Raw genomic sequence first — 60,948 nt, forward strand, 5'->3', positions numbered from 1 at the left:
TTAGTATTGGTCAGTATCCTCTTCATTCTCGTAAAGGTGTCATTTGCCATCCCTATTCTTCTTTTGATGTCCAAGTTGCACCTGACATCTGATGTCACCCAGCTTCCTAAGTAGCAAAAGTTCTGTACTTGTTTTATGTCTTCCCCGTTTATTCTCAGCCTGCAGATAGGATTCTGCTTCTTTTTGGATATTACCAATTGATATTTAGAATATAATACGATGTATTAAAAGTTATGAATGGAACTGGAGACAATTACATTGCAGTAAAGGATGTGAGATCAAATGTATTTGAAGCCTTTGAGAAGTGATTGTTGAGACAGACAGAGCCTGGGGTGGATACTTTACGGTATGCTTCCTACAGTGTTTTCAAGACCCGCCTAAGGAACCGAGATTTTTTTATTTAGAGATACAGTGAGGAACTGGCTCTTCCAGCCAAATGAGCTGGGCTTCCCAGCAACCCACCAATGTAACCCTAGTCTAATCTCGGGACAATTTACAATGACCAATTAACCTACCAACCGGTATGTCTTTGGACTTTGGGAGGAAACCAGAGCACCCTGAGGAAACCCACGCATTCACAGGAAGATGCCGGAATTGAACTCCGAACTCCAACGCCCCGAGCTGTAAGAGTTTATGTTTAGTGAAACTTGTAACTCTGTTCGTGTCTCAGTAAATGAGATTCAAGATTGAAGACTGTTTAATATGATTTCCTCTACACAGCTGTAAGGAGAACAAAATAATTGTTATTCTGCATCAAAAAAACACAATAAGGTAAAGAACATAATAGTAATGAAACAAACACAACACATGTAAAACCATAAGAGAGTTTATATCACAAACAAGAGAAAATCTGCGGATGATGGAAACCCGAGCAGCACACACAAAATGCTGGAGGAACTCAGCAGGCCAGGCAGCATCTATGGAAAAGTGTGCAGTTGACATTTCAAGCCAAGACCCTTCACTAGGATTGGAAAAAAAAGAGGAGTCAAAGTGGGGTAAGGGGAGAAAGAAACACAAGGTGATAGGTGAAACCGGGGGGTGGGGGGGGGGAAGAAGGGTGAAATGAAGAGCTGGCAAGTTGATTGGTGAAAGAGATACAGGGCTGGAGAAAGGGGAGTCTGATGGGAGAGGACAGAAGGCCGTGGAAGAAAGAAAAGGGAGCAGAGCACCAGAGTGAGGAACAGGGACTCAGTGTTCCCAATGGAGAGGCAAGGAGTTAAGGTGAGAGAGGGAAAGGGAATGGCAAATGGTGAGTGGGGTGTTACCAGAAATTAGAGAAGTAAATGTTCATCCCATCAGGTTGGAGGCTACCCAGACGGAATATAAGGTGTTGTTCCTCCAACCTGAGTGTGGCTTCATCTTTACAGTGGAAGAGGCCGTGGATAGACATGTCAGAATGGGACGTAGAATTGAAATGGGTGGCCACCGGGAGATCCTGCCTTTTCTGGCAGAATGAGCGTAATTCCTCAGGGAAGCGGTCTTCAAATCTACATTTGGTCTCACAGATATATAGGAGGCCACCCCAGGAGCATCAGACACAGTATAGGACCCAACAGACTCACAGTTGAAAAGTCGCCTCATCTAGAAGGACTTTTGGGGGCCCTGAATGGTAGTGAGGGAGGAGGTGTAACACTTGTTCCGCTTGCCATGAGGGAGATCAGTGGGGAGGGATGAATGGATAAGGGAGCGGCATAGGGAGCGATCCCTGCAGAAAGCAGGAGGGGGGGGGGAGTGGGAGAGGGAAGGTGTGCTTGATGGTGTGATCCCATTGGAGATAGCAGAAGTTCCGGAGAATTATTTGCTGGTTGCAGAGGCTGGTGGGGTGGTAGGTGAGGACAAGAGGAACCCTATCCCTGGTAGGGTGGCAGGAGGATGGGGTGAGGGCAGACATGGTGTGAAATGGAAGAGATACAGTTGAGGGCAGCGTTGATGGTGGAGGAAGGGAAGCCCTTTCTTTGAAGAAGGAGGACATCTCCTTTGTTCTAGAATGAAGCTACTTATCCTGAGAGCAGATGCAGCAGAGATGGGGGAATTGAGAGAAGGGGATAGCATTTTTACGAGTAATGGTGGGAAGAGGGATAGTTCAGGTAGCTGTGAGAGTCCGTGGGTGTATAGAACATAAAACATAGAATAGTACAGCACAGTACAGGCCCTTCGGCCCACATTGTTGTGCCGACACTCAAACCCTGCCTCCAATATAACCCCCCACCTTAAATTCCTTCATATACCTGTCTAGTAGTCTCTTAAACTTCACTAGTGTATCTGCCTCCACCGCTGACTCAGGCAGTACATTCCACGCACCAACCACTCTCGGAGTAAAAAACCTTCCTCTAATATCCCCCTTGAACTTCCCACCCCTTACCTTAAAGCCATGTCCTCTTGTATTGAGCAGTGGTGCCCTGGGGAAGAGGTGCTGGCTATCCACTCTATCTATTCCTCTTATTATCTTGTACACTTCTATCATGTCTCCTCTCATCCTCCTTCTCTCCAAAGCGTAAAGCCCTAGCTCCCTTAATCCCTGATCATAATGCATACTCTCTAAACCAGGCAGCATCCTGGTAAATCTCCTCTGTACCCTTTCCAATGCTTCCACATCCTTCCTATAGTGAGGCGACCAGAACCAGACACAATACTCCAAGTGTGGCCTAACCAGAGTTTTATAGAGCTGCATCATTACCTCACAGCTCTTAAACTTTATCCCTCGACTTATGAGAGCTAACACCCCATAAGCTTTCTTAACTATCCTATCTACCTGTGAGGCAACTTTCAGGGATCTGTGGACATGTACCCCCAGATCTCTCTGCTCCTCCACACTACCAAGTATCCTGCCATTTACTTTGTACTCTGCCTTGGAGTTTGTCCTTCCAAAGTGTACCACCTCACACTTCTCCGGGTTGAACTCCATCTGCCACTTCTCAGCCCACTTCTGCAACCTATAACAGACATCAGTAGATAAGCTGTCTTCAGAGATAGAGACACAGAGATCGAAAAAGGGGAGGGAGGTGTTGGAAATAGACCAAGTAAATTTGAGGGCAGAGTGAAAGTTGGAGGCAAAGTTGATGAAGTTGTTGAGCTCCACGTGGATGCGGGAAGCAGCACCAATGCAGTCATCGATGGAGCGTAGGAAAAGTGGGGGAGTGATACCATTGTAAGCTGGGAACATAGACTGTTCCACGTAGCTGACGAAAAGGCAGGCATAGCTGGGACTCATGCGAGTGCCCACGGCTACACCTTTTGTATGAAGGAAGTGGGAGGAGCCAAAGGAGAAGTTATTAAGAGTGAGGACAAGCTCCGCCAGACGGAGGAGAGGGGTGGTTGAGGGAAACTGGTTGGTTATTTTCTATACACAGATGGATTGTCTGTCCATAAAGTGACACTAGGCACAGGAGTGTCTGTACATAAGGTGACTCTGACAGGAAATGATAAAGTCGTGGTGGTTGGGGGTGTGGAGGGGTGGGTTAGTGGATGGAGGTGTTGATCAGCCTCACTGCTTGGGGAAAGTAACTGTTTTTGAGTCTGGTGGTCCTGGTGTGGATGCTACGTAGCCTCCTCCCTGATGGGAGTGGGACGAACAGTCCTTGAGCAGGGTGGGTGGGATCCTTCATGATGTGACTGGCCTTTTCACAAAGTTTCAAAGTAAATGTATCATCAAACTATCTACATGTAACCAGATCAATGTTCTTAGTCATTTACAGGGAAAAAAAAAGAAATACAATACAATTTACTAAAAGATAAACGTTAACAAATACTGACAAATAACTAACATACAAAAGAAGAAAAACTGTTCAAATAAAAAATACTAAAAGGATGAGTTGTAAAGAATCTTTGAAACAGTTCAGAGTTGAGGTGAGTGAAGTTATCTTCACTGGTTCAGGGTTAGTAGCTGTTCCCGAACCTGGTGGTGTGGAACTTAAGGCTCCCGTACCTTCTTCCCGATGGTAGCAGCGAGAAGAGAGCATGCCTGATTGTACTATGTCGTGGATGTAACATTGTTTTACGTAGACAGTTTATGTTTTATATGAGCTTATAAAGAAAGCAACACAGGGTATTATTTTTATTTATTATTTCAGATACAGTGCGGAACAGGCCTTTCTAGTCCAACAAGCCACGCTACCCAGCGACCCACTGATTTAACTCTTCCCTAATCACAGGACAATATGCAATGACCAAGTAACCTACTAACCTGTATGTCCTTGGACTGTGTTGGTGCAAATGTACCTTCAAACCCCAAAGATTCCATGTGGTACGACCTCATTTCCCTGGTTGTAAATCCCTGCAGTAGATCAGAAATTAAATCTCATTTCAACTGCTATTGTTATTTCTAGATTTCCAACAATCCTGCGGGCAGTTGTTAGACCACAAGTTTCACAACTGTGTCTGCAAACACGCTGGGTGATCAGATTCTACTAATGCTGAAGGTGTTAACTGTTTATACCCGTGCTGTGGAATTTAACTGCAGCTAGAACTGTGGAAACCAGTCCTGATGAAGAGTTTTAGTCCAAAAAATCTACTAGTTATTCCACTCCATAGATGCTGCCTGACCTGCTGAGTTCCTCCAGCATTTTGTGTGAGTTACCTGTGTTAGTGCTTAGTTCCCAAGGAAGGTGCAGTGCTGCCTCCCTGTGGCCAAAATGACAATGGCAGGTAAGGTAAATCATTCCTATGAAGAGGTTGGGGTGCATTTCAAATAGCCCCTGACAACCAAGTCCAGATCCTGGCCTTCACGGGTGGTTTAGTGGGGATAAGCTCCCACTACCTATCAAATGCTTCTAATGGTGTGCACTTCAAATAGCCTCTGACAACCAAGTCCAGATCCTGGCCTTCACGAGTGGTTTAGCTACTCTGCCCGGCAGAACTGTTCCTACTGGCCGGAGGAGGGGCGAAGGCAGGTTACTGGCACCTTAAAGCCAGTCACTTCAGGCTGGTCTGTCTCGTCAGCTGTCAATGCAGCTCATCTAGGAGAAGGAAAACTGATCTCGGACCTCTGCTGCCTTGGGGAAGGTTTGGAGAGTAAACACTGAGGAGCTGGTATCCCTAAGGCAGTCCTACATTGAGTTTAACTCTGACTGGAGACGCCGCTGGTCCCAATCTGTTTCGCTCTCTGCCATTCCCGCACGGGATTGGAAAAAGCTGCAGAAAGCTGTAAACTCAGCCAGTCATCATGGGGAATAACCTCCCCAGCGCGAGGATATCTTCAAAAGGCAATGCCTCAAAAAAAAAAGCAGTATCCATCAAGAATGAGCCCATCACCCAGGGCATGCCCTCCTCTCATTGTTACCATCAGGGAGGAGGTACAGGAACCTGAAGACACACACTCAACATTTCAGGAACAGCTTCTTTCCTTCTGCTATCTGATTTCTGAATGGACAATGAACCCAAGAACACTCACTTTTTTGCTCTATTTGCACAATATATAGTTTTATATATTTTTATATAGTTTTATACCATTTCTCCAGCAATGGAAAAGGGACTAGAAGCAGCTGAATTATGGTTCCACAGGAGAATGTTAAAAATATCATGGACCACACACACATAATGAAGAAGTTCTCAGAAGAGCCCAAGCAGTTCAATCACTCATACCAACAATAAGAGAAAGACAACTCAGATTGCTAGGACACATCATGCGGAAAGATGAACTAGAAACACTCACACTCTCTGGAAAGATTGAGGGGAGCAAACCTAGAGGAAGACCTCGGCTTATGTACATCAAAAGCATAGCCAGGTGGCTACACATCGAGGAAATGGAAGTCATCCAAAAGACAAAGGATAGATCCATATGGAAAACCATGGTCACCAAAGTCTGCATCGGATATGGTACCTAGACAGACAGACATAGTTTTATATACTGTATATTGCAGTTTATAGTTTGATTATGTATTGCAATGCACTGCTGCCAGAAAACAACAAATTTCATGGCATATACCAGTGATATTAAACCTGATTCTGAGAGAACAGAGTCCTGAGAGAGTGAGTGAGAAAAGACAGGCAGAGAGAGAGAGAGAGACCGACCCAAGTCAAAGTTATATGGTACATGTTCGTACATTATTTCTTCCCCTAATACTTCACCAATGACTTTAAATCTTTGCCCTCTTTTTTGTGGATCTTTGGCCAAGGGAAACACATCCTTCCCTCCTCTGTACCAAAACAAATGTTTGGCAGGCCAAGCAGCATCTGTGGAGGCAGACGTTGTAAGTCAGTGTGTCAGGCTGAAGTCCTGCCCCAGGACTGAGAAGGGAGAGCACAGTTTGCAGTACAAGGAGCCAGAAGGGCCTGTAACCATGCTGTATTTCTAAATAAAATAAGCCTTGTGCTCATCAAGAATTAATGAACTCTGTATTAAAAATATTCAAAGACCCTCTTGTACAGGGGTTCCCAGCCTTTTTTGTGTCATGGAGCCTTACCATAAACTGAGGGGTCAATTAACCCCAAGCTGGGAACCCCAAGCTGGTAACACATTTTGGGAAAAAGCTTGAAAGAGAGAGAAATCCCCCTCATCATAAATGGCTGGCCACTTTTTGGTATAGAGATACCCCGTGGTAACTGATCACGAGCCTGTACAACCACGAGGGAACGTACGAACTCCTTACAGACAGTGGTGGGAATTGAATGCAAGTCGCTGGCGCTGTTTTAGTGTTACACTAACCACTGTGCCGCCACTTATAGTGTCAATAGTAAACTCCTAGTGCTGGATTCTCCCACCAGACTAAACATCTTCCCGATTCCATCTCATTACAAACTGCAATCTTTCTTTGCAGCTAGAACTGTTTTCCAGATTCTGCCACTTCCAACTTCTTACAGCAGGGGGCAGCGTTCTGCAAAGCATCCATCTGTACACAGTCTGACATTAAGGTCAAGATTAAAGGGTGGAGCATTGATTAGGTTTCACAGCCTCGACCCAATGTTACATGTGCACAGCACAGTTTCAAACTTCAGTATTAAAGCAGCATTCCTTAACAGCACAGTCATTCAATCATCAGCAGATCTCCCTACACCCTTAACTGCGTAGCGAGGCACAGCTCAAATGCATTCTATAAATATGCTGATGATAAAACTATTGTTGACAGAACCTCAGATGGTGATGAGAGGGCGTACAGGAGTGAGATTTCAATTAGTTGAGGGGTGTCGTAACAACAACCTTGCACTCAATCACCGTAAGACCAAAAAAGTGATTGTGGGCTTCAGTAAGGGTAAGATGAGGGAACACACACCAATCCTCATTGAGGGGTCATCAGTGGAAAGGGCAAGCAATTTCAAGTTCCTGGGTGTCAACAGAGGATCTAACCTGGACCCAACATATGGATGCAGCTACAGCAGTTTTATTTCATTGGGAGTTTGAGATTTCTGCAGATGTACCTTGGAGTGCATTCTAACTGACTGCATCACTGTCTTGTACGGAGGTGTGGGATGGCTACTGCGCAGAGCTGTAAACCTTTGTCAGCTCCATCTTGGGCACGAGCTTCCATACTATCCAGAATATCTTCGAGGAGCGATGCCTCAAAATGGCGGCTTCCATCATTAAGGACCCCCATGGCTTGTTCTCGTTGTTACCATCGGGAAGGAGGTACAGATGCCCGAAGGCACACACTCAATGATTCAAGAACAGCTTCCCCCCTGCCGTCCAATTTCAAAAAGGACATTGAACCCATGAACACAACTTCAATACTTTTTTTTAAAAATTTCTATTTTTGCACAACTTATTTAACTATTCTATATATATTCTTACTGGGATTCATGTTTTTCTCTACTAAGTATTGCAAAGACAACAAATTTTACAACATATGCTGGTGATGTTAAACTTGATTCTGAAAAGATCCAGGGTGAAGAGGAGATTTGCTCGGATGCTGCCTGGATTGGGGAGAATCAGCATCAGGTTTATTAACACTGACATAAGTCATGCAGTTTGTCATTTTGTGCAGCAATACATAAAATATACTATCAACTACAAAAAGAAATAATTTCAAAAAAATTAAATATGTGAAAAGAGAGTCAAAATAGTGAGGTAGTGTTCATGGCTTCATTATCTGATGGCAGAGGGAAAGAAGCTGTTGCTAAAATGCCAAGAGCAGGTCTTTGAGGATAGGTTGAGCAAACTGGGGCTTTTCTCTTTGGAGAGGAGGAGGATACAGTATGACGTGACTTGATAGAGGTGTACAAGATAAGAGGCATAGATCAAGTGGACAGCCAGAGACTTTCCCAGGGTGGAAGTGGCTAATATGTTCACTATCTTCTTTAAACTCCAGGCCCATTTCTATCTTTTGCAAAGACCATCCATCCTACCCATGCACCTCAGCTTTGTGCTTCTATTACATCTCCCTCTAGCCTTCAACATTCCACAGAAAACAAACACAGGAGACTTTTTTATTAATATAAAAAAAATCTCATTTGCTGTGTATAAAACACCAGGTTGTTGGCAAGGGTAATAGGTGAATGCTGTAGTAGTGACCGTCTCATGTGACTCTTGGTCCGTGTCCTTTGTTTCACGGAATTCTGGTTAACCTCTTCCACAGTGGATGCAGCGATTCAGATCAACAGGTTTACTATACACCGTCAGGACAGATCTATAGAGTTGTTCAAAAGCAGAGGTGGAGGAGTATGCCTCATGACCTTGGTGCACAAATATCTCAGTGCTGTCCCAATTCTGCTCACCAGACCTGGAACATCTTGCAGTTAATTGCTGTCCATTTTACATAACACAGGAGATTTCCCTGATCATTTTGGTAGCAGTATACAACCCACCTCAGAACAATATCAATCAGGCGTTAGACGATCTGAGCAATGGGATCAACATGTGTGAAGCAGCACATCCTAATGCCTTCGTTTTGGGGGATTTTAACCAGGCCAGTTTGGGGGGGGGGGGGTGGAATCACTAAACAATTACCATCAAGAGATCACTTACAATACCAGAGGAACCACCACAAAGAATGCCTACTGTGCTATTCCACGCCCTCACTTCAGGAAGTTTGATCACCTGGCTGTACTTCTACTCCCTGAGTATAGGCAGAGACTGAAGACTGCAGCACCAGCAGTGAGGACTAAGAAGGTTTGGACAAGGGAAGCACAAGAGCACCTACAGGACTGCTTTGAATCGGTGGACTGGACTGTATTCAGGGATTCATCTTCGAACCTGGATGAGTATGCTGCAGCTGTTACTGGCTTCATTAACATCTGTGTGGATGAGTGTGTGCCCACAAAGACTTACTGTACATTCCTAAACCAAAAGCAGTGGGTGAACCAGGAGGTATGGCATCTGCTGAAGGCTAGATCTGTAGCATTCAAGGTTGGCGACCCGGGTCTGTACCAGAAAACCAGGTATGACTTGCGGAAGGCTATTTCAAGGGCAAAGAGACAATTTCGAATGAGGTTGGAGGTGACATCGGATGTACAACTCTGGCAGGATTTGCAAGATATTACTTCCTACAAAGTGAAACCGAATAGCATGAATGACAGCGATGCTTCACTACCAGATGAACCCAGTGCCTTCTATGCCCACTTTGAAAGGGAGAACACAACTACAGCTGCACCCAGTGACCCTGTGATCTCTGAATCAGAGATCAATGTTAGGCTGTCTTTAAAGAGGGTGAACCCTTGTAAGGCACAAGGCCCTGGAGTACCTGGTAAGGCTCTGAAAATATGTGCCAACTAACTGGCAGGACTATTCAAGGATATTTTCAACCTCTCATTGCTACAGGCAGAATTTCCAACTTGCTTCAAAAAGGCAACAATTATACCAGTGCCTAAGAAGAGTAACGTGAGCTGCCTTAATGACTATCGCCCAGTAGCACTCACATCGACAGTGATGAAATGCTTTGAGAGGTTGGTCATGACTAGACTGAACTCCTGCCTCAGCAAGGACCTGAACCCATTGCAATTTGCCTATCACCAAAATAGGTCAACAGCAAACACAATTTCAATGGCTCTCCACATGGCCTCAGCCCACCTGGACAACACAAGCAGCCACGCTCATCAACTGTAGCCCAGCATTCAACACCGTCATTTCCACAATCCTGATTGACAAGTTACAGAACCTGGGCCTCTGTACCTCCATCTGTAATTGAATCCTTGAGTTTCTAACCGGAAGACCACAATCTGTGCTAATCTCCTCCTAGCTGACGATCAACACTGGTGCACCTTAGGGTGTGTGCTTAGCCCACCGCTCTGCTCTACTCTATACCAATGACTGTGGGGCATAGCTCAAGTACTATCAATAAATTTGCTGATGATACAACCATTGTTGGGAGACGAGAGGGCATACAGGAGCAAGATATGCCAGCTAGTGGAGTGTTGTCACAGCAACAACCTGGCACTGAACATCAGTAAGACAAATGAGCTGATTGTGGACTTCAGGAAGTTTAAGACGAAGGAACACATACCAGTCCTCATAGAGGGATCAGAAGTGGAGAGAGTGAGTAGTTTCAAGTTCCTGGGTGTCAAGATCTCTGAGGACCTAACCTGGTCCCAATATACCAGTGCATTTATAAAGGCGGCAAGACAGCAGCTAACAACAGGAATTCTGCAGATGCTGGAAATTCAAGCAACACACATCAAAGTTGCTGGTGAATGCAGCAGGCCAGGCAGCATCTCTAGGAAGAGGTGCAGTCGACGTTTCAGGCCGAGACCCTTCATCAGGACTAACTGAAGGAAGAGTGGGTAAGGGATTTGAAAGTTGGAGGGGGAGGGGGAGATCCAAAATGATAAGAGAAGACAGGAGGGGGAGGGATGGAGCTAAGAGCTGGACAGGTGATAGGCAAAAGGGGATACGAGAGGATCATGGGACAGGAGGTCCAGGAAGAAAGACGGGGGGGGGGGGGGGGAGAACCCAGAGGATGGGCAAGAGGTATATTCAGAGGGACAGAGGGAGAAAAAGGAGAGTGAGAGAAAGAATGTGTGTATAAAAATAAGTAACAGATGGGGTACGAGGGGGAGGTGGGGCCTTAGCGTAAGTTAGAGAAGTCGATGTTCATGCCATCAAGTTGGAGGCTACCCAGGTGGAATATAAGGTGTTGTTCCTCCAACCTGAGTGTGGTTTCATCTTTACAGTAGAGGAGGCCGTGGATAGACATGTCAGAATGGGAATGGGATGTGGAATTAAAATGTGTGGCCACTGGGAGATCCTGCTTTCTCTGGCGGACAGAGCGTAGATGTTCAGCAAAGCGGTCTCTCAGTCTGTGTCGGGTCTCGCCAATAATATAAAAGGACAGCAGCTATACTTCATTAGGATTTTGAAGGGATTTGGTATGTCAACAAATACACTCAAAAATTTCTATAGATGTACCATGGAGATCATTCTGACAGGCTGCATCACTGTCTGGTATGGGAGGGGGCAGGGGCTACCACACAGGACCAAAAGGCGGCGGCTCCATCTTGGGTACTAGCCTACAAAGTACCCAGAACATCTTCAGGGAGCGGTGCCTCAGAAAGGCAACGTTCATTAAGGACTTCCAGCACCCAGGGCCTGCCCTTTTCTTACTATCAGGGAGGAGGTACAGACACACACTCAGCAATTCAGGAACAGCTTCTTCCCTTCTGCCATCCAATTCCTAAATACACATTGAACCCTTGAACACTACCTCAATTTTTAAAATATTATTTCTGGGGTTTTTTTGCACAAATTTTAATCTATTTTATATGTATTTGATTTTTTTCTTCTACATTATGTATTGCATTGCACTGCTGCTAAATTAACAAATTTCACGACATATGCTGGTGATAATAACCCTGATTCTGGCATTATATCTGAAGGCCAATATTGCTTTGGGGTCAAAGGGCATTGGATCATTTTTGTGGAAACCAGCAGGCTTGCTCACCGCTGCATCTGAATGACAGTTGAAAGTTGATCTTACTAAGCAATTAAAATTTCCTGGAAACAGGAATCCCTCTAGCATTGAGATTCTTCTGTATACCGACTAGGTTTCACATCCATACAAAAATCAGCTGAGAACAGCTTCATATACCTTTAGTTTTGAAAGCAGGCAAATGTGCTAGCTCAATACGCGAACAGTCAACCAAGGCTCTGGCTGGACTTGCAAATCCTAGTGTTGATCTGTCTAGTGGGCAATCTCTACAAGTTACATTACTGATACTATTCTAAATCTTTCCTCCATAGTTTTAGAAGAGGTGGTAGCAGCTGACCCCATAGCAGGTTGAAATAGAACTTGCATCTTGCTTACGCTGAATGCAAGACTAAAGGGATGCAAGGCGTCAGCAGATATGTTGACAATTAGCTGAAGGGTGACTAAGCCAGAGCAGTCACCAGTGTAGACTTCAAGGATGAGTTTTTTGACTGTGTTCTGGCACTCTATGACGACACAGGTCAGAATGATCCATCAAGTCTGCTTTTCAGGTAGACACCACATTTGAGGCCTTTGATTGTGTGGTTCAGCACATTCTTGAAGAACAGGTTGAACAGCACACACACTAGCTTCACTTTTTTTTTTAAGTACTGAGTACTTCTGAGATGTCATCATGAGAACTTGGCAAATCAGATCGTCACAAAAAGGCAGGTGAGGTTGATCAATTTGCATGGGCATCTCAGTTTTGACAAAGTTGTCCAAAATGCCCGTTTACCATATTAAAACACTTTAGTTAGATCTACAAAGATGTACAGGTCCAGGTTCTGCTTGACACTTTTTTTGAACCAGCAGTAAGAGATATGTTGATAGTGCTGCAACCTAGGTAATCATCTTCTTCAAATTAAAGAGCCCAAAGATACCCGTTAAGGTACACTGCCCCCCACCCTTCCAAGTACCTACCAAATTCAAAGTAAACCAATCTTTACAAAGTAATTTTATATTTAATACACAATTCCAATTTTCTATTTGCTTTGTTCACCTGTTGGTATGTCAAACATTAGAGTTACAAACCATAACCAAACTCCCTTTCTCTCCCAACTGTAGCATTTAAGAAGCCACCACAAACAAGTCTAGACTCTATCAATTCACTAAAATTCATTCTGGAACTCCTCCCGTACTTGTAAAACTGTCACCTACAAACTTGCACCATTCCAATATCTTATCATGTATAGAAATAGCACTTAAACAGCCCTGGTAATGGGAACTCAATGCCAATGGATTTATTGGAGGCTGGTTAATCACAACTGCCTGTACAGAAATCCTAATCAGTTATACTTCGAGTCAAAGCTTGTTTCCCAAGGCTAAACAGCCAGTCTCCATTATCATCCCCAAATGCCCACTATTATTGGCTCATTGTCAACACACATAAAAGTTGCTGGTGAACGCAGCAGGCCAGGCAGCATCTCTAGGAAGAGGTACAGTCGACGTTTCAGGCCGAGACCCTTCGTCAGGACTAACTGAAGGAAGAGTTAGTAAGATTTGAAAATTGGAGGGGGAGGGAGAGGGGGAGATCCAAAATGATAGGAGAAGACAGGAGGGGGAGGAATAGAGCCAAGAGCTGGACAAGTGATAGGCAAAAGGGATACGAGAGGATCATGGGACAGGAGGTCTGGGAAGAAAGACAAGGGGGGGGGAGAGACAGACCCAGAGGATGGACAAGGGGTATATTCAGAGGGAGAAAAAGGAGTGAGAGAAAGAATGTGTATAAAAATAAGTAACAGATGGGGTACGAGGGAGAGGTGGAGCATTAGCGGAAGTTAGAGAAGTCAATGTTCACGCCATCAGGTTGGAGGCTACCCAGACGGAATATAAGGTATTGTTCCTCCAACCTGAGTGTAGCTTCATCTTTACAGTAGAGGAGGCCGTGGATAGACATGTCAGAATGGGAATGGGATGTGAAATTAAAATGTGTGGCCACTGGGAGATCCTGCTTTCTCTGGCGGACAGAGCGTAGGTGTTCAGCAAAGCGGTCTCCCAGTCTTAACATCGACTTCTCTAACTTCCACTAATGCCCCACCTCCCCCTCGTACCCCATCTGTTACTTATTTTTATACACACATTCTTTCTCTCACTCTTTTTCTCCCTGTCCCTCTGAATATACCCCTTGCCCATCCTCTGGGAACACCCCCCACCCCCGTCTTTCTTCCTGGACCTCCTGTCCCATGATCCTCTTGTATCCCTTTTGCCAATCACCTGTCCAGCTCTTGGCTCCATCCCTCCCCCTCCTGTCTTCTCCTATCATTTTGGATCTCTCCCTCCCACTTTCAAATCCCTTACTCACTCTTCCTTCAGTTAGTCCTGATGAAGGGTCTCGGCCTGAAACGTCGACTGCACCTCTTCCTAGAGATGCTGCCTGGCCTGCTGCGTTCACCAGCAACTTTTATGTGTGTTGCTTGAATTTCCAGCATCTGCAGAATTCCTGTTCTTTGCTTTTTGGCTCATTGTCAATTGGTTTTTACATATGACCTTTAGCAAAAACTGGTTCGATAGTCTTGGAATTGTTTTCCATGCAGACCTGAATACAGAGACAGAGTCCACACACACTTTCATTGTTGATATATGGGCAGTACCTCCATGGAAACAGCCTTCCATCCTTTCACGCAAAAACAGCTTTGACACCAAGTACTTCCCGGTCAACCCAGACTTGTTTAACCTGTTTACACAATCTCATAGGTGTGCCCTAAATTGGGTGTTTCCTCACTTCAGATTACACAGCAAGCACAATAATGTTAGTAATGTAGGAACAAGGAGAAATTTCTTCACTCAGGAGTGTCATGGAATTTTCTAATCAAATGTACTCAAGAACAAACCAGTTTAAAAACTCAATCCTCAATTTCAAGTGAAATTGCCCCTTCATGCACAGAGACCACCTTTCTGCAGTGCTTTGAACAATTTTCAATGTAACCATGTTCTACTCACTATATTGATAACTTTTTAAAATCAGATATTGTTGAGGTTTGTTTCCAATTCATCATTTTAAAAGATTGTGGTAAGAGGAAGTACTGACCACTTATTGCCACTATTACTACCAGGTTACTGAACAACGTTGGTAACACCTTAAACCAATGTTACTCTTCATTATACAACTTTTATTCTTGTGTGTGTTCTTCACAATTTTAACACTGGCTTGGCCAGAAAACATACAATTTAGTTATCAGCCATTTATTCCTGGAGCATATAGCCAAGGTGAGAGTTTAAAAAATTTCCAGTACAACTTTACCTCCTAGCAAAGTATTGCTAGCCATCTACTCCCTTAAACAGCAACCACCTGCCCAAAAGGTTGCTAAAGACAGTTTTGCCTAAAATTATAACACTGATTCTGCAGATGCTACAATTCAAACTCAAGTCCTGATGAGGGCCTCTCCCAAAATGTCAGCTATTTATTCCTCTCTACAGATCCTACCTGACCTGTTGAGTTCCTCTAGCATTTTGTACATGTTACTTTGCCTTAAAATCCCAGTGGTAAAACTTCATGGATCTACTTCCAAGTAGATGAACACCCATTTTATACTGTAACTGAACACACTAAATTGATAAATTGCAAATTAACCTTACCCACTTCTACACTATAATTAAAACAAAAGGACAATGAGTGGTGTTCTTTCGGACTTTTATTAGATGCCCGGTTGTACTTAAAGTTCAGGTGTACAATGCTTACAAATTAAAAACTGGTATTTCAAAAATTCAAATTGACCAGATATCAAATAAGCTTAAAAACCATTTGAAGTAAAAAGGAAAATAGACCATCTACAAAAATCTGTTTTAAGCCAGTTCCAAAAAGCTGTTTCAGGAAAGGTTAAGAAACCATGGTGCATAGGTTTACTGTGTGAAACATTCTGGTATCTGGTCAACTGTATGCAAGCACTGCAGATCTTCATTACAGTCGAAAGCTCACTTTTCTTATTATTGCTGGAATTTGACTTTGATGGTCTTCCATTTGATGACAAAACTGCAAAACAAATGCAGAATACAAGCAGTCATATTGATGAATGACAATAAATAATAAGCAGGAATCTTGCAACAGGACAAATCACAGCAAAGTGATTTTTACAAGCTCAGTGCATTTTAACCTCAAGGCTGCTAATGCTGCAAATAGGTCAATACAATGTCATAGATACATGCAGAATGGTTGTGATGCTGGAGGATTTTAAACTGAGAAAGCGATGCAGTTGGGCATGTTTTTTTGGGACAAGGCAGCCGTTAATAAAGTCTATGGCATGGAAAGAAGCCCTTCAGGCTGTCTTCTCCATGCTTACATCAAGCAAGCATCCATAGTACAATTTAACCCATGGCTTTCTATGCTTTGTAGATTCAATTGCTTGATCAGATTTATTAAAGTACAGCACCCATCTTCAACTCAGATAGTGTTCCAGATTGCTCCCGCCACTGATTAAAACAATTCCTTGGGCCCCTCCAACTCCTCACCCACTGGTTTTTAATAGTCTCCTTTATGGGGAAAACATCCTACTACCTGTTCTTTCTATGCTCAGTAATGTACTATTAGTAGTCCCGGCCCTCAGATGCAAGGGCAATAAACTCAGCCAATGCAATCTCTCCAAGTGAAACTCCCCAGGCCTGGCAATATCTGGTGAATTTTCTAAGCACATTCCAGTGCACCCAATACTCCAAGCTTTGGCACAGTCAGAATTCTTTAAAGCTGCCAATGACCAGCTCTATATTCTGGCTAAAGGTAAACATCTAATATGCCTTGTTTACTAGCCTACCAACCTGTGCTGCTACCTTGAGGGAGAGCTGGACAATCCCCGTCCTGTATACACGAGGCCCACTGGATTCATTATTTCTGAGCTTTACTTACTGCCCAATTACATCTGGTATATAAATGGCAGATAGATGCATGGCTGAAGAATTGGAGCAGGGGGCAAGCATTCAGATCACTGGATCTGATTTTCCCTTGAATACTGAAGGCCCCCATCACAATTGTGACATTACTCTTATTACATGCCTTTTGCAATTTCAACCCCACATGTTGGCCACCATTTGGAGGTCTATATATGATTCCCATTTTTTTTTTAATATATATATATATACACAACCCTTGCACTTTAACTCCACTCACAAGAATTTGACATTCGGACCCTATCTCATCTTTCTAAGGATGCAATTCATCTCTTGCAAAGAGCCACACCACCACCTAGCCTTCCTGTCTGTCCTTTTTGATACAAAGCACGTCCTTTGATATTAAGCTCCAGCTGTGACCTCCTTTCAGCCACAACTCAGTGATGCCCACGTCATACTGACCAATCTCTAATTGTGCCTCAAGTTCATCCACCTTATTCCGAATACTGCATGCATTTTTAAGTACAGTACCGCATTCTTCACCCTTTTGAATTTTGCCTCTGTGGTACAATTTGACTCTTTGGGTAGAAATGAAGATAATGCTATCACTGGCTTGTACATTCTTTCATTCAATTTGCACCCATCATCTACTTGTAAACCTGCTTGCTCAGTTCTATCATACTGGTTCCCACCTCCCTGCCATTTTAGTTTAAACCACTTCTAACAGCCTTAAACCTGCCCGCAAGGATACTGATCTCCCTCTGATTCAAGTGTAACCTGTCCCTTTGTACAGGTACCACCCGCCCCAGAATAGGTCCCAATGATCCAATAAACTGAATACCTGCTCCCTGCTTCAACTCTTCAGTCATGCATTTATCTGCCATTTACAAACCCCATTTCCAGAAAAGTTGGGATATTTTCCAAAATGCAATAAAAACAAAAATCTATGATATGTTAATTCACGTCAATCTTTATTTAACTGACAAAAGTACAAAGAAAAGATTTTCAATAGTTTTACTGACCAACTAAATTGTACTTTGTAAATATACACAAATTTAGAATTTGATGGCTGCAACACACTCAAAAGTTGGTGAATGCAGCAGGCCAGGCAGCATCTCTAGGAAGAGGTACAGTCGACGTTTCGGGCCGAGAACCTTCGTCAGGACTAACTGAAGGAAGAGTGAGTAAGAGATTTGAAAGTGGGAGGGGGAGGGGGAGATCCAAAATGATAGGAGAAGACAGGAGGGGGAGGGATAGAGCCAAGAGCTGGACAAGTGATAGGCAAAAGGGGATACGAGAGGATCATGGGACAGGAGGTCCGGGAAGAAAGACAAGGGGGGGGGGGACCCCAGAGGATGGGCAAGGGGTATATTCAGAGGGACAGAGGGAGAAAAAGGAGAGTGAGAAAAAGAATGTGTATAAAAATAAGTAACAGATGGGGTACAAGGGGGAGGTGGGGCATTAGCGGAAGTTAGAGAAGTCGATGTTCATGCCATCAGGTTGGAGGCTACCCAGACGGAATATAAGGTGTTGTTCCTCCAACCAGAGTGTGGCTTCATCTTTACAGTAGAGGCGGCCATGGATAGACATGTCAGAATGGGAATGGGATGTGGAATTAAAATGCGTGGCCACTGGGAGATCCTGCTTTCTCTGGTGGACAGAGCATCTGCAGAATTCCTGTTGTTTGCGCAACAACAGTTGGGACAGAGTTAAGATTGAAAAGTGCACAGAATATTCAATTAACACCAGTTTGGAAGACTCCACATTAAGCAGACTAATTGGTAGCAGGTGAGGTTCAAAGGCTCAGTCTTTGCAAGCAAGGATGGATCATGGCTCACCACTTTGTGCCAAAATTCGTAAGAGAATTGTTAGTCAGTTCAAAAGGAACATTGCTCAACGCAAGATTGCGGAGAATTTAGGTCTTTCAACATCTACAGTACATAATATTGTGAAAAGATTCAGAGAATTCAGAGACATCTCAGTGCGTAAAATGGCAAGGTCGGAAACCACTGTTGAATGCGCATGATTTTCGGGCCCTCAGGCGGCACTGCCTAAGAAACCGTCATGCTACTGTGACAATTACAGCCACCTGGGCTCCGGAGTACTTCGGAAAACCATTGTCACTCAACACAGTCCGTCGCTGCATCCAGAAATGCAACTTGAAACTGTATTACGCAAGGAGGAAGCCATACATTAACTCTACGCAGAAACGCCGGCGAGTTCTCTGGGCCCGAGCTCATCTCAGATGGACTGAAAGACTGTGGAACCGTGTGCTGTGGTAAGATGAGACCACATTTCAGCTAGTTTTCGGAAAAAATGGGTGTCGACTTCTCCGTGCCAAAGATGAAAACGACCACCCAGATTGTTATCAGCGAAAGGTGCAAAAGCCAGCATCTGTGATGGTATGGGGATGCATCAGTGCCCACGGCATGAGTGAATTGCATGTATATGAAGGTACCACTGACTGAGGAGTATATTAGGATTTTAGAGAGACATATGTTGCCATCGAGGCGACGTCTCTTCCCGAGACATCCATGCTTATTTCAGCAGACAATGCCAGACCACATTCTGTACGGGCTACAACAGCATGGCTTTGTAGACAGAGTGCGTGTGCTTGACTGGCCTACTCCCAGTCCAGATCCATCTCCTATTGAAAATGTATGGCGCATCATGAAGAGGAGAATCAGACAACGGAGATCACAGACTGTTGAGCAGCTGAAGTCTTATATCAAGAATGGACAAAATTTCCAATTGCAAATCTACTACAATTAGTATCCTCAGTTCCAAAACGATTAAGAAGTGTTATTACAAGGAAAGGTGATGGAACACAATGGTAAACATGCCTCTGACCCAACTTTTGTTGAGTGTGTTACAGCCATCAAATTCTAAATTTGTATATGTTTACAAAATACAATTAAGTTGGTCAGGTAAAACTATTGAAAATCTTTTTTTGTACTTTTGTCAGTTAAATAAAGGTTCACATGAATTAACATATCAGAGATTTTTGTTTTTATTGCATTTTGGAAAATATCCCAACTTTTCTGGAAATGGAGTTTGTATATACCAGATTTAATTGGCCAGTAAGTAAAGCTAGGAAATAATGAGTTCAGTGGGGCCACGGAAAGGGCATATAATATAGCTAGACTGGGAAGTTTTAAAAATCCAACAAAAGGCAACTAAAAAAAGCCACAAGGGAAAAGATAAATATGAGGGCAAGATAGCTGTTACTAAGCTTCAGTTGTATAAAGATTAAAAAGAGGTGAGAGTTGATATTGGACCACTAAAAAATGATGCTGGTGAGGTAGCAATGGGGGAGAAAAAAAATGGCAGATGAACTTGATGGGTACTTTGGATGTCTTCATTATGGAAGACACTAGCAGTGCCAAAGGTCCGCAAGTGTCAGGGAGCGGAAGTGCCATTGCTACTACAAAGGAAAAAGTGTTAGGCAAACTGAAAGGTCTTAAGGTGGATAAGTTACCTGGGCCAGATGGTGCACATTTCCAGAGTTCTGAAAGAGGTTGTTAAAAAGATAGCAAATGCATTGGTTATGATCTTTCAAAAATCACTTAATTATGGCATAGTTCCAGAGGACTGGAAAACTGCAAATGTCAGTCCACTCCAAGGAGGGAGGAAGGCAAAAGAAAGGAAATTTATACCCCAGTTAGCCTAATCTTGGTGGTTGAGAAAGTGTTGCAGTCTATTAAGGATGAAGTTTCTGGTACTTGGAGACTAATGAAAAAAAATCAGTGGAAGTCAACACGGTATCTCTAAAGGGAAACCTGACAAACCTTCTTTGAGGAAGTAACCAGCAGGGGTGGACAGAGACAGTGGATGTAGTGAATCCTGGCAATGTTCTGTCACAGCTGTGGAGGACAAAACTGTGGGGGTGAGTGGGACCCAGCATGATGGAATGGCAGACCAGACTCAGTGGTCTGAACCGCCAAATTCTGCTCCACATCTTCTAGCATTGTACAATTCCTGCACACTAGGACTACACACATCACCACCACATAAAGAGCATAGCTGAGCCAGATTAAAATTATACTGTTATGGGATTCAATATTCAGTAACTGATAGAAGGCACAGAATTGAGCCTAAGCAATTTCACCAACACCAAATATCTTTCTACTTTAATGACACGGGCCAAACCCAGTGCATCTGAATACCCACTTGAAATCTATCCCAAAAGCTGAAAACTGATGCTTCAAGGAGACAGTCCCAAATTAAGATACCAAAATCAATTTGAAATAACACAACAGCATGGTCATCCAATTGCATTGTGGCAGTCAAAATGCTGGATTCCATGTTGCCAGCTGTCCATTTGTTGCATTTGCAATGAACTGGCCAAAAAAATTAAAACACTGATTTACAAGTACTCACTTAGTTGATGGTAAAGATGCTGAGCTGGTGTTACTCAGCATTGCCCTGCTCGGTCTCAGGAGCAGAGATGTTCTCAGCTGGTGTTTCGGGTGCCTTGGCCTGAAAGACAAACCAGCAGGTAAGAGGATGTTTACTGAAAGTAACAGCAAGCCAAAAGTAACTTCATCATTGAGAAGGTTCAAAATCAGAAGCATAATGGAGAAAATTTAAAATGGGATTGGAAACCAGATCCAACCCTGGATCTGATAAGGTAAGAGTAAGGTAATAAGGATTACAGGCACCAGAGTTATGAATTTCAGAAAAGCAGGTGACTGACTGATGTACAGTAAACCACGACTAACTGGTGTCATAAAATAGAGATGGTGTAGCCAGGTTCATCACAGAATTAATGACAACTTGGGTCAGAGGATCAGAAACAGCAACTTGAATCTTCCAAGTAACTACAGAAAACTCCCCTTTACTGAATCTTTGATAGGCGGCACAAAAGGATAGTTCAACAGTTAAAGGATAGGTAAGCAGAGCAAACACACTGAGAATGCACACAACTAGTCAGGAAATCCCACCTCAAACTAAATAGTTAAGACATTTGCTTTGGGTAGCTGAGTCTCCTCAGCCATCTAGAAGGAAAACTGATCTCAAACGTCCACTGCCTTGCCACTCTGCCCACTCATGGGGTTTACTCCAGAAGCATTCAAGGAAAAATCCAGAGTTCGAGTCCCTAAGGTGGTCCTATATTGAGTTCTACACTGGCAACTAATGCAATGCCTCTGTACCTGTATCTGCTTCTGCCATTCCCTTGGTTTCATCTTTGTGAAGAGGGGAGCCTGCTGCATGGCCAACAGTTCGCTCTCCATATCTTATCATCTGAATGTAGACAGCTAGGGCGCAACATCAATGGTTGAACCCAACCAATTGAGGGCCTCAACAAGACAAAGCATAGCAGGAGTTTCCATGCGTCAGAAAAACAGACATACATAAGTCTAGGATAATTGAGCAACAGCTAGCATCAAGTCTAGAAAGGTCCAGACGGAGCATATGATAGAGGAGATACAGGGCTAGGATAAAGATGTGGTACAGGTGATGGCACAAATAGAATACACTAAACAAATCTTCTACCAATTCTAAACAAGATAAAAGATTAGAAGGCACAAGCTGTTAAGAGTACCCAATCTAGCAACCCTACCTCCTCGCCATCTTTTGGTTTAGGGTTTTGTGGTCGACGACGTCTGTAGTTGTAGTTGCGGCGAAATCGTCTGGGATGAGACTGTTGATCTTGTTGGCCATCCCCTTGATTTTCTTTGTCTTCTTCACTACTCCCCTCCCTTGGTTGACGTGGGCGAGGAGGCCCTCTATAACGAGAGAATTGAAATTAATTTTTACTAGTCAATCACCAAATTGTTAAAGATCAAGATCAGATCCCTCCATTTCAAGCCTATACTGACTTGAGTTGGATGCCAATATTCTTTGTTAGTGATTACCCATTCTCCTTAATCTACATATCTACTTAAGCAGCATTTCTTTACTAACAACCACCAGTAAAAATCATAGGTCAATAGTCACATACAATACATTCACAGCAAGGCTGATATTTGGCCTTATGTTAAATGTAGCTTACCTGCGGTAGCGTGGACGGTAGCCCCTAAAACGATTTTGTCCTCTGTTAGGTTTACCTTCTTCCCCAGCAACCTGGTTTTCATTTATTTCACCACCCTTTATAAAAAGAAAATAGGTCAGGTGTTCTTTATTCCAAGTGTTTAAATATTATTTTCTGCATCAAAAGTGCACAAAATCAAGGATCAATGTAGCATATTTCACATGCAACAAAAATCTGAGCTAAAATGACTTGCTCAAAATTGTGATGTGCCCTATGATCGAATTGGATACCCTAATTCATTAACTCTATGCCAGCTGGACTGTTCATAACAATTTTATAAATGGGAACCGGCAAGCCAGTTGAGTTACTTTGGAAATCAACAATAAAAGTTGGCAGGGAAAGACAAAGAAACAAAAATCAAAGGCAACCTCCTTGCCTAGTCAGACACTTTCAAAAACATTGGTTGCTAATTTCATAGGTTTTTGTGTTTTTATCTTGCAGTAACTGACATAGCTATTAAAATTTTTCAAAATTATGATAGAAAACTTGTCACTGAGCCTGAAAATCTAGCCCCAAATCCCCATTTCCAATTAGAAACCTACAGCCCACAAAGCCATGCCAAACATGTCCTTACCTAGGCTTACCCATAGCCCTCCATTTTTCTAAGCTCCATGTATCTTAAAAGACCCTATCGTTTCTGCCTCTACCACTGCCGCCAACCCATTCCACGCACTCACCGCTCTCTGCATAAAAACTTACCCTGACATCTACTCTGTACCTACCTTAAAAGTATGCCCTCTCGTGCTAGCCATTTCAGCCCTGGAAAAAAGCCTCTTGACTATCCACACGATCAATGCCTCTCATTATCTTGTACACCTCTATCAGGTCACCTCTCAACCTCTGTCGCTTGCTCCAAAGAGAAAAGGCTGAATTTACTCAACCTATTCTCATAAGGCATGCTCCCCAATCCAGACAACACCCTTGTTAATCTCCTCTGCACCCTTTCTATGGTTTCTACACCCTTCCTGTAGTGAGGCGACCACAATTGAGCACAGTATTCCAAGTGGGGTCTGACCAGGGTCCTAATTAGCTGCAACATTACCTCTTGGCTCTTAAACTCAATCCCACGAATGATGAAGGCCAAAGCACCATACACCACCTTAACCACAGTGTCAACATGCGTAGCAACTTTATGTCCTACGGACACCAAGATTGCTCTGATCTTCCACACTGCCAAGAGTGTTACCATTAATGCTATAGTCTGCCATCATATTTGACATAAAATAAACCATCTCACACTTATCTGGGTTGAACTCCATCTGCCACTTCTCAGCAGTTTTGCATCCTATCAATGTCCCGCTGTAACCTCTGACAGCCCTCCACATGATCCATAACACCCCCTGCCTTTGTCTCATCAGTAAATTTACTAACCCATCCCTCCACTTCCTCAAAGTAATTTATAAAATCACGAATAGGGGTCCCAGAACAGATCCCTGAGGCACACCACTGGGCACTGGCCTCCATGCAGAATACGACCCATCTACAACCACTCTTTGCCTTCTGTGAGCAAGCCAGTTCTGGATCCACAAAGCAATGTCCCCTTGGATCCCATGCCTCCTTACTTTCTCAATAAGCCTTGCATAGGGTACCTTATCAAATGCCTTGCTGAAATCCATATACACTACATCTACAGCTCTACCTTTGATGTGTTTAGTCACATCCTCAAAAAAAATTTAATCAGGCTCAGAAGGTACAACCTGCCTTTGACAAAGCCATGCTGACTATTCCTAATCATATTATGCCTCTCCAAATGTTCATAAATCCTGCCTCTCAGGATCTTCTCCATCAACTTACCAACCACTGAAGAAAGACTCACTGGTCTAGTTTCCTGGGCTATCCCTACTCCTTTTCCTGAATAAGGGAACAACATCTGCAACCCTCTAATCCTCTGGAACCCCTCCCATCCTCATTGATGTAAAGATCATTGCCAGAGGCTCAGCAATCTCCTCGCTTGCTTCCCACAGTAGCCTGGGGTACATCCCATCTGGTGCCAGTGACTCATCCAACTTGATACTTTCCAAAAGCTCCAGCACATCCTCTTCCTTAATATCGAAAATGCTCAAGCTTTTCAGTCCGCTGCAAGTCATCCCTACAATCACCAAGGTCCTTTTCCGTAGTGAATACTGAAGCAAAGTATTCATTAAGTACCTCTGCCATCTCCTCCAGTTCAATACACACTTTTCCACTGTCACACTTGATTGGTCCTATTCTCTCAGGTCTTATCCTCTTGTTCTTCATATACTTGTAGAACGCCTTGGGGTTTTCCTTAATCCTGTCCACCAAGGCCTTCTCATGGCCCCTTCTGGCTCTAATTTCATTCTTAAACTCCTTCCTGCTACCCTTATAATATCCTAGATCTCTATCATTATCTAGTTTTTTTTTGAACCTTTCGTAATTTCTTCTTTTCTTCTTGACTAGATTTACATCAGTCTTCGCACCACCGTTCCTGCACCCTACCATACTTTCCATGTCTCACTGGAGGGTACCTATGCAGAACTCCACACAAATATCCCCTGAACATTTCCCACATTTCTTCCATGTATTTCCCTGAGAACATCTGTTCCCAATTTATGCTTCCAAGTTCCTGCCAGATAGCCTCATATTTCCCCTTACTCCAATTGAACACTTTCCTAACTTGTCTGTTCCTATCCCTCTCCAATGCTATGGTAAAGGAGATAGAATTGTGATCACTATCTCCAAAATGCTCTCCCAGAGATCTGACACCTGAACAGGTTCATTTCCCAATACCAGATCAAGTACAGCCTCTCCTCTTGTAGGCTTATCTACATACTGTGTCAAGAAACCTTCCTGAACACACCTAACAAACTCCACCCCATCTAAACCCTTCACTCTAGGGATTTACCAATCAATATTTGGGAAATTAAAATCTCCCACCATGACAAATCTTATTATTACACCTTTCCAGAATCCGTCTCCCTATCTGCTCTTTGATGTCCCTGTTACTACTGGGTGGCCTATAAAAAACACCCGGTAGAGTTATTGACCCCTTCCTGTTCCTAACTTCTACCCACAGAGACTCCATAGACAATTCCTCCATCTTCCTCCTTTTCTCTGATCAAGTGCCACACCCCCTCCTCTTGCCTCCCTCCCTGTCCTTTCTGAAACATCTAAAGCCTGGCACATCTAAAGTCTCTGCAATGGCCAGCACATCAGAGTTCTAAGTACTGATTCACACTCTAATCTCATCCGCTTTATTCATAATACTCCTCTCATTATAATACATATCCCAAACCATCGGCCTGAGTGCATCCTTTCTCCATCACCTGCCTATCCTTCCTTTCGCACTGTCTCCAAGCTTTCTCCATTTGTTAGCCAACCTCTTTCCTCCATTACTTCAGTTCTCACTCCCCCCCCCAAACAATTCCAGTTTAAACTCTGCCCAATAACCTTTGCAAACCTCCACGCCAGGTTATTGGTCCCCCTCAGATTCAAGTGCAACCTGTCCTTTTTGTACAGGTCACACCTGCCCTCTGCTCCAATCCCTCATCCACACATTTATCCTCCACCTCATTCTATTCCTGAACTCACTGTCACATGGCACAGGCAGTAATCCCGAGATTACTACCTTTGAGGTCCTGCTTCTCAACTTCCTTCCTAATTCCCTGCAGTCTGTTTTCAGGACCTCCTCCCTTTTCCCACCTACGTCACTGGTACCGATATGTACTGTTCTCCTTCCCATTTTAAGATATCGCGGACCCTGGCACCTGGAAGGCAAACTATCATCCACATTTCTTTCCTGCATTCACAGAATCACCTGTCTGACCCCCTTAACTATAGAGTCCCCTATCACTGCTGCCATCCACTTCCTTTTCCTACCCATCTGAGCCACAGGGTCAGACTGTGCCAGAGGCATGATCACTGCGGCCTCCCCCAACAGTAGTTGAACAGGAGTACTTATTGTTAAGGGGGACAGCCACTGGGGTACCCTAGCACCTGCTTCTTGCCCTTCCCTCTCCTGACTTACCCATTTAGCTGTCTCCCGAAGTCCCAGAGCGACTACCTGCCTGTAGCTCCTCCCCTCACTCCCTGACCAGACAGAGGTCATCGATTTGCATCTCCATGCACCTGGTGCAGATGTGGCCATCTAGGAGGCTGGGAGTCTCCAGGACCTCCCACATCTGACAGTGAGCACAGAAAACCGGTCTCACACACCTACTTCCTGCCTGTAATCTACACAAGTATCGTACCTCGCCTCTACTTGTTATCGCCTAAGCCCCGTTGAGCCAAAGCCTTCCTACGCTGTCTCCCACTACTCCAACACTCGCTCTGTAAAGCTTTTTAAACTCTTACCGCTGTTCTCACTGGCCGACCTCCACGCGCTTGCGCAATCATGCCCCTTTCAAAGTGATTCACACAATTACTTTGATAACTTTTCTATAATGAAATTCCTTCAAAAGGTGACTGTCACATTATAGTAGAACCTCCTGTACTAAATAAACAAAAGGTTAAAAAAAAAACTGAGGAATGAGGAGCTCACGTCAATTATGAGCTAAGCTCCAATTTCTCTTTACCAGCAATGTGCCCACCTAGGTCAACAAATCATTTCAATTCACTGACATCCATTCAACACACCGTTCAATTCAAGTCCTTTCCCTAAACCATCACATTCATATCCTGACATGTAGTGACTTCTGGAATTTCTTTGAACTATTTAGCTGACATCCCTTTCCCATGTCTCATATACAATTTAAACTTTTCTTCCCTCAGCCCCCCCCCACTCCAAGCATTATAATTCTTGCACACCACTCCTATTCTTAAACTCAAATTTCAGCTTTGTGCTTTGCCACAAGAAACCAACTTCCAGTTCGAAATCTTAAAACTCCATCTGCGAAGATTTTGGTACCCAGTCCTCTCTTTAAAAAAGTAAACATACAAACTCAAAGATGCTAATGATGCATTCAAAGCAGGCAACTAGAGTGAAAAATTCTGAGCAAACCCCAGTGTGTATAATTGATAAGGATTAGTATGAAGGGAAAATCAAGCAAAGGATATTTAGTAATACACAGTAGCAGCCCAGATGAGACATGAGACTCTAGGAAGAGGAAAACCAATTTTATGTTTAGCTTTCAAGGCAGCAGAAATTTGGCCTTCCAAGTAACGCAATGTACAAATATTACATTAGCCAAATTAATTGGCATCTATGACTGTTTTAATCACATCACAGTAATGTAGCGGTTAGTATCGTACCTCCATATTACAGCTTGGGCCATTCCAGAGTTTAGAATTCAATTCTAGCACCATTCTATAAGCATTCTCTGTACATTTCCCCCCCCCCCCATGGAATGTGTTTTCCATGGGTGTTCTGGTTTCCTCCCACAGGAGAAAGATGTACTGGTGGGTTAATCGATCATTGTAAATTGCCCATTAGGTTAGGTTAATCAAGTTTGTCTGGGACTGCAGGGACAGTGTGGCACAAAGAGCCTGGTGGGGTCTAATCCACCTAGTATCACCAAATTTTAAAAATCTATTTCAAAGAATATGAATAATCAGAAATAGGCAATCATTCAACAAAAAACATTAGAAGCAAAGAATGCTTCTTGCACATCAAGTGACTCATACAGCAACAAGTTTGTGTACTTATTCAAATAGTTTTGCTTAATTCTGATAAAGGTTCTTTCTTTCATCCTGCCCCGCATAGGTGATGTACTAAGTGACTACCATTTTACCAGGGATGGCAAGCAAGTAAATAGCAAATGCAGGTAACCCCCCACCCCCACGTTACAGCAATCCACCCTCATGGAATCCAAACACCACCAAATACCCTGGAATATCGAAAAATTGGCTTTTATGAAAACTGAAAAAACATTCTTCTTCAACTCAGAACTTGACATGCCCTGATAATAATGCAGACAACATTCCACCACAGAAACAGTAAGCCAGATCTCAGTTTGCTACCTCAGTAATTTCTCCCTGAGGCTGGTTGCTATATTGTGGGCGGCGACCATAGCGACGACGAACAAAGTAAGGTGGGTAACGCTGTCTTCTGTAGGGAGGGCGATGTTGCTGATTTTGATAATCTTGGTTTTCTCCATCTGTTGCTGTCTCTGCTCCATCTCCTTTCTCTCCACCTTCAATGTTCTGTTGGTACTGACCAAAAATACATGAAAGCTATTTAGTCTTTGAAGGCACAATCACATCCAATTGCATATCACTACACGGAATTTGAAATCCAGAGCAATAGTATTGGAAACTGAAACAAGAGATCTTGCAGATGCTGGAAAAAATTTCTATTTTGGAACAGTACGGTAGCATAGCAGCTAGTGCAACACTTCACACCACCAGTGACCCAGGGCCAATTCACACTACTTATTGTAAGAAGTTTGTACACTCTTCCCAAGATTGCATGGGTTTCCTCCAGGAGCTCCAGTTTCCTCACACTTCCCAAAGACGTACCAGTTAGGAGGTTAACTGGTCACTTGGGTGTGTCTGAACAGGGCAGGCTCATTGGAATGGCAGGGCCTGTGACCATACTGTACCACTAAGTAAACTCAATAGGTCAGACAGCAGCATCTATGAAAAGATTTCAGGCACTTCACTCCTGATGATGGGTCTCTGCCTGAAGTTCCTCTAACATTGTGTTTAATGAAAACTGAGCAATTGTTCCTTAACATACTCCCACTTACCTTACTTCACAGTAATGAATATCCAGAATGCACAAACCAGTAAGCCAATTTTCTGAGGAAACTAAAGCATGTCTTTGCAACTATGACCAGAGTGAAACCTATATAAAATTGAACTAAGCCAATGTTGGGAGTTTAATAATTCAGAAAACTTGGTTAAGACAAATGTAGGTCCCCTACAGAAAGAAACAGGTGAATTGATTATGGGGAGCAAGGACATAGCAGACCAATTGAATAATTACTTTGGTTCCATCTTCACTAAGGAGGACATAAATAATCTTCCAGAAATCGTAGGGGACAGAGGTCCAGTGAGACAGAGGAACTGAGGGAAATACATGTTAGTAGGGAAGTGGTGTTAGGTAAACTGAAGGGATTAAAGGCGGATAAATCCCCAGGATAATTTTTCAAAACTCTTTTAGATTCTGGACTAGTTCCTGAGGATTGGAGGGTGGCTAATGTAACCCCACTTTTTTTTTTTATATATAGGAAAATCATGTCTGACGAATCTCATAGAATTTTTTTGAGGATGTAACTAGTAGAGTGGATTGGGGAGAAGCAGTGATGTGGTATATTTGGATTTTCAAAAGGCTTTTGACAAGGTCCCACACAGGAGATTAGTGTGCAAACTTAAAGCACACAGTATTGGGGGTAAGGTATTGACGTGGATAGAGTTAGTTGGCAGACAGGAAGCAAAGAGTGGGAATAAACGGGACCTTTTCAGAATGGCAGGCAGTGACTAGTGGGGTACTGCAAGGCTCAGTGCTGGGAACCCAGTTGTTTATAATATATATTAATGACTTGGATGAGGGAATTAAATGCAGCATCTCCAAGTTCGTGGATGACACGAAGCTGGGCGGCAGTGTTAGCTGTGAGGAGGATGCTAAAACAATGCAGGGTGACTTGGATAGGTTAGGTGAGTGGGCAAATTCATGGCAGATGCAGTTTAATGTGGATAAATGTGAAGTTATCCACTTTGGTGGCAAAAACAGGAAAACAGATTATTATGTGAATGGTAGCTGATTAGGAAAAGGGGAGGTGCAACAAGACCTGGGTGTCATTATACACCAGTCATTGAAAGTGGGCATGCAGGTACAGCAGGCGGTGAAAAAGGCGAATGGTATGCTGGCATTTATAGCAAGAGGATTCAAGTACAGGAGCAGGGAGGTACTACTGCAGTTGTACAAGGCCTTGGTGAGACCACACCTGGAGTATTGTGTGCAGTTTTGGTCCCCAGTTTTGATTCCTGGGATGGCAGGACTTTCATATGAAGAAAGACTGGATGAACTAGGCTTATACTCGTTGGAATTTAGAAGATTGAGGGGGGATCTGATTGAAACATATAAAATCCTAAAGGGATTGGACAGGCTAGATGCAGGAAGATTGTTCCCGATGTTGGGGAAGTCCAGAACGAGGGGTCACAGTTTGAGGATAAAGGGGAAACCTTTTAGAACCGAGATTAGGAAAAACTTCTTCACACACAGAGTGGTGAATCTGGAATTCTCTGCCACAGGAAACAGTTGAGGCCAGTTCATTGGCTATATTTAGAGGGAGTTAGATATGGCCCTTGTGGCTAAAGGGATCAGGGGGTATGGAGGTTGGTGCAGGGTTCTGAGTTGGATGATCAGCCATGATCATACTGAATGGCGGTGCAGGCTCAAAGGGCCGAATGGCCTACTCCTGCACCTATTTTCTATGTTTTCTATGTAAAACCATCTTTGAAACCAGCTTTGGTAGTCAGTATTATGAAGGAAAATACATCTTAAATGCAATTTGTGCATCAGTAAATGCTAAAGAATGTTTAGTGGTATTTACGTAGATCGCAAGCATCTGCATTAACCCATGGTCAGATTCCATCTTCACAAGGGTGAAGCATACAATGTGCAAACAATGTGTGAGACCCTACTGACTTATGGCAACAATTTTTCCAGGTTCGTGCATCACCTAATGGTCCTTAAGCATTCCTCTGGCTTGATGCAACAGACAGTAGTAATAAAAATCTAATATACATTATCCAAGTCAAACTGCTCAACTGCCTCCATCAGTACATCCATTTACCGTCTCAAGATGCAAGACAGCAATATCGGCAACTAGCTGCCCTCATAAGTGTGAATTTCCTATGAGACCAAAAACATTTCCTCAAAGCTGCAGGAACTTTGATTAAATCCCAATCTTGCATGCCAACTGTACAATTGGCATGTTAGCTCCATGATCACATGGCTTTCCAGGTAGCAATTTCTAGTGAAACCCTTTAGTGCAGGTGCAAAAAGAGGAAATTGGTCACAGTTATATAGAAAATACCCACCTACACCAACAGTACTTTCCTCAAAATTCAAAGGAAATTACACATTACAAGTACATATGTCACCACACACAACCCTGAGATTTATTTTCCTACAGGTGTACTCTGCCAATCTACAGAATAGTAACAGGAACAATGAAAAATCAAACAGTGCAGAAAACAAACTGTGCAAATGCAAATAAGAACATGAGATGAAGAGTCCTTGAGTGTCCACTGGTTGTGGGAACATCTCAACTGGATGAGCCAGTCAATGTAGTTATCCCTTTTTTGTTCAAGAGCTTGACTGTTGAGTAATATTTTCTGACCTACTCCCCAAATTTTTTTAAATATATTTAGAGATACAACACATAACAGACCTTTCTAGTCCAATAGGCTGCACCATCCAACAACTCATCTGTCTGACACAAGCCTAATCTCAGGACAATGACCAATTAACCTACTAACCAGTACATCTATGGACCACAGGAGAAAACTGCAGCACCAAGAGGAACCCATGCATACACTGAAAGAACATAACTTGCTTAGAGGACACTGGAATTGAACTCCAGAGTGCCCCAAGCCGTAACTGCGCTACACTACATTGGCACCCTACTCCGCCACCTACCTACAGAATGTCAAGTAACCAACCACTGCTCTAGTGTGCGAGGGGAAAATATACAGGGAGAATGAAGGAAAGGAGCACAAGATGCAGAGGCATAGGAAATTAAACACGAAGGGGACTACTGAAAATAGAGAGCTGGCACAGACAACAGGGCACACATTCTGATGAGTAATATGCCTGCAAAGCATCCTCTACTAACATTACGTGGTGGACCTCGGCGGCGAGGGTTGTAGCGACGATAACGATTTCTGTCCGCGGCATATCGGCTTCCTTGGACTGGAACTCCTCCGGGACCAGTTACGTTTGCTGCTTCTGCACCCTAGAAAAGACCAACATTAAAACCTAACACAGGGAAACCACTCAGTACATAATGAGTTGAAGTATTACAACGTAAATTTTAAGACCAAGTTTGAAACCCAGAGAACAGTGTCAGACTTGATTGCTACAAAATTAACATCACATGATGTCAGATAGGTTTAAATCTCTTTCTGGACATTTCAGCATCTCATTGCAACAAAATGTGGTTTTGAAAAGGGGAAGACCATGGCTGCTGGAACACTATTGCAGCACGTCAATACCTTTTCGCCTTCCACTACGTCGAACTCCACAGTTTCACCGTCTCCAACACTGCGGAGGTATTTCCGTGGGTTATTCTTTTTTATAGCAGTCTGCAAAGAGGTCAAATTTTAAATTTTAGTCATTGTTTGTAATTAGTGTACAGCACAAATACATTCACTACTAGCATTCATGTGCAAACCAGTTTTCAGGTTCAAGTTTATTGCTATCTGACTAACAAAAATATAGAACCAAATGAAGCAACTTTCCTCTGGGCCAGGTTGCACCCACAAAACATATCAGAATAAATATTCCCATAAATTAAAAATATAATTCAAAATGCTCTCACTCATCCAAGTATAATCCTCCATTGTTCCCTGTCTGAGCTTCTCATGAAGTGTATCTAAGCATATACAACAACCACTGGTATTAAGTTCCAGTTCTCACCACACTGAAAGAACTTTCTAAGATTTCTTCGTGGTTACTTTTTATCAATTGCCTCATTCCAATAACTGGAGACATTCTATCAGTAGCCTTTAATAAGAGTGCAGACGTGAAGCAGCCATTATCTCAGAGGGGAAGTCATTGAAAGAATTGAAAAGTCTCTTAAAATTAACCTTTGCTTAAATGGGGGCTAGTGTTGGTCATCAAGCAGAGATATAATGGGTGAAGTAGTGAAACAGCAAAAGTTTGGATGAAAGGATATGAAGGCAGGAGCTGAGTATTCCCGTATCTAGACAATGAGGTCAAGCAGCATCTATGGAAATAAACTGTAAATGTCTCAGGTCATAGACAGTTAATAGTTCTACTCTTACTTTCTAGAGGACAGATTAGTTTAGAACATCTTAGTATTGAAGAGATCAAAGGAAGACTGACAACAGATGTAAACAGTACTATTTCATTATTAAATCCTCCTTGCTGTTCCAAGCCAGCTGAAAATCCAGGCAATTTATCACATTATAAAATGTATTTTGGATTAACTGCAATTAAAATTTATTTTACTATCAATTAAAGCAAAAAATAGGCTATTTAACAAGTCAATAGTAGGGTAATTAAATCCTGCTGGAAATAAATACCTCCTTTGCCAACATTAACAAACTATTCCAAGACATGTTGATTCAGAACCAGATTCATTATAACAAGGATGTTCTGGGGCAGCCTACAAGTGTCACCACACAATCTGGTGCCAACATAGCATGCTCAATTTCTACACAGCACCACAAGCAACATAACAGCAATGAAGCAGCAGCGAAGCGAGCCCTGATCCTCCAACCCCAGGATAGATTACCTACAGCCTCCAGCAGACTCGCACTGGGCCTTGACCTCAGGCTTCAATCTTTGGTACTGATCCAGGACAGGACAAATGAGGATCCTGAAGTTTAGACTCTCTAATAACGGGACCCTGAACACCAGGCCTCTAAGTCCAGTCTTGCCAACTTTCATATCGTGGTGTCACTGGCCCTCATGCCAGCAGAGAACTATCCCAGAAACCACCAATTCTCAACAGTGCTGCCAGCTCTTCTCACCGGTCTATAGGACTGACATCCAACCACAAATGTCCTTCAAGCCCAGAGGTAGAGGCCTAGACTCCAGCCTAACCTTTAACTCACCCGCATCCTATCCCTCAACAGTAACCTGACCCCTAACTCCATCACCAAAACCATCCCTACAATGATACCCAACGAATCAAAGGACAATGACAACTTATGAAAAACCTTGCACTTGTTTTTCCAGCAATTTAGTGTAGGTTCATTTTAGTTCAACTTCTCCACTGATCATGTACCGTCAAGCATCAAATATTCCTAAAAGATCTTGTATCCCTACCCTAACTGCTGGAAAAAACTTGTGAATCTTAAAATGAACTCATTTCCTTCATTCTCTTCAGCCAAGAATAATTTTTCAATCTTACTGTATTACAAGGTTTGTACATATATCCAGCTTCTGAGATGTCACCCATGCAAAACTAAGGACAAAAATCCAGATTGCCCTGCCTGAGCATGGCAAAAAATAGACTACTGCTCATTTTCAGAGAAACTGGGAACTCTGGTGATGCATGTGCCTAATGACAATTAGTGCTCAGACTGGAATTGCACCATCTCCCAAGTTATAACCAACAAGATCACCACTGCCAACTGCATTACAGACAGACAACTGGTCGTCTGCTCAATTTCTTATGCCTTTATCATGAACAAGCATTCAACATTCTTCAACAGCCCCCCCCCCTCAAAATCCAGAACAATGAGGAATATTTTAAAATGAGTAAAATGCAAATAATGTTCCAATATACAATTCAAACACAGGAAACAAATATACAGATAAAATTGAACTGTATAACTTTCAATAGTTACTTCTCCAAATATTTGCATTTTCACTCATCCATTTAAGATGCAAAAATACACCAACTGCACCTCCCAGTTTCACTCCTACAAACAGCCTTATTTATAATGGACCATGCTTCAACTGAATAAAAATCAGTAACAGCCATATCTGAACTCATGAGACTTCCACTGAAACTGCTAATAGCCAAATGGGACAACACTGGTAATAAAGATTTTCTTGCAACTCCTTGGTCCAGGTCTCAAATCAAACAAGGCCTCTTTCAGGCACAGAAAAAAATTTAGAGCAGAATTACACAGAACTGACACACCTAACTACCAATCCCACTTAGGACCACATCCTACTATGGTTTGATAAAGTGCTTGTCTTCGTGCCTTTTAAAGTGAGCATCTGACGTCCCCACGACTTCAGAAGACAATTCCCCACTGAAAAGTTTCTTTCAGATTCCTCTAAAATCTCATCTCTCACCTTAAACATATGGGCTCATCTTAGATAAACCCACTACAAAGAAAACCTTTAAAACTACCTATGCTTTCTTTTAAAAAGCACACCTTCAGCCTCCTACTCCAAGGAAAACAAACCCATTTCTTGTGCAACTTAAATGCTCCAATCGGTATGACATCCAGTAGCCCCTCCAGTTAACAGATGCATTAACAGCATGAAGAGTTTGACAAGGGCGGTATAAACCTCGTGTTTCCCCCCCCCCCCCCACCCCCACAGCAAAAGTTGTTTAAATCAATTGAAAAAAAGCAAAACTGATGCAAGTGTGTAACAGTATCAGGAGTAACAAGGCAAACGTGGTAACTACATCTACAAACATACTTGGACCATTCCAGCTAGAGCTTTCCGAAACTCTTTATGCCATGGACCCTTACCTGTGGGCCCCAGGTTGGGAAACCCTGACCTTGAGGGGCAAGTCTATTGCTATGGCCCTCCTACACAACCAAGTTTCTGTTTTTAATTGGCAGGAATCGAAGGAAGAGGATTATACTATTCCTGACTGAGCCACAACATTCATTACACCTGAAAGCATGGGTACCAACTTTTAGTGAATTACTCACAATATTGTGCTAAGCACTTCAGGCAACACCTACCATACTTCTGGAAGGGGAACAGTCAAGGAGAAATAATGCAAATTATACTAAGTTTTCAACAGGGATGTGTAAAGAAATTAAGCTTCCAACAGTATTTCTGAAAACAAGATTTTGCAGATATTGGAAATGCAGAGCAACAAAATGCTGGAGGAACTGAGGTCAGAAAACATCTATAGATGAGTACATTATCAACGTATCAGGCCAAGACACTTCAGATTGAAAAGGGGAAGATGAAAGGTGAGGATGACAAGCTTGGTGATAGGTAAAGCCAGGTGGGTGGGGGAGGGGAGGGTGAAACAAGAAGCCGGAGGTGAAGTAGAAAAAGCAAAGAGTTGAAGGAGGAATCTGATACTAGAGTAGGATGTGGCATAGAAGAAAGGGAGAGGCAACAGGGGAAGGTGATAGGCAGGCTAGAAGACGTAAGAGGTCAGAGTGGGAAACTGAAGAGGGAATAGGGAGCATTTCTGAATGGAGTCCAACCCAATACATACGAGTATAATAATTGGAGCAAAGCATCATACCATAAATGCCGTTTTTTTCCCCCCCAAATCTCAATAGGAACTTGCTCACAAGGCACCACTGCAGAAGGCAGCCTTGAACCAGTTCAATATAGTATCAAACAACTAAGTTCAGTGGACAGCAAACCGAGTAATGCAGAAAACATTAGTTTAGGACTAAGACAAGATCCAGAATTTCACAAGCTGTTCAGTTATGACATGAGCATCTACCCAACAACTGCCCATAAAACAAACTAATTTCAGCTTCAAAGTAAAGGAAGGTGCTGACAGAATTTGTGGACAAATGATCATTGAAGTGTTGCTGAAACCCTAAACTGACTTGGTTTAAAAATAGATCAAGGAACTGAATGAGGTAACACTAACCTTATACAAGAAAGCCTGGTAAACAAACTTAGCAGGATACTTCACTGCCCAAGGACAGCTTTGCAGAAGATTGTTGTAGTTGCTGGGACAGGAATTCTCAGTTCTAAAATAATCACCATGCTCCTTAGAGCTAGATCCAATTATCCACAGCTGCTTCACCAGTGACACTACTTCCATAAAGGCCACACGGAGATGTACAAAGAAAACCTTGGGAACTGAAGCCCATAACCACTTGTATTGAGACATGAATAAATGAAAGGCAAGTGAGCACCAGCTTCAAAAGACAACCACCTACTCCTACCATTCAGTAACATTGACAACACCCCACTTCTATAGTGGAGCACAAGAATGGAACACAAATGTAACCAGCCTCAATATGCAATTGCTGTCAGATGCTGGGAAAGACATGACAAGTAACTCACTTGCTGATTTACTAAAGCCTTTCCACTATCCACAAGCAAAAAACATAGCATCCAGCTTGTATGGCATTCTAACTACTACCATCCAGTTCACCATGACCAGTGAATAGCATCTAGCCTAACATAGCTAACTCAATAGCACCTACCAAACCCAAGGGGTCAACAGATGCATGACAACATCTCAAAATTCCCAAGTCTCATTCCCAAATATACCACTATGCTACTATCAGTGCTGAAACACTATCCAAAGTACATACCTTTAATAGGATTGCAGAAACTTAAGGTAGCTGTTCATCACCAATTTCAATTATGAGCAACAAATACATTTCAATACAGAACAGGCCCCCCAGCCCTTCAATTGAGACCACTAACATTATTAATCCTAACCTAATCACAGGTCAATTTATAATGACCAACTAAGCTACTAACTGGTTATGTATTCGGACCATGGGAGGAAACCCACACATTTTACTGAGAACACACCAGCTCCTTACAGTGGACACTGGAATTGAGTTGTAACAGCATCATGCTAACTGCCACACACTGTCTACAACATTTACAGAAACTCAACTAACAGATAACCAGTTAAGCACTGAGATTTCAAAGTTAAACCTCCCACAAATGTAAAGATCTGCAACAATTTTACACAGTCAAGATTGATAGAACTAGCCCCAAGAGATGGGGAGAGCCTGTGCACCATATCCTTGAATTTAATTCCAACTATACTTCAAAAAGAACCACAGAAAGAATTTTGGGATTCAAGATCTTAAAAAGGCATTGTCTACATTTCTTAACATCCCACACTCAATGGATTTACTTAAGGCATTGATTCCAAAATTTAACATTTTAATGAATTCTGCCTTATGCATATGGTGGGTAAAAATACAAAAACTGAATACATTGAAATGGAGCTGTTTAAACATTTTTATAGGGACAAAATAAAGCAAATAGCTACTACATTAATGTTGTGCTAAAAACTTATATTTTGTAGCACCATCTGGGTGGTAAAGCATTGCTTCCCAGCTCTCCCAGGACTATTTAAAATCAGCAGTAAGCAATGAGGTTTAAACCTACAATCCAGTTTCTTCATTGCAAGTTCTAAACAATTCAAAAGAGGAAAGCAGCAAGGAAACTTAGAGCCTTAGGAGCAATAGACAAGACCATTAGTGGAACAATTAGAATTGTGCAGTCCTGCAGACTGGAGGAATTACAAAAATCAAAAACACTAGAATATTTAAAAAACGCTACTTTGCAAGGTAAACAATGATAGATGAATTGAATGTTATAAGAAGATGGCAGGCGAAACCAGCTGCTGTCTTAAATACATCCTGAGATTAGATACAGGTAAGTTGAAGAACATAACACAAACATTTCAATTGTGTAAAATTTTCATTTAAACTTGATGCCTCAGAATATATTCCATATCCACCAGTGAGATTTCTTGGTGCCCAAGATTTGCCAAGTTTCCAAAAGCAGTCACAGGACTTGTAGCATGCATGCATTTCTTAGAATATACACTCACCTGATGTACAAACACATCTTCCTTTGTATCATTCCTACAAGGGAAAAAGAATTATACTTCACATTTGTGATCATGGATATTCAAAAATAATTTCTCCCCATCCCACAGAAAAAGATTTACCATCCACAATTTAACTCATAGGAAAACACCTTTGGAGAGAAACATACAATATAATTTTAGTTTAAACAGGATTTTACGTAGCAGTCCCCAGGAATGAAAATAGTACAAGATTACAAATACCACATACTCACCTGTTGATGAATCCATATCCATTTCGTACGTTGAACCACTTTACTGTTCCAAGAACCTTTGTTGCTGAAAGAAAAGCACAGGCCCCAATGAGTCTCAATATTACTATGCAAACTTAATTTCTAATGGGCAGACTTCTGATCACTTTCAGGAAACAATGGTGGAGGGAAAAAAACAAAGCAGTTTCATAAAGTCCTAAATTTAGTGCAAAATGGAGAGATCTCTGCTCTAATACATCTAAAAAGTACTTTACAGAATAACTGGTTAGTGGCTAACCTGAACCTCAATATATTGCTAACAATAAAACTAATTGATCAAAAAATATAGGCATAGTAAAGTTATTTTAGGTGCAGTGTTTAGACAGTAGATGGTATCTGGACCTTCAGATCTCAGAGGTGCAACAGCCAAGATGAGATGCCACTTTGTGTTTTTCTTTTCACTTTAGCCGATTAACAGGATCCAGATCAGCCATGAAAATAATCTAGACACTTAACAGTAACCCAAAGCAGGAGGAAATGGCATTTAACCAAACTGAAGTAATGAGAGTTGAGGAAAATCATTTCACAATATAGCAATGAAGTACCTTGAATAATCCATCCCAGAAACAAACCCAATTAACCAGCCCATCATCACCAGTAGCAGCATTTTCACCCACCTTTCTTTCAAATCATTTTTACAAGTCCTTAAGCCAGCCAATGTATAAGCTCTGGCTCATTGGATACTAAGTTATAAAGGACACCAGTGGATCAAAAGTTTATATAATGGCTAACTTCTTTAAGGAGAGACAATGAAACTAAAAGTTAAAATAAGGCAAAGGTGGAGAAATAATTAAATTAGGGGATGCAGCAGAGGGCAGAATTGGCGGATAACATATTACCAAGGCTGACAGTGTAGATGATTACAAAGGAGCTGAAGATTAAGGGAGAAACCTAGAGGGATTTAAGGTATAAATCTGGGCAGCAGAGATAGAACTGTCGCCACATAGCTCCCATGAGCTCAGCACACTGACCTTCTGTGCTGTTTCTTGCAAAATGCCAAAACAAGGAGGTTAACGGGCCACTGTAAATTATCCCTAGTATCTGGAAAACCATATCCAAAGGGAATAGCATAAATGGATGACCTTCAGGGCCATTTAAAATCAAGGTGTTGCTTAATCAACCAGAGGTTTTGAGGATTAGCAAACAATGTGGGAAACTGATGTATAAAATGGACACTGAACAGTGTATTGGACAAGGTCAAGTTTATGGCGCACATGGATGGCTGACAAACATTGGGATTATCAAGAGGTTAACACAAAGGGACATATTAGCCAAGCTGTGGCAAACTCACACATGACAAGTACAGACAAATTGGTTTAGAGACCAAAAAGGCAAGGATGAAATGCATTTTCAAACAGCCTAGTGAAGTTTCAGACAGTTGAAGAATGAAAGGAGGCAAAAATAGCTAGGTGGCCACTGCTTTGATAGGATTTGAGCCACAGTAGCAGGAAAATGGTACTCAACTCAAATGCATACATGAGGTAAGATGGGAGAAAATTTGAGACCAGAGTTGAAAGCAGATAAAACATCAAGTTTCAGCATGACAAGTTAGGTTTAAAAATGGAAGGGGAGTAGAGGGGAAGAGAGATGATTTCCTGTGACAATGAATTCAGAAGTTATTATACCTGAAATAAAAGAAAATGAAAATTGTGGTAGGGACAATCACCTAAGCTTATCCTCACAATGCAGAATGATGAAATAGCATGCAGTATTGATAGTCAAGGAACCTCTCTCAACTCCCCCGTCTCCACATCCCACAAATGCAAAGGTCCAACAGCAAAGCAAACTAGACTTAAAAATAACATTAAGGATGTCATGATGAAAGATGGTATCAACAGAAAAAAAAAAGTGAATGGAATGGCTGTTGAATGTGGCAAGTTAGCCTAAATGAGAAGTTTCTTCCAATATCTTTAGCTGAATTCCTTCTGATCACTTTAATGAGCAATTACAACTTCCTTATACGCAAACAATAGAAACGTTCCACGACATCAACTTTAATTATGATGTCACCCAATATCATTACTGATACTAGCTCCTTGTAGAACTGCTCACGGCACTTTACAACTATGTTAAAATGAGATTACAATAACTTGAATCACTGAGCACAAGAACAGAGTGGCCAGAGGGCTGGGCTGAGATGATACTGATGGACTCAAAGTCAAAACCCAAAACTAATACTATAGTAAGATTGAAGGAAACATTAAGACGCTGCTCTCCAGCACGTTTCCTGGAGAGCACTCTCACATAACGACACCCTCTGCGCAATAAACGGGTTCTACTTTCCGCCACCAACAACTTTGTTGGGGAAAACTGAGAGCAGAGAGCCGCAGTCCCAGATCAGGGACACTTCCTACAGCCTCGGCGGGATAAAAACAGGATCTTCCTAACCCACCACCCCCACCTTTCACTCTGAAGCCTCACTGACAAGCACAGATTCACGGCACCGGGGACATTCCCTCTTCCACAACCCCCACCCAGAGGCAAGGAAAAGACGAGACCCTGGGCTCGGCTCGGCTCTGAATTTTCACTCACCCTGGGGAGGGGAGAGGAGACGAGGCCTACTCTCGGGCCCGGACAGGGGTTCCGGGTTCCGCGGGAGGACAATCGGGCGGCGGTTGAGGACGGACGGAGGGGGGGGAACGGGCGAGCGGCGGCCACGCGGAGGAAGCGCGCGTCCCCACGGGCTCCACCAATCAAGGGCCGGCTCCAACCGCCCCCTCCCTCCTCCTGCCGCCCACACGGTGGGAGAAGCGGCGCCGGGGCCCGAGGCCGCAGCACGTGGCGGCCGCCGTCAGCTGAAGCGAGGGGCGAGGCTGCCGAGGCCTCCACTGCTCTCCTCCCCCCCGGTCAATTCTGACCCCAACCCCGGGAGGGGTGGGGGAATCTCCCCCGTCGGAGAGGGGGGGTCGGGGTCGCTTGCCCCCCCTCACCGCGCGCCGCCGCCCGTTGACATTTGAATGAGGCGCTCGCGCGCGTGGCCGTTTAACTGGGCACATCGGGATCGCGCCTCCTCGACCACCCACCCCTCTAATCGGGGCCGCGCAAAGACCCCCCCGGCGGGAACGCGCCTCGTCTCCGCGAGCGCCCGTTTGAACCGCAACGGCCGTTCCTTCTCTTCCCCCCCCCCCCAAACCAACTCCTCACCGATGACTTTCTTCTCCCCGGGGGATTTGGGTTTGTCTGGCTGTTGCTGCTGCTGCTGTTCGGGTTGCTGCTCCGTCTCGGCCTCGCTCATGGTGTTGACAGGCTGCGTGAGGTGGTTGCGGCTCGGGCCGGTCTGAGGTGGGGGCTCCTGCGCTCTCTCCGCTTCTTTCTTCTCTCTTTCCCTCCGCTGAAAGAACATGGCTGGCCTCTCGCGAGAATTTCAATTAAATACCGCGCCGGCACCCGCCCCCAAACCCAACGCCCATTGGCTTGCTTCGCACCCGGCGACACGCTAGTTGGTTAACACTGCTATCTGTCAATCTGCTTCGCGCCCAACATTCCACCCGTAGCGGACATGATTGGGGGGGATCCACTCCACATTCCGTCGCTCATTGGAGAGGGCCAACGTCAATTATCTCCGGCTGTAGGAATCCGGCACTCCTCCCCACTGCTTATTGGTCCGTTGCGATTGTCACCTAGGTAGAGTGCCGGAGGCTAGCAGGTGAGCACCTGTCAATCACTGCCCGGGCACACGTCCACAACTTAACAAACAAAAACTATTCTCTATTAGAAAAGTCTAAGGATTGCAAATTGTTGGAAAACCTCGAGTCTTCAACCAGTAAAATAAAAGTTCGATTATACAGATGTGCATCATTAAAGAACTCCTATTAACCAAGATACACCCTCTCCAATCTTCAGACACACACTCCGGAACAGATTCTAAAGTTCAAATGAAATTTATTATCAAAGTACAGATACTGTATGTCACCATATACAACACTGAGATTCATTTTCTCGCGGGCATATTCAATAAGTCTATCGAATATGAACATAATCAATGAAAGACCGCACAACTTAGTGTTTAACAACCTGAACAAATACAAAAGTAAATAAATAAATAAGCAATAAACATCGAGAACATGATGTTGAAGAGTCCTTGAAAGTGAGCCCATAGGTTGTGGGAACATTTCAATGACGGAGCGAGTGAAGTTAACCCCTTCGATTCAAGAACCTGATGTTTGAGGGGTAATAACTGTTTATGAGTTTAGCGGTGTGAGCCTGAGGCTCCTGTACCTTCTTACTGATGGCAGCCGCGAGAAGAGAGCGTGTCCTGGGTGGTGGAATCCCTGATGATGGATGCTGCTTTCCTTCAATAACAATTCATGTAGATGTTCTCAATGGTGGGGAGGGCTTTACCTGTGATGGACTGGGCCATATCCATTCCTTCTTGGTGGGATTTTCCATTCAAGGGCATTGATGTTTCCATAATTAATCAATTTACCTCACTATTTTCGTCTCTTCTTATTGTAATTTATCATTCTTTTATTATTTTGTATTGCAATGGACTGCTGCCACAAAGCAACAAATTTCACAATATATGCCAGTGATATTAAACCTGGTTCTGATTCTGTGTTCAATAAAAAAAATCTTTCTGAAGGAAGACAAACTTGATCAAATGGTTGTGGAATTACTGAAGTATGATATGGAAAGACATTGCTCAGAACACCATGACCTTGTTCACCAGGAATCAGCTACCAGATGAATAGAAATCACTTTCCACACCAGTTCTTTCAACACACCGTTCTTTCTCCTTGAGGCAGCTTCCTGACTTCTTCCCTCCAAGCTAAGTGGGTGCACGCCTGTGCATTAACTAAAATGCTCCCACACACATCCCCTCTGTTGCCGCACAGCTGGAAGTTGCTTTTATAAGATGTTAATATATTTCTGAAATTATGCTATGATAACTTTGATATCTATATTTATATAATTGTGAAATACTCTGTAATAATGTTAACAAATGTAATCTATAAATTTTTAAAATAAACGTACCACAACCTTTACTTTGAAACATTTTAGAGCTTCAATGTATTTACATTGTCAGTGTTACAAACTGTAACAATAAACACAGAATGGAAGTTGGTAGCTCATTGTTAACAAACCAGCGACGTACATTTTTTAAAAATATTTAAAGAACTGCAGTTCTCAGGCCAGGTAAAAATTTCCTGCTCAGAGCAATGGTTGATCTGTGCAGCTTGTAAAAAATGAGAGGGAACATTGCCCCTGATCCATTGTTGACAGAGCTTACAACCTTGTCTAATCCATTTCCCATTTTTTGGCTCTCAGTCCAAGTCCTCCCACCAAAAGGACTCCCAATGTCTATACCACCAAAGCTCCACTTGGACAGGATCACACTCTGTAAGTAACTCCACCTTCAATGTAAAACCATGTCACAACTCCACCCTCACCTCCGCTTTCAATGTGCCAAAGAGATGTTCGCTCTCCAGCGTACTGGTCTCCCCCACCCCCATTATTCATTTGTCGACACAGACCCTTGGCCCACTATATCAGTGCAATAGCATTCCTCCTCAGCCAGCACCTTCCAACACAATCCAACTAAGGGTGGCACTGTCGTGTAGCAGTCAGCGCCGATGATTGCCATTCATTTCTGCCATTCTCATTGAGGAGTTCGTACCTTCCCACCTTGTCAGTCCAGGTTTCCTCCGGGTGCTCTGGTTTCCTCCCACAGTCCAAAGATGACGTGAGGGTAGTAAGCTGTGGGCCAGAAGCATTTACGGACTGGCCTAGCGCTTCCTCACACTGTGTGCAAAACACATTTCACGGTGCGTTTCCACGTACGTGTGACAAGAATCTTTAATTTCTTTAAGCTTTGGAGGCACGATGTCTGTGAGTCTTTTAGCTCAAACTTAATCTAAATTCAGAGAAAATCTTCCATTACAATTCCTCTACATTGCAGCAATCAAACATCACTTTGAAGAAACTCCCCCATTTAGGCAGCAACTTACTTTCTGCCCGTTCGCTGCTGGCATTTAGGGCAACAACGGAGGTCCTCCATTCCTGGCAGTGTTCAGGGCTTCCTCCACTGTGTCAATAGCCTCCTCTCGGTTTTCACTACTGTCAGCCATGCAAGTTCCAGGTGGAGACTCAGGAACATCATCTTAGAAGGATTCTTCATTGCCATTTGTGTTACAGTTTTGTTTGACCGGTAAGGGTTGTTAGCCCTGAGCTGAACCCCGAACCTGGAGGATTGGTGGACCACTCTTAGTTTGGCCTCTACCCTTTGACCTGTTTGGCATGGCTGACCCCACCAAAAGTCAAAGCATAAAACCCTGACCCCAGCCAACATGGCTCTCCGGGTCATGGAGACATGCAAGCCTTGAAACCCTACGAAAAGGCTGTAGTCTTCTTGGAGGATTTAGCCTTCCAAATTCCTCTCTAACCTACTCATGACCTCTTACACTGTTCCAGTGAAGTCCAACAAAAGCTTAAGCATAAACTTAAGATTGTTTAATGTCATTTCCCGTACACAAGTGTAAAGGAGAACAAAATTATTGTTACTCCGGATCCAACGCAACACAGAAAATTACAAGATAAAGAACACAATAAATGTAAACACCTAAGATAGCTTATATACACAGGTAGATTGTATGTCCATAAAGTGACACCTGGCACAGGAGTGTCTGTACATAAGGTGACCAACAGGAAATGATAAAGTAGTGGTGGTTGGGGGTGTGGAGGGGTGGGTTAGTGGGTGGAGGTGTTGATCAGCCTTACTGCTTGGGGAAAGTAACTGTTTTTGAGTCCGGTGGTCCTGGTGTGGATGCTACGTAGCCTCCTCCCTGATGGGAGTGGGACAGACAGTCCACGAGCAGGCTGGATGGGATTCTTCATGATGTTACTGGCCCTTTTCCAACACCTTTCTGTTTATATTTTGGATTCGGCTTTGGGCTGGTTGAAATCTGGGCCTGGAGTGAGTCGCTGGGTGGCGAGGTCTAGGCCCGGAGCCTTCTGCTGCCGCTGTGTCCGAGCGTGCGGTGCAATTCACCGCTTCAGACAATTGAAAAGCTGGGTGCTAGATTGGAGGTGATAGTCACTCCTCTCTCCGGGATGTGGAGCCTTTCACTGTCCATTCTTTGGTCAGCCCAGGTAGACTGAAAGGTCAGTGTATTGGGACCCTGGATGAGAGCCGATGTTGCTCGTTCTCCGCGGTGGTCATCTCCATGGCGCTGAGGCTGCTGTGCTCTGCGCTCGCGGTTATGAAGAACTGATCAGCAAGGCTTTGGGCCGGCTCCGGGCTGCTCCGGGGGTCGGATCCGAGGATTCCACTTCGGTCCGGAATGTCGTTGCTCACTTCAATTGTTGGCATGATTTGTATTTTTTTCTTTCTCTTGCGCATTGAGTGTTGGTCTTTTATTTTTATTTTTATTCTTTTTTTCCCCTTTAATTGGGATCTCATGGATTTCTGGCTCTGTGACTACCTGTGAGCAAACATGTGCACCAAGCTTGTATCATTTATACATTCTTTGATAATGTCCTTGAATCTCGAATATGCCCCTGATGGTGGGCAGGCTGGTGCTGGCGATGCGTTGGGCAGTTTTGTCTGCCCGTTGTAGAGCCTTCCTGTCTGCCACAGTGCAGTTTTCGTACCATCCGGTCAGTGATACAGAGTGTAGGATGCTCTCTACTACACATATAAAACATGCACTGAACAGATATTCAGGATCCTTTTAAAATTTTATTGACGTACTGCGTGAAACAGGCCCTTCCAGCCCCTCGAGCCAAGCTGCCCACCAATCCTAATCACAGGCCGGCATACAATGACCAATTCACCTATCTACTGGTATGTCTTTGCACTGTGGGAGACAACTGGAGCTCCCAGAGAAAACGCACGTGGTATCGGGGTGAATGTACAATCTCCTTACAGGCAGTGGCGGGAATTCTGCTGCCCGTCCACTTCGATGTTTGACGTGCTGTGCATTCAGAGCTGCTCTTCTGCACACCACTGTTGTAACATGTGGTTGAGTTACTGTCAGCTTGAACCAGTCTGGCCATTCTCCTCTGACCTCTTTCATTAAGAAGGCATTTTTGTACACATAACTGCCACTCACTGGATTTTTTTTTCTGTTTTTTGCACCATTCTCTGTAAACTTTAGAGACTGTTATGTGTGAAAATCCAAGATCAGCAGTTACTGAGATACTCCAAGGCACCCCACCTGGAACCAACAATCATCCCACAGTCAAAGTCACTTAGATCACATTTCTTCCCCATTCTCATGTTTAGTCTGAACAACAACAGGAAGAACAAGAAAAAGAAGGAATCTGAGAGGAGAGGAGGGTGGATCTTGGGAGAAAGGGAAAGAGGAGGGGAAGCAGAGATGATGGGCAATTTATGAGAAGGAAGGGGAGAAAGAGGGAAGGGGGAGGGATAAACTACTGTAAGCTGGAGAAATCAACGTTCATGCCTTCAGGTTGGAGACCACCCAGATGGCCCATGACAAATTCCAAGAGAGTAGTCACACAAACAATGTGTTGGAATGTCACACTACCTTTCATTAGGTCTTCACTGAATAGATCAGCCTCTCCTATGAATTCTGAACTGGTCCCACAAATCAGCAGTGCCGTGGATGTGCCCTCCTGAAAGCTGAAGCATACTCAGTGCTCGACAGAGGCTCACCCAGAGACCCTCTATGACAGCATAGTCATAGCTGTATGACACAGCTTGACTGACACTGAAATGAATCTCACATTATCATATTTCCACCTATCACCTCCCAGCTTCTTACTTCATCCCCACTCCCCACCCACCTGGTTCCACCTATCATCTTCTAGCTTGTCCTCCTGCCCCTCCCCCTCCCCCCACCTCCTTATTCTGGCATCTTCCAGTCCTGATGAAGGGTCTCAGCCAAGAAGACTGACTTCTCATCCGTTTCCACGGACGCTGCCTGACCTGCTGAGTTCCTCCAGCATCTGGAGTGTGTTGCTCAGGATCAGCAGAATCTCTTCTGTTCATATCAGACAATTTTCTGATGTCTGATTAAAAAGTTCAATTCTTTTTCATGTGTATTCATTAATGGAACATGAACGTCAAAGTCAAAGTTCAAAATTCAAAGCAAATGTTATTATCAAAGTCCATGACATACCATGCCATACAACCCTGAGATTCATTTTCCTGTGGGCATACTCAATAAATCTATAGAATGGTAACTATAACAGGGTCAATGAAAGATCAACCAGAGTGCAGAAGACAACAAACTGTGTAAATGCAAATATAAATAAACATAGAAATATAGAAAATAGGTGCAGGAGTAGACCATTCAGCCCTTCGAGCCTGCACCGCCATTCAGTACGATCATGGCTGATCATCCAGCTCAGAACCCTGTACCTGCCTTCTGTCCATACTCCCTGATCCCTTTAGCCACAAGGGCCATACCTAACTCCCTCTTAAATATAACCAATGAACTGGCCTCAACTGTTTCCTGTGGCAGAGAATTCCACAGATTCACCACTCTCTGTGTGAAGAAGTTTTTCCTAATCTCAGTCCTAAAAGGCTTCCCCTTTATCCTCAAACTGTGACCCCTCGTTCTGGACTTCCCCAACATCGGGAACAATCTTCCTACATCTAGCTTGTCCAATCCCTTTAGAATTTTATACGTTTCAATCAGATCCCCCCTCAATCTTCTAAATTCCAGAGAGTATAAGCCTAGTTGATCCAGTCTTCCATCATATGAAAGTCCTGCCATCCCAGGAATCAATCTGGTGAACCTTCTTTGTACTCCCTCTATGGCAAGAATGTCTTTCCTCAGATTAGGGGACCAAAACTGCACACAATACTCCAGGTGTGGTCTCACCAAGGCCTTGTACAACTGCAGTAGTACCTCCCTGCTCCTGTACTCAAATCCTCTTGCTATGAATGCCAGTAAAGAGCAATAAATAACAAGAACATGAGATAAAGAGAACTTGAAAGTGTGATCATTGGTTGTGGGAACATTTCAGTGAAGGGGTAAGTGAAGTTGATTGTACTTATCCCCTTCTGTTCAAGAGCCTGATGTTTGAGGGGTAATACTGTTTTAGAACCTGGTGATATGAGCCCTGAGGCTCTTATACGTTCTTCCTGATGGCAGCAGTGAGAAGAGAACATGGCCTGGGTGGTGAGGATCTTTGATGATGGATGCTGCTTTCCTACAACAATATTTCATGTAGATGTGCTCAATGGTGGGAGGGCTTTACCCGTGATGTACTGGGCTGAATCCACTACTTTCTGTAGGATTTTCCATTCAAGGGCACTGATGTTTCCATACCAGGCTGTGATGCAACCAGTCAATATGCTCTCCAACGCACACCTATAGAAGTTTGTCAAAGTTTTATCTGTCATACTGAGGCTCTGCAAACTTCTAAGCAAGTTCTGGCCTGGAACGTTGACTGATCGTTTCCACGGATGCTGCCCGACCTGCTGAGTTCCTCCAACTTGTTGTGAGTGTTGGTTTGACCCCAGAATCTGCAGAATATTTTGTGTTTAAGCAAGTTCTTCACTGGCATTTCCAACAGCTATTGTCTCTTCCTAATTGACCTCGATGAGGAAGCAGTCAAGAATCAATTAGTGCAGTGACAGGCTAGATCAGGAAAGGGTGACATTGGTGATCTTTACTGTATTTATTTATTTTTATTTAGAAATACAACGCAAAATAGGTCCTTCTAGCACTTCCAGCACGCAGCCAGCAACCCACCGATTTAACCCGAGCCTAATCACGGGACAATTTACAATGACCAATTAACGTACTACCTGACATGCCTTTGGACTGGGGGAGGAGACCAGGACAGCTGGCGAGGACATATAAATGCCTTACCAAGGATGCCAAGACTGAATTTGCACAAATTATCTTCTTTTGCTCATTGGTTGTTTGTCAGTCTTTGTTAAGATTCGAGATTCATGTTCACCTGTCACTTGTACATCGAAACATACAGTGAAGTGCATCATTTACGTTAACAATCAACACATCCGAGGTTATTCTAAGGGCAGCCCGCACGTGTCACCATATACTCTGGCACCACATAGCCTACCCGCAATGCTTGGCCTTGTATACAGTTTTTCATAAATTCTATTGTATTTCTTTATTTTCCTGTAGATGCCCACAAGAATATGAATCTCAAGGTAGTTTATGGTAACATAGGTACTTTGATAATAAATCATACTTTGACTTTGACTAGACATCGTCCATTGAAATAACATCAGTCCCTGAAATTATAATGGGAATTTGGGAATTTTGTTTTCCTTTCCGAGATGCTGTTTCCATGCCTGGTCACTCCGGAGAAGGTGATGAGGAACATTCTTTCTGGGCTCACAGGAAGCGGTTTGATTCTACTCGAGCAGCGTGGTAGCATGGCGGTTAGCGTAACATTATCACAGCAGCAGTGAGCTGGATTCAATTCCTGCCGTTGTCCGTGAGGAGTTTGTACGTTCTCTCTGTGACCGCATGGGTTTCCTCCCACATTCCAGAAAGTCATGTGGCTTACGATTAGTAAGTTGGGGACATGCTATATTGGTGCCGGAACCGTGGTGACACTTTTGGGCTGCCGTCAGCACAACCTCAGACTGTGTTGGTCGTTGATGCAGCGTATTTCACCCTGTGTTCCGATGTACATGCGACAGATAAAGCTAATCTTTAAATCTTGACATGCCTCCTTCCCTTCCTCAGCAGGGTAGTCACAAACCCATCCTGTAATTAATAGAAAACTGCGCAGTACGACTCCTGTGTTTGATAGTTCTTTTTTATTAGCTCTGGGAAGCTTAAATCTCCATAACGTTGTCTTGTTGACTATAAATTAGGTGCTCGGTTTCCTCCCACATTCCAAAGATGTACAGGTTCGCAGGTTAATTGGTCACATGCGTGTAATTGAGCAATGCAGGCTCTTTGGGCTGGAAGGACCTGTTATGGTGCTGAATCTCTAAATAAAAATAAAATTAAAAGCTCAGCAGCTGCAGTTCAGATAAAAGGGAAGTTTAAAGAGTCGGCCACGCTACTCCAGGTGCAGAGACAGACACAGACCAGACTGGGTGAGGATGTTCCAGTGAACCAGAGAGGTGTTTACAGCAGAATGGTAGTTCTATCCCTGTTTTCACCGATTATGGCTCTAAATTCTGGCTAGTTAATTCCTTGAATTTAATCTCCCCATCTGTTCTGGTGGGTCACATCTCTCTGGATGATTTCATGAGACTTCTGGATAGACAGCAACCTACATGCTAGCTAGCACGAACCCTTCAAGAACACTGCCATCTTCCACAGTCACATCCAAATGAGGTGCTGGAGATCAGGCAGCATCTGTGGAGGGAAATTAACCCACACGTCATCAAGCTTCAGGCCATGCCTCTCAGGAACTTGTGCTAATCTTATCTTTCTGACTGCACTATATGTGCTTTTGTAACTATTCTGCATCAGCTGTGTGTGACTGTTGGTACTGTGTTTTGTACCTTGGCCCCAGAGAGACGATATTTCGTTTGGCTGTACACACGTGCATGGTTGAACGACAATTAAACTTGAACTTGACAGTCGACGTTTCAGGTAGACATTCTTCATCTGGACCCGAAGCATCAACTGTCCCTTTCCATCCACGGAAGTTGCCTGACTGTTTGAGTTCCTCCATTGTCTGGTCTTCATCTTATTAAGCCCATCGCCCCTGCTGGGGTATAAGCCACCAACAACAGCTCACTAGAGACCTCTGTCCTGGGCTGAAGGCTGATCGGTCCTGTGGCTTCTGCTCTCACCACACAACTTCACACGTCTTCTAGGCGAAGATCCTTCGTTTCTCAGGGATGAGGTCTTTAGAGCTTCACCTGACGTTTCTGTAGCTCTGGGTCTCTACATGATGAAGCTGCTAGCTCCACGGGTCAACCCTCCTCCTTTCACAGCCGGGCTTGGGGCTCTCCATGGCGGTATGGAACAGGCTCTTGCACCCCAATCTGCCGCCCCACCCCGTAGCCCCCACGTTAAACCCGAGCCTAATCACAGGACAACTTACAGTGACCAATTAACCTGTGAACCCATCTGCCTTTGGACTGTGGGGGGAAGCCAGAGCACCTGGAGGAAACTCACGTGCACATGGGAGGAAGAACACACAGGGGCTGTTGGAACTGAACTCCTTCTGTTACACACACAAATTCCTAGAGGAACTCAGCAAGTCAGGACAGTATACATTTGGAACGAGCTGCAGAAACCAAAGTCCAAAGGTCAAAATAAATTTATGATCAAAGTACATATGATTTGTCACCATATACAGTGCTGGGATTCAGACACGGTATATCCAAGGAACACAACAGAATCAGTGAAAGACCACACCCAACAGGATGGACGAACCAACCAAAGACAAAAGACAATAAATTGTAGAAAAAAAACATAATAATAGTAATAATAATAATAGATAAGCAACACATATTGAGAATGTGAGATGAAGAATACATGAAAGTGAGCCCATAAGTTGTAGGAACAGTTCAGTGTTGAGGCGAGTGAGGTTATCCCCTCCAGTTCAAGAGCCTGATGCTTGAGGGGTAATAACTGTTCCTGAACCTGGTGGTGTGGGTCCTGAGGTTCCCGTACCTCCTACCTGATGGTTGAGGAGTAATAACTGTTCCTGAACCTGGTGGTGTGGGCCCTGAGGCACCCGTACCTCCTGCCTGATGTTTGAGGGGTAATAACTGTTCCTGAACCTGGTGGTGTGGGCCCTGAGGCACCCGTACCTCCTGCCTGATGTTTGAGGGGTAATAACTGTTCCTGAACCTGGTGGTGTGGGCCCTGAGGCACCCGTGCCTCCTGCCTGATGTTTGAGGGGTAATAACTGTTCCTGAACCTGGTGGTGTGGGTCCTGAGGCACTCGTACCTCCTGCCTGATGGTTGAGGGGTGATAACTGTTCCTGAACCTGGTGGTGTGGGCCCTGAGGCACCCGTACCTCCTGCCTGACAATGGCAGCAGTGAGAAGAGAGCATGGCCTGGGTGATGGAGATCCTTGATGATGGATGCTGTGCTCCTGTGACAATGCTTTATATAGATGTCTTCAATGGTGGGGAGGGCTTTACCCATGATGGATTGGGCCTAATCCAATGCTTTAGTAAAAATAGTGATGGAGGTGGGCACATGAGCAACATATAAAAAAGCCATTTTGATAAGTACATAGATCGGAGAGGTTTAGAGGGCTATGGGCCAAACATGGACAAATGGGACTGGGTCACTGGGCAACACAATCAACCTGGATGAAGGGCCTATTTCACTGCTGTATGACTCTGGCTCTCAGCAAAGCCAAGAGCAATGCTAACAAAAACATAAACTTGACTCAGCTATGGGGCCAGGATCCAACTTTCCTTCCTGGAAGAGAAGATTCCCTAAGGGTTGATAATTAGCATGTGACACACAGCCAATGTACGGTTCAGAACCACTCAGTTTGGAAATGGGACGGGGTCACATTTAGGAAGTAAGTATTAAGACATACATATGTTAGTGATAATAAAGCTGATTCAATTCTCAATTCCACATTTCAGCCCGAGCCCCATAAACCTATTTCCCCAAACTATATCTTGGATGAGTCCCCCAAGGTTGCTGGCATGGGAAGATGGAGAACTTGGGATAAAAATCGGAAAGTTACTCATCTAAAACTATAATTGACTTTGTATTCAGCAGGAGATCTGTACTTAATATCATCCACCACACTCACTCGACTTTTCTCAAAGAAGGAAGCAGGTTGAAGTACATCCCCTGCTCACTTCTTCCTCTCCTTCTGTGCCGCTGTTATCAGACTATGGATAACCAGTTGGGCTCTTGACCTCACAATCTACCTCATTATGATCTTGCATTTCACTGTCTGCCTGCGCTGCACTTTCTCTGAACTGAACACTTTATTCCGCATTCTTACACACAAGAGACTCTGCAGACGCTGGAAATCCAGAGCAACACACACAAAATGCTGCAGGAACTTGGCAGGTCAGGCCCATCACCTGGTCCCGCCTATGATCAGTCACCCTCCTGACTCATTCCTCCCTCATACCTCTTTATACCGGTTATTTCTCCTCTACATTTTGCATAATTACTATAGTTTCTGGGCAGCCCGGAGTGTAACCGTTCAATTACCGGCACTGCCTATAAGGAGTCTGTACTTTCTCCCCATGACCACGTGAGTTTCCTCCCACATTCCGCAGACGTGTGTCAGTAGATCAACTGGTCACGTGGATGTCATTGGGTCATGTGAGTCCATTAGGCCTGTTGCCACGTTTTATCTCTAAATAATCTACAGATGTACGGTGGAGAGCGTCCTGGCTGGTTGCATCCCCGTCTGGTGTGCAGGGGCCAAGGCACAGGATCGAAAAGACCGCAGAGGGTTGAATACTCATCCAGATCCTTATGAGCACTGGCCTTTCCAGCATCAAGGACTTTTTCAAGAAGCAGCGTCTCAAGAAGGCAGCATCCGTCATGAAGCTCCCTCAATATCACATGTCCTCTTCTCCCAGGAGGAGTTACAGCTCATTGTTACTACCAGGAGGAGTTACAGGAGACAGGAGCCTAAAGGTACACTCAATGTTTCTGAAACAGCTTCTTCCCCTCTGCTATCGAATTTCTGGATGGACAATGAATCAGCCCATAAACATCTGCTTCTTATTGCTTTTTGTACTCTTTATTTATCTTTTACAATAGATAGTAACTTTATATCATTGCAGTGCACAGTTGCCACAAAAAGACACAATTTATGTCATATAATATAATCTAGTGGTAATAAACTGGATGCTGACGTCCTCAGAATCACAACGTCAACCATCCTCTACCTCAGGGGTTCCCAACCTTTTGTATGCTCTAGAGCCTTACCACTAACCAAGGGGTATGTAGACCACAGGCTGAGAACCCCTGTTACCTTATCAGACACCGAGAACCCCTGGTACCTTATCAGACCCTGGGAATCCCTGTTACCTTATCAGACACCGAGAACCCCTGTTACCTTATCAGACACCGGGAACCCCTGGTACCTTATCAGACACCGGCAACCCCAGTACCTTATCAGACACCGGCAACCCCTGTTACCTTATCAGACACCGGGAACCCCTGGTACCTTATCAGACACCGGGAATCCCTGTTACCTTATCAGACACCGGGAACTCCTGTTACCTTATCAGACACCGGGAACCCCTGTTACCTTATCAGACACCGGGAACCCCTGTAACCTTATCAGACACCGGGAACCCCTGTTACCTTATCAGACACCGGGAACCCCTGTAACCTTATCAGACACCGGGAACCCCTGTTACCTTATCAGACACCAGGAATCCCTGTTACCTTATCAGACACCAGGAACCCCTGTAACCTTAACAGACACCTGGAACCCCTGGTACCCTATCAGACACTGGGAACCTCTGTTACCTTATCAGACACCGGGAACCCCTGTTACCTTATCAGACACTGTTTGACTCAATCAGCCTCTCCAGCAGTTTGTTTTTTTCTTGTTTCTGATTCCTGTGTCTGCTGTACGGAGTCTCGAGAGTGATCACCATCACTCATCACTGTTCTAAAGGGATGTCCTTCTATTCTGAGACTGTGCCCTCTGATCCTAGACTCACCCACTATTGGAAACATCCTCTCTATGTCCTCTCTTCCTGCTGCTAACATCGGGAAGAAGGTACAGGAGCCTCAGGTCCCACCTCAGCAGGTTCAGGAGCAGTTATTACCCCTCAGCCATCAGGCTCTGAACCAGTGTGGATAACTTCACACTCAAAAATGATTTCACAACCTATTGACTACAGTATTATTTATCCAACTATCTTCTTATGTATTAATTTATTTATTATTACTTGATTCTTTTTGTATTTGTGCAATATGTCAGTCTCTGTGTGTAGTTTCTCATTGATTCTAGTGTCTTCCTTTGTTCTACTGTGAATGCCTGCAAGAAAATGAATCTCAGGGTAGTATTTGGTGACATAAACGTTCTTTGTTAATGAACTCACTTTGAACTCTCTATCTAGGCCTTTCAGTATTTACAGTCATGAGTTTTAGTTAGATCCCTCCTTACTGTTCGAAACTCCAGCAAGTACAGGCCCAGAGCCATCAAGTGCTCCTCCAGCCCAAAGGAACTGGTAAACTAAACACCACTCAGCCTCAGGTGAAGAAACATTGGAAGTAATTTTATTCACTATAAAGGAAGTTGGGAAAGCGAAACAAACCAACTGTTATTACAGCATTCAACTTCACTTCTGAACTCATGCCAAGATGGGTTCCTGATTATTCTACATTCACACCAACCTTGATAGCTGCTTGTTAACGCAGATATCTGATCTGCCAACCACATGGCAGACATGGTCAAGAGGGTCAGTTGTTGTTCAAACCAGACATCAGAATGGGGAAGAAATGTGATCTCACTGACTTTGACTGTGGAATGATTGTTGGTGCCAGACAGGGTGGTTTGAGTATCTCAGAAACTGATGAACTCCTGGGATTTTCATTCACACAGTTTCTAGAGAGCTTACAGAGAATGGTGCAAAAAATGACAAAAAAAAATCCAGTGAGCAGCAGGTCTGCTGGTGAAAATGCCTTGTTAATGAGAGAGGTCAGAGGAGAATGGTCAGACTGGTTCACAGACAGGAAGGTGACAGTAACTAATTACAACCGTGCAGAAGATCATCTCTGGATGCACAACATGTTGAACCTTTCAGTGGATGGGCTACAACAGCAGAGGAGATGAACAAACACTCAGTATCAGCTTCATTTGGTACAGGAGGTATCTAATATATTGCTCATTAGTGTATGGCACGACCACTTTCTTCATATAAATTCAAAACTCCTTACTGCCCCTGAGGTATGTTTCCTCAATGTAAGAATTATCAGATATTGAAATACAAACTTTAGTCAGCTTTCAGCAAAGTATTCTGTCAACTACAACTTACACAGCACAGCAGCGGAAATTGTGAGCAGCTTCAAACTCCTGGGAGTGTACATCGTACACTACCTCCCATGCTCCGAGAACACATCCTACACAGTCAAGAAAGCTCACCAGTGCCTCTACTTTCTGAGAAGGCTGAAGAGAGCCAGACTTTGCACATCTATACTCACGTCATTCTACAGATCTGCAGTGGAGAGCATCCTAACATGCTGCATCACTGCATGGTACAGGATCTGCACTGCGGCGGACAGGAACGGTAGTCAAAACTTTCCAGGTGCATTGTTGGCAACAGTCTATTTGCCATCAAGGACATACTGTATATACAGAAAGATGCTGGAAAAGGGCCAGTAACATCATGAATTCCCACCCACCCTGCTCAAGGACTGTTTGTCCCACTCCCATCAGGGAGGAGGCTACGTAGCATCCACACCAGGACCACCAGACTCAAAAACAGTTACTTTCCCCAAGCAGTAGGGCTGATCAACACCTCCACCCACTAACCCACCACTACTTTATTATTTCCCATTAGTCACCTTATGTACAGCCTAATGTCACATGATGGACATACAATTAATCTATGTATATAAACTATCTGATGTAATTATATTTACTGTGTGCTTTTTAAAAGTATTATTATTATCTTATTGTGGTTCTTTTTGGCTGCATCAGATCATGAGTAAAAATTATTTCATTGTTCTTTACACTTGTGTACTGAACATGACATTAAACATTTTAGCCACCTGTGACAATAAATTCCGCAGATTCACCACCCCCTGGCTAAAGAAATTTTATTTTGTTTTATTTAGAGATACAGTACAGCCCAGAACAGGTCATTCCAGCCCAATGAGCCACACCACCAGCGACCCACCAATTTAACCCTTGTCTAATCACAGGACAATTTACAATGACCGGTCAACCTACTAACTAGCATGTCTTTGGAGTGTGGGAGGAAACTGAAACACCTGGAGGAAAGTCATACATTCACATGGAGGATGTACAAACTCCTAACACATGATTTTAGAACTAAACTCTGAATTCTGGAATGCCCCTGAGCTGTAATATTGTTGCACTAACCCCTACTCCCATTTGAGTATCTCAAAAACTGCTCATCTCCTGGGATTTTTGTATACAACACTCTCTAGAGTTTATGGAGAATGATGCAAAAAGCAAAAAACATCCCGAGAGCAGCAGCTCTGTGGGTTAAAATGCCTGATAAACGAGAGAGGTCAGAGGAGAATGGCCAGACTGGTTCAAGCTGACAGGAAGGTGACAGTAACTCAAATAACCACACGTTATGACAGTGGTGCGCAGAAGAGCATCTCTGAATGGAGAACACGTTGAACCTTGAAGCTGATGGGCTGCAGCAGCAGAAGACACTCTGGGTTCCACCCCTGGTCACTGAGTGTACCTGTGTACCTTCATGCTTATAGCCTCTAACTAGAAGGAATATTGAGGGTATTATGACTCAGTCTGCTGAATTGCAGTCTCTAACAAATATAAATTATTGGGACAAAATCTTATAAATGCTTTAAAAAGTCATTAATTCAGAAAAGCAATATTCTTAAACTGAATCTGCCACAGTAATAAATTCTCTATAAACCCTTTTCTCTAACTCTGAAGAAGAAACTAGTGTAGCTTTAGTTCACAAATTCAGTTCATGAAAATATATTTGAAAAAAAACAATAAAAAGCACTTGTTCAAACTAAGTTTCAGGAATTTATTTTCCAATTCTTTCAAAGATCTTTAGGAAAAATCATATTCCCAATCAGCAAGTGGAAATCTGTTGTTTCTAATCAACACCTCCACCCACTAACCCACCCCTCCACACCCCCAACCACCACTACTTTATCATTTCCTGTCAGAGTCCCCTTATGTACAGAGACTCCTGTGCTCAGCACCACTTTGTGGACATACAATCAATTTAGGTATATAAACTATCTTATGGATTTATATTTATTGTGTTTTGTGACAGTCTTATGATCTTATGGTCTTATGGTGAGGACAGAAAATTATTTTCTTCTCCTTCACACTTATGTTCTGGAAATGACATTAAACAATCTTGTATCTTGATTCTAAATCAGCTGACCTGCATTTATATACAATTCTAAATTAACTGAAAAATGCTGTTGAAATTTTCATGAGATGAAAGATACAGACAGCAACTGAAAAGATGAAGGAAATCTTGCTACTCTGTAATATAGATACTTTGTAATAACCACTATTGTTTCCAAAACTATTTTATCCGTTACAAGTTTCAGCTGGTGAGAATATCTTTAAGAGGAAAGACACTGAATGTTTCAATTGAACCATCAAGTACTTATACTGAGAAATTCAATTACACATGTAGCTTCAAATGTTTCTTTTATCGTTGATACAAGAATTGTCCATCTTTAATTGTCTTTGATCTAATTGGCCTAATACGCCATTTCACAGATATTACTATTTGGCAAAATGTATTTTTCAATTACGTAAAAGGCTGCAGTCCAGAGATATACCAAAGGTTGGCCTCTATAAACCAGAATCAAGTTACAAAACATATTGTAAACAGTTCTGAAGTATAGAGATTGCCTCATTTGGCCATACAGTGATGGTGCTCTGGAATGGTTTCTCTATGTTCAGCAGCAGTCAGAATACTAGGATTAACATATGGAGATGTGGTCGGAGAGGCCAAGATGAACTAACTGCAAGGGTAAAAAGAGCCTGATGGGAGTTATATACAGACCTCTAAACAGTCGCCAGGATGTCAGCTACAAATCACAACAAGAGGTAGAAAATGCATGTTAAAAGGGCAACTTTACAATAGTTATGGAGGATTTCAATATCCTAGTAGATTGGGAAAATCAGGTTGATGCTGACTTTGGATCCCAATAGAGAGAATTTGTAGAATGTCCACGAGATTGTTTTTCGGAGCAACTTCTGGTTGAGCCCACTAGAGGATCAAGTATACAGGACTGGGTGTTGTGTAACAAACCAGATTTGATTAGGGAGCTCAAGGTAAAGGAACCCTAGGGGACAGTGATCATAATATGACAGAATTCACCCTGTAATTTGAGTGGGAGAAGCTAAAGTCAAGTGTATCAGTATTATGGTGGAGTAAAGGGAATTACAGAGCACAGGAGAGGAGCTGGACAAAGTTGATTGGAAGGGGTCACTAGCAAGGATGACAGCAGTACAGCAATGGCTGGAATTTCTGGGAACAATTTCAAAGGCATTGGATAGATATATCTCAAAGAAGAAGAAGTATTCGAAAGGCAGGATGACACAACCATGGTTGACAAGGGAAGTCAAAACCAACATAAAAGCAAAAGAGAGTACATATAATAGAGCAAAAGTTAGCGGGAAGTTAGAGGATTGGGAGGCTTTAAAACACCAACAGAAAGCAACTAAAAAGCCACACAGAGGGAACAGATGAACTATGAAGGTAAGCTAACCAAAAATATCAAAACGGATACCAAATGTTTTTTGTATATAAAGAATAAAAGAAATGAGAGTGAATATCAGACCACTGGAAAATGACACTAGAGAGGTTATAATGGGGGAATAAAGAAATGGTAGATGAACTGAACAAATGGTTCAAATCAGTCTTTACTCTGGAAGACACTAGCAATATTCCAGAGATTTGAGAGTGCCAGGGGCTGGGGAGAAGGTGTTTGGGAAATTGAAAAGTCTGAATGTAGAGGAGTCACCTGGACAAGATGACCTACACCCCAGGGTTCTGAAAGAAGTATCTGAAGAAATTGTGGAGGCATTAATAATGACTTTTCAGGAATCTGTAGATTCTGGAATG

At 43.4% G+C, this 60,948-nt stretch overlaps 1 protein-coding gene across 1 annotated transcript; it reads right to left on the minus strand.

Annotated features, from left to right (window-relative positions):
• Positions 1–15,442: 15,442 nt before the first annotated feature.
• ybx1 (Y box binding protein 1) lies at positions 15,443–42,674 on the minus strand. Its single transcript, XM_072245352.1, has 10 exons — positions 42,461–42,674; positions 39,281–39,344; positions 39,030–39,063; positions 32,800–32,889; positions 32,421–32,540; positions 28,597–28,788; positions 22,642–22,736; positions 22,210–22,375; positions 21,027–21,125; positions 15,443–15,798 (listed from the first exon to the last, which is right to left on the minus strand). Exons 1-9 carry the CDS (start codon positions 42,657–42,659, stop codon positions 21,057–21,059), a joined length of 1,029 nt encoding a protein of 342 aa, XP_072101453.1. The 5' UTR covers positions 42,660–42,674; the 3' UTR covers positions 15,443–15,798; positions 21,027–21,056.
• Positions 42,675–60,948: the final 18,274 nt, after the last annotated feature.

Source organism: Mobula birostris, chromosome 27 (assembly GCF_030028105.1).
Source record: "Mobula birostris isolate sMobBir1 chromosome 27, sMobBir1.hap1, whole genome shotgun sequence".
Classification (NCBI taxonomy): Eukaryota; Metazoa; Chordata; class Chondrichthyes; order Myliobatiformes; family Myliobatidae; genus Mobula; species Mobula birostris.

Excerpts from the sequence above, each read along its gene's own strand:
- ybx1 (XM_072245352.1), bottom strand. The coding sequence starts at position 42,659 with ATGTTCTTTCAGCGGAGGGAAAGAGAGAAGAAAGAAGCGGAGAGAGCG. Across the intron at positions 32,890-39,029 it reads AAGATGTGTTTGTACATCAG|ACTGCTATAAAAAAGAATAA; the intron begins GTGAGTGTATAT and ends ACCTCTTTGCAG. Across the intron at positions 22,737-28,596 it reads CTCAGGGAGAAATTACTGAG|GGTGGTGAAATAAATGAAAA; the intron begins GTAGCAAACTGA and ends CTTTTTATAAAG.